This window comes from Bos indicus x Bos taurus, chromosome 29 (genome assembly GCF_003369695.1).
Source record: "Bos indicus x Bos taurus breed Angus x Brahman F1 hybrid chromosome 29, Bos_hybrid_MaternalHap_v2.0, whole genome shotgun sequence".
NCBI classification, from domain to species: Eukaryota; Metazoa; Chordata; class Mammalia; order Artiodactyla; family Bovidae; genus Bos; species Bos indicus x Bos taurus.
In genome coordinates this window covers 23,025,956-23,098,044 of record NC_040104.1, presented here as the reverse complement: position 1 = coordinate 23,098,044, position 72,089 = coordinate 23,025,956, and the positions used below count along the sequence as shown (strand labels likewise).

The window sequence follows — 72,089 nt, the reverse complement described above, 5'->3', positions numbered from 1 at the left end:
CTGCCATCATGTAAAATGGCCCTCATACTCACAAAATTGCTAATAAATAACTGAGCTCTGGGATACAGAATCACCTGGAAACTTGTTAAAGATGCAAATTTGAGGTTTCTGCTGCCAATACTCAATACATAAAGAAGCCCCCGTCCACAGTCACAGCTTGCCCCATCCACCTCACACCTCTTCTGTCCCACTCCACAAGCACTCCATCCATACCTTGACACACAGCCATTCCCTGGCCATCCTTTGCTCTGGGGGTGAACAGCCAGCTGTGTGGTCTGCCTCTAGGGGATGGGACTTGGGAAGAGACCTGCTGCTGCTAAGTCGCTTCAGTCGTGTCTGACTCTGTGCGACCCCAGAGATGGCAGCCCACCCGGCTCCCCCATCCCTGGGATTCTCCAGGCAAGAACACTGGAGTGGGTTGCCATGTCCTTCTCCAGTGCGTGAAAGTGAAAAGTGAAAGTGAAGTCGCTCAGTCGTGTCCAACTCTTAGCGACCCCATGGACTGGCAGCCCACCAGGCTCCTCCATCCATGGGATTTTCCAGGCAAGTGTACTGGAGTGGGGTGCCATTGCCTTCTCCAGGGAAGAGACCTAGTGAATTATAAAAGTTCTTATATGACCCGAATACAAGTCCTTTGATATTGAACATCTTCCCCTCTCTGTGTCTTGTCTTTTCACTTCTTCAATAGTCTATTTCCAAGAATAGAAGTTTTCATTCTTAAGCCCAGTTGTCATTTCTGGTCTTTTATGGTGGGTACTTTTGCGCTTATTCTAAAATCCCTTAGCCTATACCAACATCATGAAATTTTTCATTTTTCTTCAGAAGTTTTAAAATGTTTGCTTTTACCCTTAAATCAATTATCTATTTAATTATAACCTTTTAATATGAAAAAATTTTAATATATACAGAGTAAAGAGAAGAGTTGTCTAAACATCCATATACCCAACAGCCAGCTCAACAATTATCCACATTTTGTTCTTCTTTGATTATCTCTATGTCCACCCACCAAATATAGTATATTTTAACCATTGCATCTTCAAATATTTTTTGTTTATTCTCTTCCTTCCTGGACTCTAATGACACAAATTGTTTAGACCACTTGAAATTGTTCTACATGTTACTGAGGTTGTTTGCTGTTTTTCTGTGTGGTTTAGTTTAATAGTTGCTCTTTCAATAATCTTTTCTTCTTCAGTGTCTAACCTCCTGTTGCATGTGTGTGTGCTAAGTCACTTCAGTCATGTCTGACTCTGTGACCCCTATGGACTGTAACCTGTCAGGCTCCTCTGTCCATGGGAGTCTCCAAGCAAGAATATTGGAGTGGGCTTCCATTTCCTTATCCAGGGAGAATGGCCATCATCAAAAACAATCTACAAACAATAAATGCTGGAGATGGTGTGGAGACAAGGGTACCCTCTACGCTGTTGATGGGAATGTAAATTGGTGCAACCACTATGGAAAACAGTATGGAGATTCCTTAAAAAACTAAAAATAGAGTTACCATATTGCCCAACAATCCCATTTTTTAATATAAATTTATTCATTTTAATTGGAGATTAATTACTTTACAATATTGTATTGGTTTTGTATACCTGTGGCGGATTCATGTTAATGTATGGCAAAACCAACAATCCCATTTTTGAGTATATATCTGGAGAAAAACATAATTTGAAAAGATACATGCACTCCAGTGTTCATTGTAGCACTATTTACAACAGCCAGGACATGGAAGCAACCCAAATATCCATTGACAGAGGAATGGATAAAGAATGTGTGGTACATATATACAATGGAATATTACTCAGTCATGAAAAAGAATTAAATAGTACCATTTGCAGCAACATGGATAGACTAGAGATTATCATACTAAGTTAAGTAGGTGAGACAGAGAAAGACAAATAACATGTTATCACTCATATGTGGAATCTTAGAGAAGAGTACAAATGAACTTATCTATAAAACAGAAATAGAGTTACAGATATAGAAAACAAAATGGTTATCAGTGGGTGGTGGAAGAAGGTATAAATTGGGAGATTGGGATTGACATATACACACTCAGTTCAGTTCAGTCGCTCAGTCATGTCAGTTCTTTGCGACCCCAAGAACTGCAGCACGCCAGGCCTCCCTGTCCATCACCAACTCCCAGGGTTTACCCAAACTCATGTCCATTGAGTCGGTGATGCCATCCAACCATCTCATCATCTGTCCTCCCCTTCTCCCCTTGCCTTCAATCTTTCCCAAAATCAGGGTCTTTTCAAAGGAGTCAGCTCTTCGTATCAGGTGACCAAAGTATTGGAGTTTCAGCTTCAACATCAGGCCTTCCAATGAACACCCAGGACTGATCTCCTTTAGAATGGATTTGTTGGATCTCCTTGTAGTCCACGGGGCTCGGAAGAGTCTTCTCCAACACCACAGTTCAAAAGCATCAATTCTTCTGTACTCAGCTTTCTTCACAGTCCAACTCTCACATCCATACATGACCACTGGAAAAACCATAGCCTTGACTAGATGAACCTTTGATGGCAAAGTAATGTCTCTGCTTTTTTAATATGCTATCTAGGTTGGTCATAGCTTTCCTTCCAAGGAGTAAGCGTCTTTTAATTTCATGGCTGCAATCACCATCTACAGTGATTTTGGAGCCCAGAAAAATAAAGTCAGCCACTGTTTCCACTGTTTCCCCATCTATTTGCCATGAAGTGATGGGACCAGATGCCATGATCTTAGTTTTCTGAATGTTGAGCTTTAAGCCAACTTTTTCACTCTCCACTTGCACTTTCATCAAGAGATTCTTTCATTCTTCTTCACTTTCTGCCGTAAGGATGGCGTCATCTGCATATCTCAGGTGATTGATATTTCTCCCAGCAATCTTGATTCCAGCTTGTGCTTCTTCCAGACCAGAATTTCTCATGATGTGCTCTGCATATAAGTTAAATAAGCAGGGTGACAATATACAGCCTTGACGTACTCCTTTTCCTATTTGGAACCAGTCTGTTGTTCCATGTCCAGTTCTAACTGTTGCTTCCTGACCTGCATACAGGTTTCTCAAGAGACAGGTCAGGTGGTCTGGTATTCCCACCTCTTTCAGAATTTTCCACAGTTTATTGTAATCCACACAGTCAAAGGCTTTAGCATAGTCAATAAAGCAGAAATAGATGTTTTTTCTGAAACTCTCCTGCTTTTTCGATGATCCAGTGGATGTTGGCAATTTAAAGAAATGCAAATTAAAACTGCAATGAGATATCACCTCACACCAGTCAGAATGGCCATCATCAAAAAGTCTACGAACAATAAATGCCAGAGAGGGCAGGGAGAAAAGGCAATGCTCTTGAACTGTTGGAGGGAATGTAAATTGATACAGCCACTATGGAAGATGGTATGGAGATTCCTTAAAAAACTAGGAATAAAACCACTACATGACCCAGCAATCCCACTCCTAGGCATCTACTCTGAGGAAACCAAACTTGAAACAGATACATGTACCCCATTGTTCACTGCAGCACAATTTATAATAGCTAGAAAATGGAAGCAACCTAGATGTCCATTGACAGATGAATGGATAAAGAAGTTGTTGTACATATATACACAGTGGAATAATACTCAGCCATAAAAAGGAATGCATTTGAGTCCGTTTTGATGAGGTGGATGAACCTAGAACCTATTATACAGAGTGAAGTGAGTCAGGAAGAGAAAGATAAATACCATACTCTAACACATATATATGGAATCTATAAGAATGGTACTGAAGAACTAGGGCAGCAGGGAGAAAAAGACATGGAGAATAGACTCATGGACATGTGGAGAGGGGAGGAGAGGGGTGAGATGCATGGAGAGAGTAACATGGAAAGTTATATTACCATATGTAAATAGATAGCCAATGGGAATTTGCTGTATGGCTCAGGAAACTCAAACAGGGGCTCTGTAGAAACCTAAATGGGTGGAATGGGGAGGGAGATGGGAAGAAGGTTCAAAACGGAGAGGTTATATGTATAACTATGGATGATTCGTGTTGAGGTTTGACAGAAAACAACAAAATTCTGTAAAGTAATTATCCATCAATTAAAAAAAAAAAAAAAGAATACTAGAGTGGTTGTGATTTCCTCCTCCAGAGGATCTTCCTGATGCAGGTATCAAATAGACAAGTCTTATGTATCCTTAACTGTAAGTTTAGTTCAGTCGCTCAGTCATGTCCGACTCTCTGAGACCCCAAGGACTACAGCATTCCAGGCTTCCCTGTTCATCATCAACTCCTGGAACTTGCTCAAACTCAAGTCCGTTGAGTTGGTGATGCCATCCAACCATTTTATCCTCTGTCATCCCCTTCTTCTCCTGTCTTCAATCTTTCCCAGCATCAGGGTCTTTTCCAAAGAGTCACTTCTTTTACTGTGAGTGGAGTTACAGTTCACTAACTGTAGGTGGAGTATACTACAAAAAACATCGAAAAAGTATGTTCTATATCCAAAACTAATATAATATTGTATATCAATTACACCTCAATAAAACATTAAACTTTCAACAGTGAGTTTGAAATTCACCTTTTTATTAATTTCTATGTATAAAAACATCTATTTCTGCTTTATTGACTATGCCAAAGCCTTTGACTGTGTGGATCACAATAAACTGTGGAAAATTCTGAAAGAGATGGGAATACCAGACCACCTGATCTGCCTCTTGAGAAATTTGTATGCAGGTCAGGAAGCAACAGTTAGAAGTAGACGTGGAAAAACAGACTGGTTCCAAATCGGAAAAGGAGTACGTCAAGGCTGCATATTGTCACCCTGCTTATTTAACTTATATGCAGAGTACATCATGAGAAATGCTGGACTGGAAGAAACACAAACTGGAATCAAGATTTCCGGGAGAAATATCAATAACCTCAGATATGCAGATGACACCACCCTTATGGCAGAAAGTGGAGAGGAACTAAAAAGCCTCTTGATGAAAGTGAAAGTGGAGAGTGAAAAAGTTGGCTTAAAGCTCAACATTCAGAAAATGAAGATCATGGCATCCGGTCCCATCACTTCATGGGAAATAGACAGGGAAACAGTGGAAACAGTGTCAGACTATTTTTCTGGGCTCCAAAATCACTGCAGATGGTAACTGCAGCCATGAAATTAAAAGACACTTACTCCTTGGAAGGAAAGTTATGACCAACCTAGATACCATATTCAAAAGCAGAGACATTACTTTGCCAACTAAGGTTCATCTAGTCAAGGTTATGGTTTTTCCAGTGGTCATGTATGGATGTGAGAGTTGGACTGTGAAGAAGGCTGAGCGCCGAAGAATTGATGCTTTTGAACTGTGGTGTTGGAGAAGACTCTTGTGAGTCCCTTGGACTGCAAGGAGATCCAACCAGTCTACTCTGAAGATCAGCCCTGGGATTTCTTTGGAAGGAATGATGCTAAGGCTGAAACCCCAGTACTTTGGCCACCTCATGCGAAGAGTTGACTCCTTGGAAAAGACTCTGATGCTGGGAGAGATTGGGGGCAGGAGGAGAAGGGGACTACAGAGGATGAGATGGCTGGATGGCATCACTGACTCGATGGACGTGAGTCTGAGTGAACTCCGGGAGTTGGTGATGGACAGGGAGGCCTGGCGTGCTGCGGTTCATGGGGTCGCAAAGAGTCGGACATGACTGAGAGACTGATCTGATCTGATCTGATGTATAAAATATTACTTAATTTACAATCTACTTTTTGCACTTGGGGATACACAAGCCAGAGAGAGGTAGAATGAAAGTCTCCAGCAAGTGATGTCCAGAAACTTCCTCATCTAAACATCTCTCTCTTCTCTCCTTCACTCCTCTCTAATGATCTCTATGTAAGGACTCCTACTTGATCCCTTCATGTAACTGAGTAACAATAATAATGATATCAGCCACTAACATGTTTTTCAATGTTTACCTGAGCCCTCAAACTCTTCTAATATTTTATATGTATTACTTCAATTACACCTCACAACAGTTAAATACTACTGTTTTCCTCATTTCACTATGGAAATGCAATTTAGTAACTTGCTGAAGGTCACACATCTGGTGAACAAAGACACTGGGAATCTAGCCCAAGTCTAAGTGACTTTGGAGCCCACACTCTTCACTCTCAAATGTCCCCTTTGTTTAACCTGGCACCTTCTTTGAACAGTCAATCACACCTGCCAGAATTGTACTCTTCCAATTTCAAATGCCTCCTAAAGTCAGTTCCTCAGATCTCCACCGTTTATCATCTGCCCTAGGCTCCCCATGTTTATAGGCAACTTCTTCAGAATAAATAAGGGAACAGAGTGACCAGCTCACCAGGTTTCCTGGCACTTCACCATGTTTCACACTGGAAGCCCTACCTGGGGAAACCACTCAGACCTAGACAAACCAGGATGATTGGTCATCCAGATTATAAATTGCTGCCAAATCGCTTTCTGCTTAATTAACACAGAGATCTACTGCCAACGTTGCTCAGTAAATCCAGTGGCAATAGGACAAAATTTCCCCCCACTCCCCTTTCTTTGTAACAATATCAAGGATACGTGTTTCAGACTCAGCAGCCTGACACGGTGCATGGATGTGTAACATTTTCTCATGTGTAGCTATTTTTTGGTATTCTGTTTTATCAATCACTGACTTATAATGATAAACATATAACTCTACTTTTCTGCAGCAAAAAGGAATAAATACAGTGAATGACTTGGTTAGAGTTGATTTAATGACTAAAGAAAGTGTGAGGATGCCCGCAAAGAGACTTCAAAATTGATGTGACTCCCAGCTGCTATTGTGACCACTGCCACTACAAATAAAGACTCTCATAAAAGCCATTCAAAAATCAGTAAACAACTAAACCCTGGGATCAGACATCACCTGGAACATTGTTAATATGCAAATTTGGGATCCCTGTTTCACATCTACAAAGTTTCCTTTGTTGTGCAGAAGCTTTTAAGGTTAATTAGGTCCCATTTGTTTATTTTTGCTTTTATTTCCAATATTCTGGGAGGTGGGTCATAGAGGATCCTGCTGTGATGTATGTCGGAGAGTGTTTTGCCTATGTTCTCCTCTAGGAGTTTTATAGTTTCTGGTCTTACGTTGAGATCTTTAATCCATTTTGAGTTTATTTTTGTGTATGGTGTTAGAAAGTGTTCTAGTTTCATTCTTTTACAAGTGATTGACCAGTTTTCCCAGCACCACTTGTTAAAGAGATTGTCTTTAATCCATTGTATATTCTTGCCTCCTTTGTCAAAGTAACTTTGTGTTTCCTGTCTAGAGAATATCCTTTAGTATTTGTTGGAGAGCTGGTTTGGTGGTGCAGAATTCTCTCAGCTTTTGCTTGTCTGAAAAGCTTTTGATTTCTCCTTCATACTTGAATGAAATCCTTGCTGGGTACAATAATCTGGGCTGTAGGTTATTTTCTTTCATCATTTTAAGTGTGTCTTGCCATTCCCTCCTGGCTTGAAGAGTTTCTATTGAAAGATCAGTGTTATCCTTATGGGAATTCCCTTGTGTGTTATTTGTTGTTTTTCCCTTGCTGCTTTTAATATTTTTTCTTTGTGTTTGATCTTTGTTAACTTGATTAATATGTGTCTTGGGGTGTTTCGCCTTGGGTTTATCCTGTTTGGGACTCTCTGGGATTCTTGGACTTGGGTGATTATTTCCTTCCCCATTTTAGGGAAGTTTTCAACTATTATCTCCTCAAGTATTTTCTCATGGTCTTTCTTTTTGTCTTCTTCTTCTGGAACCCCTATGATTCGAATGTTGCAGCATTTAATATTGTCCTGGAGGTCTCTGAGATTGTCATCATTTCTTTTAATTCGTTTTTCTTTTATCCTCTCTGATTCATTTATTTCTACCATTCTATCTTCTAATTCACTAATCCTATCTTCTGCCTCTGTTATTCTACTATTTGTTGCCTCCAGAGTGTTTTTAATTTCATTTATTGCATTATTATTATATATTGACTCTTTTTTATTTCTTCTAGGTCCTTTTTAAATCTTTCTTGCATCTTCTCAATCCTTGTCTCCAGGCTTTTTATCTGTGATTCCATTTTAATTTCAAGATTTTGGATCAATTTCACTATCATTATTCAGAATTCTTTATCAGGTAGATTCCCTATCTCTTCCTCTTTTGTTTGGTGGGCATTTATCCTGTTCCTTTATCTGCTGGGTATTCCTCTGTCTCTTCATCTTGTTTAAATTGCTGGGTTTGGGGTGTCCTTTCTGTATTCTGGCAGTTTGTGGAATTCTCTTTATTGTGGCGTTTCCTCGCTGTGTGTGGGTTTGTACAGGTGGCTTGTCAAGGTTTCCTGGTTAGGGAAGCTTGTGTCGGTGTTCTGGTGGGTGGAGCTGTATTTCTTCTCTCTGGAGTGCAATGAAATGTCCAGTAATGAGTTATGAGATGTCTATAGTTTTGGGGTGACTTTGGGCAGCCTGTATCTTGAAGCTCAGGGCTGTGTTCCTTTGTTGCTGGAGAATTTGCTTGGTATGTCTTGCCCTGGAACTTGTTGGCCCTTGTGTGGCGCTTGGTTTCAGTGTCAGTATGGAGGCGTTTGATGAGCTCCTGTCAATTAATGTTCCTTGGAGTCAGGAGTTCCCTGGAGTCGGGGTTTGGACTTAAGCCTCCTGCTTCCAGTTATCGGTCTTATTTTTACAGTAGTTTCAAAACTTCTCCTTCTATACAGCACCATTAATAAAACATCTACGTTAAAGATGAAAAGTTTCTCTACTGTGAGGTTCACTCAGAGAGGTTCACAGCGTTACATGGAGAAAAGAAGAGGGAGGAGGGAGTTAGAGGTGACCCAAATGAGATGAGGTAGAATCAATAGTGGAGAAAGTGGGGTAGCCAGTAGTCACTTCCTTATGTGCGCTCCACAACTGGACCACTCAGAGATGTTCACGGAGTTATACAGAGAAGAGAAGAAGGAGGAAGGTGACAGAGGTGGCCAGAAGGATAAAAGGGGGGAATGAAAAGGAGGGAGACAGATCCAGCCAGTAATCAGTTCCCTAAGTGTTCTCCACCATCTGGAACACACAGAAATTCACAGAGTTGGGTAGAGTAGAGAGGGGTTAGGGAGGAGACACAGGCGACCTGGTGGAGAAAAAGGAGAGTCCAAAGGGAGAGAGAGCAGTCAAGCCAGTAATCTCGCTCCCTAGTGAAAAATGGGTCCTGAAGATTGGGTTCTTAAAGGTACAAAATTGGTAACAAATACATAAAAGCAAAAATTAAAAATCTAGAGTAGAGTTTGGAATTTCAAAAATACGATGTTAAAGAATAGAAGAAGGAAAAGAAAGAGAGAAAAAACGAACAAAGAAAAACAAACAAGGTCGCGAAAATTATAAAGAAAATACAGGTACAAAATTGATAACTAATACCAAAAAGCAAAAATTAAAAATCTAGAGTAGAGTTTGGAATTTCAGATATACAATGTTATATAAAAGAAGAAGAGAAAGAAACAGAGGGGGGAAAAAAAGTCACAGAAATTATAAAAAAAACTATAGGTACAAAATTGATAACATATACCAAAAAGCTAAAATTAAAAATCTAGAGTAGAGTTTGGAATTTCAAAAATACAATGTTAAAGAAAAGAAGAAGAAAAAAAAAAAAAAACAAGGTCAAAAATTATAAAATATATATATATGAAGTTTGCTGAAGAAGAAAAAAATAGGGTCTTTTTTTTTTTTGCAAAGTAATAGGTTATAAAAGTGAAAATTAAAGGAACAATAGAGGACTTAAAAAATTTTTTTTAATTAAAAAAAAGAAAGAATGATCGTAAAAATAGTAAAAATATATCTAGGACTTTCTCTGGTTTTGTTGTGAATATTGTGGGTTCAGTTCATTTTTGGCTAGTTCCTTGGTCCAACTTATATTTCTCAAGATTTATAGGCCCCTTCCTATGTAGCCCGTAGTAACCACAGGGTTTTAATCTATTGCCTGTAGCTTCCAAGGCGTTTCCCTCTGTTATAACTTCTTCTGTTGGCTGGTCTCTTCAGTGTCTGGTTTCCGCCCTGACACAAAGGGGACGGTGGAGACACTTTTTTTTTTTTTTTTTTTTAGGCTCACTTGTTCAGTCGCGCTGTGGGGAGGGAGGGAGGGATGCTGCAAACAAGTAACACTGGCATGTGCTCACAGTGCCTCAGCCACACTGGGTCTGCCCCCACACTGCTCGGGCTCTAGGTTGTTCCGCTGGGAACCATCCGAGGCCAGCCCTGGGCTGCATGTACCTCCCAGGTCCAAGCCGCTCAGGTTCAGGCACTCGGGTAGTCCTCAGAGGCGCGGACTCAGTTGGGCCTGCGTTTTGTGCTCTTCCCAGGTCCGAGCAGCTCAGGTGATGAGGTGTTTGGCGAGCGCCAATGCTGCGACTTATCGCCTCCCCACCACTCGGTTATCTGGGTGTAAAACCGGCGCACCTTCTCAGGCAGATATTGACCGTCCAGACCCCCAAGAAGTTTTAGTTAGCAAAGAAGCTTGCTTACAGTTTTATAGATAATGTCTCTCTGGGGCTGCGATTGCCCCCTTCCGGCTCTGGCTGCGTGTCACTGGAGGGGGAAGGTCTGCAGCCGGCTATCTCTGTTCAGTCCTTTGTTCCGTGTGCGGGCCTGGTGGTGTCTTAGGTTAGGGCTGGCTTTTCGCGTGGTAGATATCCCACAGTCTGGTTTGCTAGCCCAAATTATTTCGCTCAGATAGCGCTCAGGGTATTCAGGCCAGATTCTTACTCTCAGCGATGCAGCCCGCACGGCGCCTCCCTGCCCAGCCCCCGCTTGCTAATGGTGGATGCAGGCGTCTGCGCTGCTTCTCCTCTGGGGGAGTTACCGTAGGGCTCCCAATCTGCGAGTTTTAATTGTTTATTTATTTTTTCTCCCTGTTATGTTGCCCTCTGTGCTTCCAAAGCTCAGCACAGATTCGGCAGTGAGAAGGTTTCCTGGTGTTTGGAAACTTCTCTCTTTTTAAGACTCCCTTCCTGGGACGGAACTCCGTCCCTCCCTCTTTTGTCTCTTTTTTTTTGTCTTTTATATTTTTTCCTACCTCCTTTCGAAGAGTTGGGTTGCTTTTCTGGGTGCGTGATGTCCTCTGCCAGCATTCAGAAGTTGTTTTGTGGAATTTACTCGATGTTTAAATGCTCTTTTGATGAATTTGTGGGGGAGAAAGTGTTGTCCCCATCCTACTCCTCCGCCATCTTGGCTCCTCCCTCTCTTTCAAGTACATTTAGAAATGAGTATAAATAAAACAGAGGAAATCAGAGTTTGGTGGACCCTCTATGGTAACATGGAATATTCCACATGTGATATTGTACTATAATTGTGTAAAATGTTACCATTGGGTTAACTATTTAAAGGATACATAGCATCTATCAATATATTATTTCTTGTACCTCCATGTGAATATACTGTACAATTTTCTCGAGAAAAACTTTAATTTACAATCTGAATTAGCAACATTTTCATAAATGATAGCTAAATGAATGTATTCTTGAAAAGTACATATTCTTTTAAACATATTTCCCTTAAGAAGGACAAAATGTTCATGAAGAGTTCTTAAAAGCTGACCTTCTTATGCCCTTCAAACTCCTGTAATTCAAACACTACTCATCTAAAGGTTCAGGAGCAAAGTAAAAATTTCAGCATTCCTTATAAACTGGCATTGCTTCACTGAAACTATAAGTTTTTATTAACATTTCCATCTGTTTGAAGACACTTTAAAATAAAAACTTAAAGCCTAGCTGATATGCCTAATCAGTTCAATTCAGTCTCTCAGTCGTGTCTGACTCTTTGAAACCCCATGAACTGCAGTACCCCAGGCCTCCCTGTCCATCACCAACTCACGGAGTTTACCCAAACTCATGTCCATTGAGCCGGTGATGCCATCCAACCATCTCATCTTCTGTCATCCCCTTCTCCTCCAGCCCTCAATCTTTGCCAGCATCAGGGTCTTTTCAAATGAGTCAGCTCTTCACATCAGGTGGCCAAAGTATTGGAGTTTCAGCTTCAAAATCAGTCCCTCCAATGAACACCCAGGACTGATCTCCTTTAGGATGGACTGGTTGGATCTCCTTGCAGTCCAAGGGACTCTCAATAGTCTTCTCCAACACCACACCTCAAAAGTATCAATTCTTCAGCACTCAGCTTTCTTTACAGTCCAACTCTCACATCCATACAGTGAATAACTAATGATGAGTAAAAGCTGTAATAATGGTAGTGACTGATGATGGTGTCGGTGGTAATGACCAAGATGGTTGTGGGTGTTTGTGGTGATGCTGGTGGAAGTGGTGATGTTGATGTTAATGATGATGATGTTAATTATGTTAATGATGATGATGGATCTGTGGGTGTAAAATATTTGAAAGGATGCATTAGATTATAGTTTCTCAAGAAGCAAGTTGACTTCCCCAGTAAAAGGAAAATTAACACCCTTGGGACACTTGGGACACAAAAACACAAAAACCAGGGTCCTAATTGCTCTTTTTCTAAGGACTCCAGTCTCCGAAGTGACTCCATCCCAGGAGAACCTTTATCCATATACCCACATATTTAAACAGGTCTCCAAGTCTCCCCATCTCAGTGACCATATTCCACTTCATAAGCCTGTGTGGTCTTCTCATTTCCTATGATTTATTTCCTGACTGTTGAAACTGAGGCATATTCTAAAATTTCCAGGAGAGCATGTTCCACTTTTCATCAGCACAGGTATTGGATTACAATTTAAAGCAACTGTGTGAGAAAAACATTTCTTTCATGAACTCTTGTTTCTAATACAAGCTATTTGCAATCATGTTTACCTTCATCTCTAAGGTAAGGGTTTTTTCTTGTGTCCCACGTTCTTATGGGCAGCAATCCTAAGCCTCTGATGGTCTGCTAGAACTGGAGTAGTAATTGTAATGACTAATATCAACTATAGGCTCATGTTTTACTATTTCATGATATTAGATAACTATGGGAGAAAATAAGTTGTTCAACAACCATTTGCAGAAATACACTGGAACTCTCCAAAAAAAGATACCCCTCATCCAGAGACAAAGGAGAAGCTGCAAAGAAACAGTAGGAGGGGCACAATCATGATAAAATAAAATCCTAAACCTAACAGGGCTAATTTCCTGTGCCTTCATCCTGTCCAGTATCCTCCACAGCAGCACCACAGAGGAAAGTTCCAAAGCCTTCAGCACTTGCAGCTCCCAGTTTGCAGCCATGGGGATTTTCTATGGAATTATTGCCTTCATGTACTTAAAACCCTCCACAGCCAGTTCCCTGGCCCAGGAGAACATGGCCTCCGGGTTTTACACCACAGGGGTCCCCATACTGAACCTCCTGATCTACAGCTTGAGGTTTAAGGAGGTAAATGTGGCCACCCAGAAAACTCCAAGGGGAAAATTATTTTCAGGCGCATGTCATCGTTCTTGCTCAAATTTAAGAATAAGTTCTTATGAATCCCAGAGGGAAACCCTCTGAATCCTTGCCCACCAGGGAAAGGAAACAGTCCCTTCTCTGCATGGCTGGGTGACTTCTCCTGCCTTCTTACCTCCTCCTTCTTGCCCTCTCTCTTCTCTCATCTCTATTTAAAACCAGCTGATATTTTCTTTATTTTCCTTATTTCAGAAGCCTTTTCTCTATCCTGAGTCCTTTGGTAAACTCTACTAGCTAAATTGTAATTCAATATAATTTTTTTTCAAGTTTCACAGACTCACAGATAGAGAAAAAAGAGTGATTACTTGGGGTGGTGGGGTAGAAGAGAGCCAGGGGATTAAGCATATAACTACTATGCATAAAATAAATAAGCATGGCCACTAATATATAGTTACTTTAAACAGAGTCACCTATAAAAATGTGGTCCGTCTGAAACAAATATAATATTGTAAATCAACTACCTTTCAATAAATTAAACTTTAGCTGAGTTCGAGAGTCATTCACTGTTTAATTTTCTTCTATGTAGAAAATATTTCTCAGCCCACTTCCTAGTTTTTTCCACTTGGAAGTACACAAGGCAGAGAGAGGTGGATCTCAGAGTGACCAGGAAGTGAGGCCCAGAGTCTTTCTCACCTGGACTTCCTCCTCTCCTCTTTTCCACTCCTCCCTACTTATTCCTGCCCAAGAACTTCTACCTCACCCCTTTCTATGAATTTCTTAATCACAGTAATAATAATGCTAGCCACTACCATGTTTGGGGCACCTATTTGAGCCACACAACTCTTCTAAATGCGCTATATGCCTTCTTTCAATTACAATTTGCAACAGTTAGACACCATGTCTTACGTCTCCTGCGTTGGCAGGCAGGTCCTTTCCCACTAGAGCCACCTGGGAAGCCCTCACTGGTGTATGCTTGTCTCAGACTAATAATACTGTACTCATTATGTCAGTTATACTACAGAAAAATGGGTCCTTTAAAAAAAAAAAACAGTGCATCTTAACACCAAAAATCAATCAATAATCACAGAATGTGAGATCATATATATACATATACATACATACATACCTTTTACAAATAAAAGAAATGGAGCTAAGTCACAACTCCAAAGTATGGAATCTCCCCTCTATCCCTAAATTCACACAGCCACTGACTTACTTTCTATAACAATTTATTAGTTTTCCCTGATCAGAATACACAATACGGACCCTACGGTGTCTGATAGGTTTTGCCCAACACAATGCTTTTGAAGTCTTTCATATTGTTGCGTGTATCAATAATATATTTCTTTTTTATTAGTAGTAATCCATCGCTTCTATATATCCACAAATTCTTTCTTACCTGTTGATGGACAGTTGGTAGTTTCCAGTTTGAGTTACTGTGAATAAAGGATATATAAGAATTCATGTACAGAACTCTTTCTGAACCTATGTTTTCATTTACCTTAGATAAATATCTAAGAATTGTTTGGCCATAGGCAAGTTTAAAAGAAACTACCAAACAATCCTACAAAGAAGTTGTTTGATTTTATTTTCCATTAGCACTGTATAAGAAGTGGAGTAGCACTGTGTAAGAAGTACTATATAAGAAGCAAGGAGAAGCACTTGCTCTGCATTCTCAACAAAACGATATTGTCACATTTTCAAGTGTTAGCATCTCTAGCGGGTACATAGTGAAAGTGTTAGTCACCCAGTTGGGTCTGACTCTTTGCAACCCATGCAGTGTAGACAGGCTTCTCTACCCATGGGATTCTCCAGGCAAGAATATGTTAAGCTATATAAGGACAATGATTGCAATGAACTGAAACACACATAAAATATGGTTAAAATAGGATACTAAATATGGTTAAGATACTAAAGAAAAATAACTAGCTTTCTTTGGTAGATAATCAGAAACTAAATTATTATTTTGAAAATTAGAAAATGAAGGTGAGGTAAACGTTTCTATATGAACTGTGGTGATGGATACACAATCTGTGCATGTGATAAAATTGCTTTGAGGTTAATTTACATACACACAAATGAGTATAAATAAGAATGGGGAAATCTGAAGAAGATCAATCGATATGTGGGGCTTCCCCAGTGGCTCAGAGGGAAAAGAATCTTCCTGCAATGTGGAAGATGAGGGCTCGATCCCTGGGTCAGGAAGATCCCCTGGAGAAGGGAATGGCTACCCACATCAGTATTCTTTCTTGGCAAATTCCAAGGACATCCTGGGTGTGATATTGTATTATAATTCTGCAAATTGTCCCCATTGGGGGAAACTGCTTAGGGGTACACAGGATCTCTCTCTATTATTTCTTGTACCCCTATGTGAATCTACAATTAACTCAAAAGAAAAAGTTTAATTTAAAAATCTTCACTAGCACCATTTTCACAGATAATATATTACTGAATGTAGTCTTGAAAAGGGCACATTCTTATCAGCATATTTTCCTTATGAATGAGAATATACAAGTGAAGAATTCTTACAAATCTACCTTCTTATGCCCTCAACCTCCTCCCATTCTACACAGTCAATCTACAGGTCCAACATCAAGGTGACAAGTTTAGCACTCCTTATGAATTAACGTTCCTTTAGTGAAATTACACAGTTTTATTAAAACAGTCAACTCTATTTTTTAAATACTTTCAAATAAGCCTTTTAATCATAATTGGTTATGCGTGATCGTGAATAACTAATGATGAGTAACAGCCATAATGACAGTGACTGACAATGGTGTTGATAATAATAACCGCGGGGGTTGTGGGGCTGGTGGCGCTGCTTGTAATGATGATACTGTGGATGGTGATGGACTCATTGACGCTAAATTACTTGAAAGGAGGCATTAGACTGTAGTTTCTCAAACAGCAAGTTGACTTCCCCAATAAAAGGAAAATTAACTCACTTGGGACCCAAGAACATAATTCGCAGCCCAAGTGTAAATCAAAACTCTAATTGTCCTTTGCGAAGGCCCACAGTCTCTGAAGTGACTGCCTCCCAGGAGAAGTTCTGCTCATATACATATAAACACACCCACACATCTCCCAACCTCATGGACCCTTTTTTCATGATGGGGCTGGCCCCTTTGAGTAACTTTAGGATTAGATGTAAATCTATATGGTTCTCTCATTTACCAATATTGATTTCCTAACTGTCAAAATCGAGGCATTTCCAAATACTTCCAGGAGACTGTGTACAGCTGCACATCAGCAGAGGTATTTAATTAGAATTTAAACAATTCTATGATGGCAAAAACCACTACAATATTGTAAAGTAATTAGCTTCCAATTAAAATAAAGGAATTAATTTTATAAAAAACAATTCTATGAGAAAAATATTTCTTTCATCACCTCTTGTGTCTGATGCAAGCTATCTCCAACCCTGTGTTTACCTTCATCTCCGGGTGGTTTTTCTTTGTGTGCTGTGTTCTTGTGGGCAGCAGTCCTGAGCCTCTGATGGTCTGGTAGAACTGGAGGTAGGAACTGTAGTGACTGATATCAAATATGGGGTCATGTTTTCCTATTTTATATTGTTAGATGATTGTGGGAATCAATAATTAAGTCAATGCTGTCTAGGATTTTCCCATCTGCACCTCACGAAGTAAATACTTTTCAGTCCGTATGGCCCTGTGATTTCTGGCAATGGTGTATTCTAGGTGGATTGTCTATGTTTCTTAAGTTTTAAGAGGCAGAATTTGAGTTGAAGGGAATTTGTAAGATATTTTAATCTATTGTTGCTCCCTGCAAGAATTTTTTCATTTTTACAATTAACAGAAATAATACTCAAAAAATCTTAGTTACCTCTGATAGCAATTATTATAAAATTAGCAATTTAACCGTCAGTAATTTAACATGTATAGTTTATAGTGAAACTCAGATTTTCTTGTCTTCATGCTGGATTTTTACACTAGAAAAAAATATATAGTTAGTGCTGAAGTTACTATTATTATAGGAATGAGACAAGGCATTATAAAGTGATACATTTAAAAAGCAGGTTACAAAAATTATTTAAAATACGTGTATGCTTATACATATATAGATACATATGTGAAAGTGAAATGACATGCTCAGCAATGTTGGACTCTTTTGGACCCTGCAGACTGTAGCCTACCAGGCTCCTCTGTCCATGGGATTCTCCAGGCAAGAATGTTGGAGTCAGTTGCCATGCCCACCTCCAGGGGATCTTCCCAACCCAGGGATGGAACCTTGGGTCTTCTGCATTGCAAGCAGATACTCTACCATCTGAGCCACCAGAGACACCTAGATAACATATTTTTGTTGATATTCAGTCACCAAGTCGTGTCCGACTCTTGGCAAACCCGTGGATGCCATGCATGCCAGGCCCCCCTGTCCCTCATCATCTCCCAGAGTTTGCTCAAGTTCATGTCCATTGAATCAGGGATGCATATATGCACTGAAACATTGAAAAACACCTAAAACAATAGTAATGACTAGTGCTTGTCTCCAAGGAGCCGGAAGGTTATTTTATTTTTGCTTATTTGTATTCCTGATTTTCTGCAATGCACATATACTGGCTTGGTAATTTTTCTTTTTTATTTCTTAAATTAATTAATTAGTTTATTTATTTTTGCCTGCACTGGGTCTTTGGAGTTGCACAAGGCTTCCTCTAGTTGCGTCAAGTAAAGGCTGCTCTCTAGTTCTGTGTGTGGGCTTCTCATGACAGCTGCTGATCTTGTTGCACAGCACGGGATCTAGGGCACAGGCTTCAGTAGCTGCAGAACTCAAGCTTAGTAGTTGTGGCACACGGGCTTAGTTGCTCTGTGGCATGAGGGATCTTCCCAGACCAGGGATCAAACTCATGTCGCCTGCACTGGCAGACAGATTCTTAACCACTGAACCACCAGGGAAGTCCTGATAATTTTTCTTTAATGCATCTTAAATTGGCCATAAAATCTATCATCTTTGTCCAAAAATTTAATAAGTTAACTTCACTAAATAATAATAAACTGCTACAAAGAAGCAGAGAAGGCAATGACACCCCACTCCAGTACTCTTGCCTGGAAAATCCCATGGACGGAGGAGCCTGGTGGGCTGCAGTCATGGGGTTGCTAAGAGTCGGGCTCGACTGAGCGACTTCACTTTCACTTTTCACTTTCATGCATTGGAGAAGGCAATGGCAACCCACTCCAGTGTTCTTGCCTGGAGAATCCAAGGGACGGGGGAGCCTGGTGGGCTGCCATCTATGGGGTCGAACAGAGTCGGACATGACTGAAGCGACTTAGCAGCAGCAGCAGTAGCTACAAGGAAGATAATCTAGAACAAGGTAACAGAGTTTATTTGTGTGTGTGTGTGTGTGTAATAAAGTTTTATTAAAGTATAAAGGAGATAGAGAAAGCTTCTGACATAGGCATCAGAAGGGGGCAGAAAGAGTACCCAGGTAACAGAGTTTAGTGGACAAATAACAAACTGGTAGACAGAAGTCCTAAGGTTTAGTTAGACCCAGTTCTGTATCTTCCTACTTTTACGCTTTTTGATAACTTATTTAAATTTTAGAGCTTCTGCTTCCTAGAGAATAGGAAAATAATATAGCATTCCCCTTTTCATGTGCTATGCACAACGTCAGACATCAAACATAAAACACATTCAACCACAACATTGCTTAGACCTCTAGGTGCGTGAATTTGTAAGGCTACACACTTCGGCCAAGGGAAGCGTTCATGATCAAAAGAAAGCAGTTTCAGTTTCAAGTTCTTCATAATTAGAAAGTCTCTGGAAAGTCACTAGTGTCTGGCACTTCAGTTTTCTCCATATAAACATTCGAATGAAAATTCTACTCTTAACACATTTCTCCTTATATGCAGTATTCTTTAGAGGAGTTAATGAGAATGACTCTTAAAGAGCAGTATACAAAAGTTAGTAACTGTATAAGTAACCAATTAAAATAGTGCAAATTTAAGTCTTTAACTTAAAGAATACCTGTCAGAGAAGGGATATCTATAGGTATCATATCCAGCAATGATGATCCATGCTTCTTAGGACATGTCTGTAACTTAAGTACTTTGTCGTTAGGGAGATGAGGGTTTGACGTCATGATCAAAAAATGAAAACAAGAACAATAATAAAAGTAGCTGGTGAGCATTTACCCTGGAATAACCTATATGTCAGGGCCCAGGCTTCACCAGAGAGGAATTAATTAGAATCTCTCTGGGTGGAGCATAGATATCAACCCTTTTTAAATGTTGCAGGTGATTATAATATACAGCCAATGTTGAGTACCATTGCCTTAGGGCCTGAGGCAAGTGAAACACTAGGAAAACATTCCAGACATCTACTGACAGCTCACATTTGTGTAAGAAATGGCATCTTGAAAAAAAGATTCTAACTGCATTATCCCATATTATTTCTACAACCACCTTAGAGATTGTTATCACTCATCTCTTCATCTTTCAGACACAGAAATTGACTTGAAACTCAATAATACTGTTGTAGCTAATATATCCCCCTGACACTTCATCAATCTGAGATCGGTTACTGGATGTTCACATTCAGTCAATATTTAGGACTTGCATAAATGATAGAAGAATTTCAATTCTGAAACAAAATATATCTCTGATATTAACTCTAGTGCTTATTACCTACAGGATTGAGATTCGCAAACTTGAACCTTCTTCAGTCTCATCTGGAGTCAGTGTGGTACACAGATCACTGGGCCCCATCCCAGAGTTCCTGACTTGGTAGGTCTGGGGAGAGGCCTGAGAATCTGCATCTCTAACGTCTTCATGTAATACCAATGATGCTGGCCCAGGAACTGCACTTTAAGACCCACTGTGCTAGGCTGTTTCAGACCACGAAAGTGACAGCAGCTCCAGATCTTGCCCCCTTTGGGGCTCATCTTTGAAATACTCAGGGTCTTGTCTTCCTCCCAAAACAAACAGCAGGATGAGGGAATATTCATCAGGAAAGACATCAGGATCGCACAGCTGGCCCAGAGTCTCAAAACTAGCTTCACCAAGCAATGCAAGAAGCAGCCATTCATGCAGTTCTTCTCTCATCACACAGGTCCCCCAAGGAGAATGGCTGCAGAAAATCACTCTACAGTGACAGAGTTCATTCTCGGAGGTTTAACAAGTCAACCAGAGCTCCAGCTCCCCCTCTTCTTCCTCTTCCTTGGGATCTACTCAGTCACTATGGTAGGGAACCTGGGCATGATAACACTGATTTGTCTGAACGCTCAGCTTCACACCCCCATGTACTATTTCCTCAGCAACCTGTCCTTTGTGGATCTCTGCTACTCCTCTGTCACTACCCCTAAGATGCTGGTGAACTTTGTGTCAGGGAAGAACACCATCTCCTATGCAGGGTGCATGGCCCAGCTCTACTTCTTCCTTCTATTTGTCGTTACTGAGAGTTACACACTGACAGTGATGGCCTATGACCGCTACGTTGCCATCTGCAGACCTCTGTTTTACAACATCATCATGTCTCAACGAGCCTGCTTCCTGCTATTGGCTGGAGTCTATGTCATGTCAGTCATTGGCTCAAACATAGAGACTATCATCTTGTCAAAACTGTCCTACTGTGAGACACTCATCAGTCATTATTACTGTGACATACTTGCCCTTATGAAACTCTCCTGCTTTAGCACCTATCATATTGACATGATAGTATTCTCTTTGGCTGGATTTGATATCATAGTCACCAGCTTAACAATCCTTGTTTCCTATGCCTTCATCCTGTCCAGTATCTTCCGCATCAGAACCACAGAGGGAAGGTCCAAAGCTTTCAGCACCTGCAGCTCCCACTTTGCAGCAATGGGGATGTTCTATGGAACAACCGCTTTCATATACTTGAAACCCTCCACGGCCAGTTCCCTGGCCCAGGAGAATGTGGCCTCCGTGTTCTACACTTCAGTGATCCCCATGCTGAACCCCCTGATCTACAGCTTGAGAAATAAGGACGTAAAGGCTGCCATGCAGAAAACCCTGAGAGGCAAATGTTTTAAGGCAAATGTTATTACTCTTTCTTAGTTTTAAAAGTTGTTATGAATCCCAGAGAGAAGCCCTAAGAATGCTTGCACACCCGGGTTGGGAAGCTGTCCCTTCTCTGGATGGCTGGGACACTGCGCCTGCCTCCTTGCCTCTTCCTTCCCATCCACCCTCTCCTCTGATTTCTTCATCTTTTCCCTCATTTGGGAAGCATATGCTATATCCTGATTCCCTTAATAAATCCCACTGTCTTAATTGGATTTTAACAAAGCTTTAAACATTCACAGACTCACACATAGAGAAAGTAGTGTTTACCATTGAGTAGAGGAAAGCAGGGATGGGCAAGGTAAGAGGAGGGGATTGAGAGACACAGACCACTCTATATAAAATGAATAGGCAACAGGGATGTAATGTACAACACATGGAAATATAGCCATTATTTCTTAGTTCTCTGCATACTAAATCGCTTCAGTCATGACCAACTCCTTGTACCATATGGACTGTGGCCCTCCAGGTTCCTCTCTCCATGGGGTTTCCCAGGCAAGAATATTAGAGTGGATTGCCATTTCCTTCCCTAGATGATCTTTCTGATGCAGGCATCAAACACACATCTTTTATGTCTCCTTAACTGTAAATTCAGTTCAGTCACTCAGTTGTGTCCGAGTCTTTGTGACCCCATGGACTGCAGCATGCCAGGCTTCCCTGTCCATCACCAACTCCTGGAGCTTGCTCAAACTCATGTCCATCGTGTCTGTGATTACATCCAACCATGTTATCCTCTGTCATCCCCTTCTCCTTCTGTCTTCAATCTTTCCCAGCATCAAAGTCTTTTCCAATGAGTCACTTCTTTTACCGTGAATGAAGTTTAGTTCTCTAACTGTAAATGGAGTATACTATAAATAATATTGAATAAGTATGTTCTATATCCAAAACTAGTATAATATTGTATATCAATTACACCTCAATAAAACATTAAACTTTCAACAGTGAGTTTGAAATCCACCTTTTTATTAATTTCTATGTAGAAAATATTACTTAATTTACAATATACTTTCTGCACTTGGGTGTACACAAGGCAGAGAGTGGAATGAAAGTCTCCAGCAAGTGATGTCCAGAACCTTCCTCATCTAAACATCTTCCTCTTCTCTCCTTCACTCCTCTCTAATCTCTATATAAGGACTCCTACTTGATCCCTTCATGTAAGTGAGTAACAATAATAATGATGTCAGCCACTAACATGTTTTTCAACGTATACCTGAGCCCTGAAATTCTTCTAACACTTTATATGCATTATTTCAATTACACCTCACACAGTTAGGTACTACTGTTTTCCCCTTTTCACTACAGAAATGCAGTTTAGTCACTTGCTGAAGTCACACATCTGGTGAACAAAGACACTGGGAATCAAGCCCACGTCTAAGTGACTTTGGAGCCCACACTCTTGTCTCTCAAATGTCCCCTTTGTTTTAACCTGGCACCTCCTTTGAACAGTCAATCACACCTGCCCGAATTGTGCTCTTCCAATTTCAAATGCCTCCTAAAATCAGTTCCTCAGATCTCCACCGTTTATCATCTGCCCTAGTCTCCTCACATTTATAGGCAACTTTTTCAGAATAAATAAAGAAACAGAGTGACCAGCTCACCAGGTTTCCTGGCACTTCACCATGTTTCACACTAGAAGCCCCACCTGGGGAAACCACTCAGACCTAGACAAACCAGGATGATTGGTCATCCAGATTATAAATTGCCGCCAAATCGCTTTCTGCTTAATTAACACAGAGATCTACTGCCAACGTTGCTCAGTAAATCCAGTGGCAATAGGACAAACTTTCCCCCCACTCCCCTTTCTTTGTAACAATATCAAGGATACGTGTTTCAGACTCAGCAGCCTGACACGGTGCATGGATGTATAACATTTTCTCATGTCTAGCGATTTTTTGGTATTCTGTTTTATCAATCAGTGATTTATAATGATAAACATATAACTCTACTTTTCTGCAGCAAAAAGGAATAAATACAGTGAATGATTTTGTTAGAGCTGATTTAGACTAAAGAAAAGTTGAGGATGCCCCCAAAGTGACTTCAGAGTTGATGTGACTCCCTGCTGCTACTGTGACCACTGCCACCACAAATAAAGCCTCTCATAAAAGCCACTCAAAAAATCAGTAAACAGCTGAACCTTGGGTTCGAACATCACCTGGAAGCTTGTTAGAGATTCAAATTTGGGATCCCTGCTCCACACCTACAAAGTTACCGGGTGGGGTTCAGTAATCTGTGTTGCAATAGATCTCCTGGTGATTCCAATGTACACTAAAGAGTGAGAACCACCTCACTCCCACCTTCAAATCTCACCAAAAATGCATTTAAAAATTAGTGGGAACTAATTCATATCCATGGCTCTAGCTAGAGGGGACATTGGGATATGTAGTTTTCAGCTTTTCACCTGATTAGAACAAGGGTGGAATGCATATGGAAAGATCCATTCCCAACTATGTACTCTAACAACTTATCCTAGGGAGGAGGGCATTCCACACTGGGGAGCACTGTTCTCACTCCTGGGAGGAGTCACAGGCCCCTGAATCATCTTCCTAGTGAAGTGAAAATGTACCCTCCCTCTTTCCTCTACAAAATACTCAATTATCTAAACTTGTTTTTTTTTTTTTTCTTCCAGTTTCTTTTGGTTGGTGTATTAAGAAGGAGGAGCTCCACAGACAGCTCAGTGGTAAAGAATCCACATGCCAATACAGAAGACCTGGGTTTGATCCCTGGGTTGGAAAGATCCCCTGGATGAGGAAATGGCCACTGACTCCAGTAATCTTGCCTGAAAAATCCCAGGGACAGGGGAGCCTGGTGGACAACAGTCCGTGGTGTCACAAGGAAACAGACATGATTACAAAGCATGTCTCAAGTCAAGAGCAACCCAGAGACCTCCCAACCCAGTTTGGGAGCTCTTTGGAGAGCCTGCTCTCCCACAGGCTGAGTACCTTCTAGAAGACAAAGAGTGGACGTGCCCTGGAAGTGTTCACCAGCACGTCCTACTTCTATGAGATCCTGAAATTCAGAGCAAGAATGAGACTTGTTGCTCTACCAGTCTTTGTGGGGAAGAGGAGCAGAGAGACATGTGCCTGCCAATATTAATCCAAGCTCCCCTGTGTCCTGACCTTCCCTGTCCTGTGCCCCTGGGACAGGCAGGTACACCTGACCTGGGCCTCCGAGGGTTTAGTGCACAGGATCTCTGGAGAAGAGCCAGTTTTTTATATCCATAGTTTTGTTTGCATCAAAACTACACTTTTTGTTGGTTGCTAGTCATCCATTGCCTGAATATATCCACAAATTTGTCTCCTCACCTCTTGCTGGAAAGTTGGCTATTTCCAGTTTGGGCTGATGAATAAACCAGAGACAAGCATCCATGTAAAGAACTCTAATGATCTTATTTTTTCATTTAGCTTGGATGCATATCTAGCAGTGGAATTGTTTGACCATACACAAGTTCATAAGAAACTGCCAAAAGACTTTACAAAGAGATAGTTTAGTAATTTTCCAACAGCAGTGAACATCTAATCTATTGTGAGTAGGAGCCACAAAGGAGAAAACCAAAGCATGGGAGAGAACAGTGAAAACAGTAATGCAAGGAAATTTGCTTACTGTGAATTAGATATTTGAGATGAAGTATTGAAAAAAATCATACCTAAAAAAAATGAAGAATGAATATCAAAACATATCCTCATAAAATTAAGAACCATGGCATATAGATTTTTTTAGTTCTTTCTTAAAGAACTAGAAACAAGGACTAACGCAGAAGCAATGAGCCCCTGTAATCCACTTTTGACCTTGAGACACCATTTCAGAGTTCAGTGGACCCTCTATGGCAACATGCAATATTCCACATATGATATTGTACTATAATTGTGTAAAATGCTACCATTGGGTTAACTATTTAAAGGATACATAGCAGCTATCAATATATTAATTCCTGTACCTCCATTTGAATATATTGTACAATTATCTCGAGAAAAAGTTTAATTTACAATCTGAATTAGCAACATTTTCATGAATGAATGTATTCTTGAAAAGTACATATTCTTTTAAACATATTTCCCTTATGAATGACAAAATGCTCATGAAGAGTCCTTAAAAGTCTACCTTCCTATGCCCCTCAACCTTCTGTAATCCTAACACTACTCATCTAAAGGTGCAGGAGCAAAGTGAAAACTTCAGCATTCCTTATAAACTGGCATTTCTTTACTGAAATTATAAATTTTTTATTAAAATATTTGCATCTGTTTGAAGACACTTTAAAATAAAAACTTAAAGCCTAGCTGATATGCCTAATCAGTTCAATTCAGTCTCTCAGTCACATCCAACTCTTTGAAATCCCATGAAATGCAGCATGCCAGGCCTCCCTGTCCATCACAAACTCCAGGAGTCCACCCAAACCCACGTAGATCGAGTTGGTGATGCCATCCAGCCATCTCATCCGCTGTCATCCCCTTCTCCTCCTGCCTTCACTCTTTCCCAGCATCAGGGTCTTTTCAAACGAGTCAGCTCTTTGCATCAGGTGGCCAAAGTATTGGAGATTCAGCTTCAACATCAGTCCTTTCAATGAACACCCAGGACTGATCTCCTTTAGGATGGACTGGTTGGATCTCCTTGCAGTCCAAGAGACGCTCAAGAGTCTTCTCCAACACCACAGTTCAAAAGCATCAATTCTTCGGGGCTCAGCTTTCTTTATAGTCCAACTCTCACATCCATACAGTGAATAACTAATGATGAGTAAAAACCGTAATACTGGTAGTGACTGATGATGGTGTCAGTGGTAATGACCAAGATGGTTGTGGGTGTTTGTGGTGATGCTGGTGGAAGTGGTGATGTTGATGTTAATGATGATGATGTTAATTATGTTAATGATGATGATGATGGATTTGTGGGTGTAAAATATTTGAAAGGATACACTAGATTACAGTTTCTCAAGCGGCAAGTTGACTTCCTCAGTAAAAAGAAAATTAACACACTTGGGACACAAAAACACAAAAACCAGGGTCCTGATTGATCCTTTTCTAAGGACTCCAGTCTCTGAAGTGACTCCATCCCAGGAGAACCTTTATCCATATACCCACATATTTAAACAGGTCTCCAAGTCTCCCCATCTCAGTGACCATATTCCACTTCATAAGCCTGTGTGGTCTTCTCATTTCCTATGATTTATTTCCTGACTGTTGAAACCGAGGCATATCCTAAAATTTCCAGGAGAGCGTGTTCCATTTTTTGTCAGCACAGGTATTTTATTACAATTTAAAGCAACTGTGTGAGAAAAACATTTCTTTCATGAACTCTTGTTTCTAATACAAGCTATTTGCAATCATGTTTACCTTCATCTCTAAGGTAAGGGTTTTTTCTTGTGTCCTACATTCTTATGGGCAGCAATCCTAAGCCTCTGATGGTCTGCTAGAACTGGAGTAATAATTGCAGTTACTACCATCAAGTACAGGCTCATGTTTTACTATTTTATGATATTAGATAACTATGGGAGAAAATAAGCAAATCTGTGCTGTCTAGGTTTTCCTATCTGCACTGCACTAAGTCAGTGGTGATCCCACTGTACTGACCTGTAAAGCACTTTGATTTCTGGTAATGATATACCCTAGGTGGATTTTCCATGTTTCTTATTGTTTCAAGAGGTGGAAATTGAGTAAAAGGGCTATGTAAGATGTTTTTAATATACTATTTCTAACTACAGGAAATATTTCTTTTTCATTTAATGTAAATAATAATCAAAAATCTTAGTTACCTCTGAGAGTATTTATTATTAAGTTAATAATTTAAGGATCAATAATTTAACATGTAATAATCACAGTGCAATGCAGATTTTCTTGTCTTCACACCCCATCCTAAGGATTTAAAGGCTCTCACACAAAGAAAAAGAAATAAAGTGAGTGCCAGAGCTACTATTTTATGAGAATCAAATGACAATATATTTTAAAGTACTACAGTTTAAAAAGCAAGTTGTAAAATGTTTTTTAAAAGACAAATCCATGCTTATCTTTGCATGTATCAATGCATGTATCAGGAAAGATACATGCATTGTAAAAACTCTAAAAGGAAAGTTTTTAGTCTCCAAGGAAAAAGAAAGGGAGATTATATTTTTGTTATTTATATGTCTGATTTTCTATAATGCATGTTTACTGGTTTAGTCATTTTTCTTTAATGCTTCTGAAATTGGCAATAAAATTGATCCTGTGTGTCTAAAAATTCAGTAAATTAAGTTTGCTTAATAATAATAACATAATAATAAAATAATAAAAAATAACAAGTACTAGGCACAAGATGACATTTACTACACACACAGCAACATAATTTTATGAAAACAAAACAGACTGGTGGTCAGAAGTCATGAGTTTAAACCCAGATCTGTGTCTTGCTGGTTTTATGCTTTTGGATGACTTATTTAACTTCTAGCTTCCCAGGCGGAGCTCGTGGGAAAGAACCCGCCTGCCAGTGCGGGAGACCCCAGAGACACAGGTTTGATCCCTGGGTTAGGAAGATTCCCTGGAGTAGGAAATGGCAACCCTCTCCAGGATTCTTGGGAGTGGTGGAATTGGTGAGCCACAGCTCATAGATCACAAAGAGCCAGACACAACTAAAGCAATTTAGCACATTTAACTATTAGAACTTCCCGCACCAGTTAGGTAGCACCAGAAGAGGGAGAGGCACACAGAGCCAGCGTTACACTGCGAGGTCCAACTCACCTTCTCCTGCCAGAGCACCAAAATCAACTCATTGTTCAACAACCATCGGCAGAAAGACACTGGAATTCTCCTAAAAAAGATACCCCTCATCCAGAGACAAAGGAGAAGCTGCAAAGAAACGGTAGGAGGGGCACAATCATGATAAAATAAAATCCTAAACCTAACAGTCCTAATTTCCTATGCCTTCATCCTGTCCAGTATCCTCCACAGCAGCACTACAGAGGGAAGGTCCAAAGCCTTCAGCACCTGCAGCTCCCACTTTGCAGTCAAGGGGATTTTCTATGGAATTATTGCCTTCATGTACTTAAAACCCTCCACAGCCAGTTCCCTGGCCCAGGAGAACATGGCCTCCGGGTTTTACACCACAGGGGTCCCCATACTGAACCCCCTGATCTACAGCTTTGGGAATAAGGAGGTAAATGTGGCCATCCAGAAAACTCTGAGGGGGTAATTATTTTCAGGCACATGTCACCGTTCTTGCTCAAATTTAAGAATAAGTTCTTATGAACCCCCGAGGGAAACCCTCTGAATCCTTGCCCACCGGGGAAAGGAAACAGTCCCTTCTCTGCATGGCTGGGTGACTTCTCCTGCCTTCTTACCTCCTCTTTCTTGCCCTCTCTCTTCTCTCATCTCTATTTAAAACCAGCTGATATTATGTTTATTTTCCTTATTTCAGAAGCCTTTTCTCTATCCTGAGTCCTTAGCTAAACTCTACTAGCTAAATTGTAATTTAATATAATTTTTTTTCAAGTGTCACAGACTCACAGATAGAGAAAGAAGAGTGATTACTTGGGGTGGTGGGGGAGAAGAGAGCCAGGGGATTAAGCATACAACTACTATGCATAAAATAAATAAGCATGGCCACTAATATATAGTTACTTTAAACAGAGTCACCTATAAAAATGTGGTCCATCTGAAACAAATATAATATTGTAAATCAACTACCTTTCAATAAATTAAACTTTAGCTGAGTTCGAGAGTCATTCACTGTTTAATTTTCTTCTACACAGAAAATATTTCTCAGCCCACTTCCTAGTTTTTTCCACTTGGAAGTACACAAGGCAGAGAGAGGTGGATCTCAGAGTGACCAGGAAGTGAGGCCCAGAGTCTTTCTCACCTGGACTTCCTCCTCTCCTCTTTTCCACTCCTCCCTACTTATTCCTGCCCAAGAACTTCTACCTCATCCCTTTCTATGAATTTCTTAGTCACAGTAATAATAATGCTAGCCACTACCATGTTTGGGGCACCTACTCTGAGCCACACAACTCTTCTAAATGCATTATATGCCTTCTTTCAATTACAGTTTGCAACAGTTAGACACCATGTCTTACGTCTCCTGTGTTGGGAGGCAGGTCCTTTACCACTAGAGCCACCTGGGAAGCCCTCACTGGTGTATGCTTGTCTCACACTAATAATACTGTACACATTATGTCAGTTATACTACAGTAAAATGGGTCTCTTTAAAAAAAAAAGTGCATCTTAACACCCAAAATCAATCCATAATCACAGAATGTGAGATCATATATATATATATATATATATATATATATATATATACACACACACATACATACATATATATATTATACACATACATACCTTTTACAAATAAAAGAAATGGGGCTAAGTCACAAGTCCAAAGTATGGAATCTCCCCTCTAGTCTTAAATTCACACAACCACTGACTTGCTTTCTATAACAATTGATTAGTTTTCCCTGATCAGAGTACACAATACGGACCCTTCGGTGTCTGATAGGTTTTGCCCAGCACAATGCTTTTGAGGTCTTTCATATTGTTGCATGTATCAATAATATATTTCTTTTTTATTAGTAGTAATTCATTGCTTCTATATATCCACAAATTGTTTCTTACCTGTTGATGGACAGTTGGTAGTTTCCAGTTTGAGTTACTGTGAATAAAGGATATATAAGAATTCATGTACAGAACTCTTTCTGAACCTATGTTTTCATTTACCTTAGATAAATATCTAAGAATTGTTTGGCCATAGGCAAGTTTAAAAGAAACTACCAAACAATCCTACAAAAAAGTTGTTTGATTTTATTTTCCATTAGCACTGTATAAGAAGTAGAGTAGCACTGTGTAAGAAGTACTATATAAGAAGCAAGGAGAAGCACTTGCTCTGCATTCTCAACAAAACGATATTGTCCCATTTTCAAGTGTTAGCATCTCTAGCGGGTACATAGTGAAAGTGTTAGTCACCCAGTTGGGTCTGACTCTTTGCAACCCATGCAGTGTAGCCAGGCTTCTCTACCCATGGGATTCTCCAGGCAAGAAAACGTTAAAGCTATATAAGGACAGTGATTGCAATGAACTGAAACACACATAAAATATGGTTAAATTAGGAAGAATATAAAGATACTAAAGAAAAATAACTAGCTTTCTTTGGTAGATAATCAGAAACTAAATTATTATTTTGAAAATTAGAAAATGAAGGTGAGGTAAACGTTTCTATATGAACTGTGGTGATGGATACACAATCTGTGCATGTGATAAAATTGCTTTGAGGTTAGTTTACATACACACAAATGAGTATAAATAAAAATGGGGAAATCTGAAGAAGATCAATCAACATGTGGGGCTTCCCCGGTGACTCAGAGGGAAAAGAATCTTCCTGCAATGTGGAAGATGAGGGCTCGATCCCTGGGTCAGGAAGATCCCCTGGAGAAGGGAATGGCTACCCACATTAGTATTCTTGCTTGGCAAATTCCAAGGACATCCTGGGTGTGATATTGTATTATAATTCTGCAAATTGGTCCCATTGGGGGAAACTGCTCAGGGGTACACAGGATCTCTATTATTTCTTGCACCCCTATGTGAATCTACAATTAACTCAAAAGAAAAAGTTTAATTTAAAAATCTTCACTAGCAGCATTTTCACAGATAATATATTACTGAATGTAGTCTTGAAAAGGGCACATTCTTATCAGCATATTTTCCTTATGAATGAGAATATACAAGTGAAGAATTCTTACAAATCTACCTTCTTATGCCCTCAACCTCCTCCCATTCTACACAGTCAATCTACAGGTCCAACATCAAGGTGACAAGTTTAGCACTGCTTATGAATTAACATTCCTTTAGTGAAATTACACAGTTTTATTAAAACAGTCAACTCCATTTTTTAAATCCTTTCAAATAAGCCTTTTAATCATAATTGATTATGCTTGATTGTGAATAACTAATGATGAGTAACAACCATAATGACAGTGACTGACAATGTTGTTGATAATAATAACCGAGGGGGTTGTGGGGCTGGTGGCGCTGCTTGTAACGATGATACTGTGGATGGTGATGGACTCATTGATGCTAAATTACTTGAAAGGAGGCATTAGACTGTAGTTTCTCAAACAGCAAGTTGACTTCCCCAATAAAAGGAAAATTAACACACTTGGGACCCAAAAACATAATTCACAGCCAAGTGTAAATCAAAACTCTAATTGTCCTTTGCAAAGGGCCCAGTCTCTGAAGTGACTGCCTCCCAGGAGAAGTTCTGCTCGTATACTTGTAAACACACCCACGCATCTCCCAACCTCATGGACCCTTTTTTCATGATGGGGCTGGCCCCTTTGAGTAACTTTAGGATTAGATGTAAATCTATACGGTCCTCTCATCTACCAATATTGATTTCCAACTGTCAAAATCGAGGCATTTCCAAATACTTCCAGGAGACTGTGTACAGCTGTACATCGGCAGAGGTATTTAACTACAATTTAAACAATTCTATGAGAAAAATATTTCTTTCATCACCTCTTGTGTCTAATGCAAGCTATTTTCATCCCTGTGTTTACCTTCATCTCCAGGTGGTTTTTCTTTGTGTGCTGTGTTCTTGTGGGCAGCAATCCTGAGCCTCTGATGGTCTGGTAGAACTGGAGGTAGGAACTGTATGACTGATATCAAATATGGGGTCATGTTTTCCTACTTTATATTGTTAGATGATTGTGGGAATCAATAATTAAGTCAATGCTGTCTAGGATTTTCCCATCTGCACCTCACGAAGTAAATACTTTTCAGTCCGTATGGCCCTGTGATTTCTGGCAATGGTGTATTCTAGGTGGATTGTCTATGTTTATTAAGTTTTAAGAGGTGGAATTTGAGTAGAAGGAAATTTGTAAGATATTTTTAATCTATTGTTGCTCCCTGCAGGAATTTTTTCTTTTTTACAATTAACAGAAATAATACTCAAAAAATCTTAGTTACCTCTGATAGCAATTATTATAAAGTTAGCAATTTAGCCATCAGTAATTTAACATGTAGAGTTTATAGTGCAATTCAGATTTTCTTGTCTTCATACTATTAATATAATCAAGGATTTTTACACTAGAAAAAAATATATAGTTAGTGCTGACATTACTATTATTATAGGAATGAGACAATGCATTATAAAGTGATACATTAAAAAAGCAGGTTACAAAGATTATTTAAAATACATGTATGCTTATACACATATAGATACATAAGTCAAAGTGAAATGACATGCTCAGTCATGTTGGACTCTTTGGGACCCTGCGGACTGTAGCCCACCAGGCTCCTCTGTCCATGGGATTCTCCAGGCAAGAATGTTGGAGTCAGTTGCAATGCCCATCTCCAGGGGATCTTCCCAACCCTGGGATGGAATCCTCGGTCTCCTGCATTGCAAGCAGATACTTTACCATCTGAGCCACCAGAGACAACTAGATAACATATTTTTGTTGATATTCAGTCACCAAGTCGTGTCCAACTCTTTGAAAACCCATGGACTTCAGCTGCCAGGCCTCCCTGTCCCTCATCATCTCCCAGAGTTTGTCCAAGTTCATGTCCATTGAACCAGTGATGCATATATGCACTGAAGCATTGAAAAACACCTAAAACAATAGTAATGACTATTGTTTGTCTCCAAGGAGCCGGAAGGTTATTTTATTTTTGCTTATTTGTATTCCTGATTTTCTGCAATGCACATGTACTGGCTTGGTAATATTTCTTTTTTATTTCTTAAATTAATTAATTAGTTTATTTATTTTTGCCTGCACTGGGTCTTTGGAATTGCACAAAGCTTCCTCTAGTTGCGTCAAGTAAAGGCTGCTCTCTACTTCTGTGTGCGGGCTTCTCATGACAGTGGCTGATCTTGTTGCATAGCACGGGATCTAGGGCACAGGCTTCAGTAGCTGCAGAACTCAAGCTTAGTAGTTGTGGCGCACGAGCTTAGTTGCTCTGTGGCATGTGGGATCCTCCCAGACCAGGGATCAAACTCATGTCGCCTGCACTGGCAGACAGATTCTTAACCACTGGACCACCAGGGAAGTCCTGATAATTTTTATTTAATGCCTCTGAAATTGGCCATAAAATCTATCATCTTTGTCCAAAAATTCAATAAGTTAACTTCACTAAATAATAATAAACTACTACAAGCAAGATAATCTACAACAAGGTAACATAGTTTAGTGGACAAATAACAAACTGGTAGACAGAAGTCCTAAGGTTTAGTTAGACCCAGTTCTGTGTCTTCCTACTTTTATGCCTTTTAATAACTTACTTAAATTTTAGAGCTTCTGTTTCCTAAAGAAGAGGAAAATAATATAGCTTTCCACTTTTTATATGCTATGCACAATATAAGACATCAAGGATAAAACACATTGAATCACAACATTGCTTAGACCTCTAGGTGTGTCGATTTGTAAGGCTACACACTTGGGCAAAGGGAAGAGTTCATGATCAGAAGAAAGCAGTTTCAGTTTCAAGTTCTTCATAATTAGAAAGTCTCTGGAAAGTCACTAGTGTCTGGCACTTAAGTTTTCTCCATATAAACATGCGAATGAAAATTCTACTCTTAACACATTTCTCCTCATATGCAGTATTCTTCAGAGGAGTTAATGAGAATGACTCTTGAAGAGCAGTATACAAAAGTTAGTAACTGTATAAGTAACCAATTAAAATAGTGCAAATTTAAGACTTTAACTTAAAGAATACCTGTCAGAGAAGGGATATCTATAGGTATCATATCCAGCAATGATGATCCATGCTTCTCAGGACATGTCTGTAACTTAAGTACTTTGTCATCAGGGAGGTGAGGGTTTGATATCATGATCAAAAAATGAAAACAAGAACAATAATAAAAGTAGCTGGTATGCCCAGCAGTGGGATTGCTGGATCATAAGGTTGGAGAGGGAGAGGGTGGGAAGATTTGGGAGAATGGCATTGAAACATGTATAATATCATGTATGAAACGAGTCGCCAGTCCAGGTTCGATGCACGATACTGGATGCTTGGGGCTGGTGCACTGGGACGACCCAGAGGGATGGTATGGGGAGGGAGGAGGGAGGAGGGTTCAGGATGGGGAACACATGTATACCTGTGGCGGATCCATTTCAATATTTGGCAAAACTAATACAATATTGTAAAGTTTAAAAATAAAATAAAATTTAAAAAATAAATAAATAAATAAAAGACAACAAGTACTTAAAAAAAAAAAAAAAAGATGGTGAGCATTTACCCTGGAATAACCTATATGTCAGGGCCCAGGCTTCACCAGAGATTAATTAACTAGAATCTCTCTGGGTGGAACATAGATATCAACCCTTTTTAAATGTTGCAGGTGATTATAATATACAGCCAATGTTGAGTACCATTGCCTTAGGGCCTGAGGCCAGTGAAACACTAGGAAAACATTCCAGACATCTACTGACAACTCACATTTGTGTAAGAAATGGCATCTTGAAAAAAAGATTCTAACTGCATTATCCCATATTATTTCTACAACCACCTTAGAAATTGTTATCACTCATCTCTTCATCTTTCAGACACAGAAATTGACTTGAAACTCAATAATACTGTTGTAACTAACATATCCCCCTGACACTTCATCAATCTGAGATCGGTTACTGGATGTTCACATTCAGTCAATATTTAGGACTTGCATAAATGATAGAAGAATTTCAATTCTGAAACAAAATATATCTCTGATATTAACTCTAGTGCTTATTACCTACAGGATTGAGAGTCACAAACTTGAACCTTCTTCAGCCTCATCTGGAGACAGTGTGGTACACAGATCACTGGGCCCCATCCCAGAGTTCCTGACTTGGTAGGTCTGGGGAGAGGCCTGAGAATCTGCATCTCTAACGTCTTCATGTAATGCCAATGATGCTGGCCCAGGAACTGCACTTTAAGACCCACTGTGCTAGGCTGTTTCAGAACCACGAAAGTGACAGCAGCTCCAGATCTTGCCCCCTTTGGGGCTCATCTTTGAAATACTCAGGGTCTTGTCTTCCTCCCAAAACAAACAGCAGGATGAGGGAATATTCATCAGGAAAGACATCAGGATCACACAACTGGCCCAGATTCTCAAAACTAGCTTCACCAAGCAGTGCAAGAAGCAGCCTTTCATGCAGTTGTTCTCTCATCACACAGGTCCCCCAAGGAGAATGGCTGCAGAAAATCACTCTACAGTGACAGAGTTCATTCTCGGAGGTTTAACAAATCGACCAGAGCTCCAGCTCCCTCTCTTCTTCCTCTTCCTTGGGATCTACTCTGTCACCATGGTAGGGAACCTGGGCATGATAACACTGATTTGTCTGAACGCTCAGCTTCACACCCCCATGTACTACTTCCTCAGCAACCTGTCCTTTGTGGATCTCTGCTACTCCTCTGTCACTACCCCTAAGATGCTGGTGAACTTTGTCTCAGGAAAGAACACCATCTCCTATGCAGGATGCATGGCCCAGCTCTACTTCTTCCTGGTGTTTGTCATTGCTGAATGTTACATGCTTACCGTGATGGCCTATGACCGCTATGTTGCCATCTGCAGACCTTTGCTTTACAACATCATCATGTCTCATCGAGTCTGCTCCCTGCTGGTGGCTGGGGTCTATATCATGGGGCTCATTGGCTCAACCATAGAGACTGGCCTCATGTTGAAACTGCCCTATTGTGAACACCTCATCAGTCATTACTTCTGTGACATCCTCCCCCTCATGAAACTTTCCTGCTCTAGCACCTATGACGTTGAGATGACAGTCTTCTTTTTGGCTGGATTCAACATTGTAGTTACTAGCTTAACAGTCCTAATTTCCTATGCCTTCATCCTGTCCAGTATCCTCCGCATCAGCACCACAGAGGGAAGGTCCAAAGCCTTCAGCACCTGCAGCTCCCACTTTGCAGCTGTGGGGATTTTCTATGGAACAACCGCCTTCATGTACTTGAAACCCTCCACGGCCAGTTCCCTGGCCCAGGAGAACGTGGCCTCCGTGTTCTACACCACAGTGATCCCCATGCTGAACCCCCTGATCTACAGCTTGAGGAATAAGGAGGTGAAGGCTGCCATGCAGAAAACTCTGAGGGAAAAATTGTTTTGATACAAATGTTATTATTCTTTCTCAATTTTAAAAATAGCTTGACTTATCTGGCATGTGTCCCCAAGGGCAGAGGGGTTTTTGGCCATGAGGCATGTGGAATCTTAGCTCCCAACCAGGGGCTGAATGCACACCCACTGCCTTGGAAGGTGACTTCTTAACCACTGTACTACCAGTCACTTCTTTATTTCAAGACTTCAGGCTCTTTGGTCTGTGGATTGAGACTGTTTGACCAGTATCATGTGTGACAAGGAGGACCTTACACAAGTGGCCAAGGGCTTAGAATAGAGCCCAACAGGAGAGGCAGAGTCTGATCTTAAGGAAATGGCTTCCTGTGGAGCCGGGCTCAGCCTGCAGCCCTGTTCTAGGAGTGACCGTGAGCATTCCCTCGTGTTCCCTGGCCTCATCCTTCTGAGTCCATGTCTGTCACTGGTGTCAACATGACCTGTCCCAACCCCAGGGTCTGCTCTTCTGTTCCCTGCTCACTCCCACATCCACCTTTTCTGCCCTTCCTTTCTATGAACCCTCAATTTCCTCCTTGATTGGTTCTCTAAGTCATTCTGGTGGGGCTGGTGAGGGGTGGCCTCACGTCAGCCTTGGGACCCCTGCTCTTTTCTGTGTCCATGCCCAGCCTGTCCATCTGGCCTGCCGTGCTGGTTGTTGTCATGGAGATGATCTATCATGTGATAGCATAGGAGCCCCACCTCCAGGGACTGACCCTTAGGTCAGAGGGCTGACCAGATGCGCTGCATTCTGTATAATTTGGGGCAAGAGAGATGGGGTAATTGGATGGGCTTCTCTTCTTTGTTCATGAACTTGACAGTTTGGCCAAGGGCCAAACTCAGTCTACCCTGAGTGCACAGCACCTCTAGGGGTCACTGTGAAACAATGCCACACTGCCAGGACCCTGCCCCAACAGGAGCCTCAGTCAGCAGGCTGGATGGGACAGGAGGGGTCCTCTTGCCCAGTGTGCCTTGTGTTTGGCTCACATCAGAGTAGCCTAGGATGCTTAACTTCTCCTCCCAATCTTATTTTGAATAATTTCAAGCCTTCAGAAAAGTTGAAAGTGCTTCGAAAGCCCTCTCCCTCAATAACGTGTCTCGTTTGTGTTCTTCTTTTCTTGAACTACTTAGAATTAACTCATTGTCTTAAAAAAAGTAAGTTGTAGACACAGCACTTCACTTTTCTTGTTGTTTTTTATTTTTAAACTCAAGTATAGTTGATTTTCAATGTTGTGTTAATTTCTGCTGTATGGCAAAGGGATTCAGTTATACATATATGTGCATCCTTTTTAAATATTCTCTTCCATTATGGTTTATCATAGGATATTGCATATAGGTCTCTGTTCTATAGAGTAGGACCTTGTTGTTTATCCACTCTCTATATAGAAGCTTACATCTGCTAAGTCTAACCTCCCACTCGATCCCTCCCCCAAAATCCTCTACCTGGGCAACCGCAAGTCTGTACTCAGTCCATGAGTCTGTTTCTGTTTCATAGATTCATTTGTCTCATGCAATCTACAGACTCAGTGTGATCCCTATCAAATTACCATTGGCATTTTTCACAGAACTAGAACAAAAAAATTCACAATTCATATGGAAACACAAAAGGCCCTGAATAGGCAAAGCAGTCTTGAGAAAGAAGAATGGAGCTAGAGGAATCAACCTTCCTGACTTCAGATTATACTACAAAGCTACAATCATCAAGACAGTATGGTACTGGCACAAAAACAGAAATATAGACCAATGGAACAAGATAGAAAGCCCATAAATAAACCCATGCATGCACCTATGGGTATCTTATTTTTGACAAAGGAAATAAGAATATACCATGGGGCAGAGACAGCCTCTTTAGTAAATGGTGCTGGGAAAACTGGACAGCTACATGTAAAAGAATGAAATTAGAACACTTCCTAACACCATACACAAAGATAAACTCAAAATGGATTAAAGACCTAAGTATAAGACCAGAAAGTAAAAACTCTTAGAGGAAAACATAGGCAGAACACTCGATGACATAAAGAAGGATCCTCTATGACCCAACTCCTAGAGTAACAAAAATAAAACAAAAGTAAACAAGTGGGACCTGAGTAAACTTAAAAGCTTTTGCACAGCAAAGGAAACTATAAGCAAGCTGAAAAGACAACCCTCAGAATGACAGAGAGTAATAGCAAATGAAACAACTGACAAAGGATTAATTTCCAAAATATACAAGTAGTTCATACAACTCAATAAGAGAAAGCAAATAACCCAATCAAAATGTGGGGGAAAACCTAAACAGACATTTTTCCAAAGAAGACGTACAGATAGCAAACAAACACATGATTGCCCATTATTCAGTTCAGTTCAGTTCAGTCGCTCAGTAATGTCCGACTCTTTGCAACCCCATGAATCACAGCACACCAGGCCTCCCTGTCCATCACCAATTCCCAGAGTTTACCCAAACTCGTGTCCATTGAGTCGGTGATGCCATCCAACCATTTCATCCTCTGTCATCCCCTTCTCCTGCCCCCAATCCCTCCCAGCATCAGGGTCTTTTCCAATGAGTCAACTCTTCGCATGAGGTGGCCAAAGTACTGGAGTTTCAGCTTCAACATCAGGCCTTCCAATGAACACCCAGGACTGACCTCTTTTAGGATTGACTGGTTGGATCTCCTTTCAGTCCAAGGGACTCACAAGAGTCTTCTCCAACACCACAGTTCAAAAGCATCAATTCTTCAGCACTTAGCTTTCTTCACAGTCCAACTCTCACACCCATACATGACCACTGGAAAAACCACAGACTTGACTAGATGGACCTTTGTTGGCAAAGTAATGTCTCTGCTTTTTTTTTTTTTCCTGGACCCCTGGCCCGGGCCTTACCCGGGGTCCGCCGCCCGACTCAACAGCTCAGCTCAACGCCTGTGGAGTAACACCTCCCGCTCCGGCTCCGAGGCCGGGCCTGTCTCTGCTTTTTAATATGCTGTCTAGGTTGGTCATAACTTTCCTTCCAAGGAGTAAGCATCTTTTAGTTTCATGGCTGCAGTCACCATCTGCAGTGGTGTTGGAGCCCAAAAAAATAAAGTCTGACACTGTTTCCACTGTTTCCCCATCTATTTCCCATGAAGTGCTGGGACCAGATGCCATGATCTTCGTTTTCTGAATGTTGAGCTTTAAGCCAACTTTTCACTCTCCTCTTTCACTTTCATTAAGAGGCTTTTTAGTTCCTCTTCACTTTCTGCCATAAGAGTGGTGTCATCTGTATATCTGAGGTGATTAATATTTCTCCCAAAAATCTTGATTCCAGCTTGTGCTTCTTCCAGCCCAGCGTTTCTCATGATGTACTCTGCATAGAAGTTAAATAAGCAGGGTGACAATATACAGCCTTGATGTACTCATTTTCCTATCTGGAACCAGTCTGTTGGTCCATGTTCAGTTCTAACTGTTGCTTCCTGACCTGTATATAGGCTTCTCAAGAGGCAGGTCAGGTGATCTGGTATTCCTATCTCTTTCAGAATTTTCCAGTTTATTGTGATCCACACAGTCAAAGGCTTTGGCATAGTCAATAAAGCAGAAATAGATGTTTTTCTGGAACTCTCTTGCTTTTTTGATGATCCAGCAGATGTTGGCAATTTGATCTCTGGTTCCTCTGCCTTTTCTAAAACCAGCTTCAACATCTGGAAGTTCACAGTTCACATACTACTAAAGCCTGGCTTGGAGAATTTTGAGCATTACTGTACTAGTATGTGAGATGAGTGCAATTGTGCAGTCGTCTGAGCATTCTTTGGCATTGCCTTTCTTTGGGATTGGAATGAAAACTGACCTTTTCCAGTCCTGTGACCACTGCTGAGTTTTCCAAATTTGCTGGCATATTGAGTGCAGCACTTTCACAGCATTATCTTTCAGGATTTGAAATAGCTCAACTGAAATTCCATCACCTTGTTCGTAGTGATGCTTTCTTTTTTTTTTTTTTTAATTTTATTTTATTTTTAAACTTTACAATATTGTATTAGTTTTGCCAAATATCGAAATGAATCCACCACAGGTATACCCGCGTTCCCCATCCTGAACCCACCTCCCTCCTCCCTTCCCTTACCCTCCCTCTGGGTCGTCCCAGTGCACCAGCCCCAAGCATCCAGTACCGTGCATCAAACCTGGACTGGCGACTCGTTTCATACATGATATTATACATGTTTCAATGCTATTCTCCCAAATCTCCCCACCCTCTCCCTCTCCCACAGAGTCCATAAGACCGATCTATACATCGGTGTCTCTTTTGCTGTCTCGTACACAGGGTTATTGTTACCATCTTTCTAAATTCCATATATATGTGTTAGTATACTGTATTGGTGTTTTTCTTTCTGACTTACTTCACTCTGTATAATAGGTTCCAGTTTCATCCACCTCATTAGAATTGATTCAAATGTATTCTTTTTAATAGCTGAGTAATACTCCATTGTGTATATGTACCACAGCTTTCTTATCCATTCATCTGCTGATGGACATCTAGGTTGCTTCCATGTCCTGGCTATTATAAACAGTGCTGCGATGAACATTGGGGTACACGTGTCTCTTTCCCTTCTGGTTTCCTCAGTGTGTATGCTCAGCAGTGGGATTGCTGGATCATAAGGCAGTTCTATTTCCAGTTTTTTAAGGAATCTCCACACTGTTCTCCATAGTGGCTGTACTAGTTTGCATTCCCACCAACAGTGTAAGAGAGTTCCCTTTTCTCCACACCCTCTCCAGCATTTATTGCTTGTAGACTTTTGGATCGCAGCCATTCTGACTGGCGTGAAATGGTACCTCATAGTGGTTTTGATTTGCATTTCTCTGATAATGAGTGATGTTGAGCATCTTTTCATGTGTTTGTTAGCCATCTGTATGTCTTCTTTGGAGAAATGTCTATTTAGTTCTTTGGCCCATTTTTTGATTGGGTCATTTATTTTTCTGGAGTTGAGCTGTAGGAGTTGCTTGTATATTTTTGAGATTAGTTGTTTGTCCGTTGCTTCATTTGCTATTATTTTCTCCCATTCTGAAGGCTGTCTTTTCACCTTGCTAATAGTTTCCTTTGTTGTGCAGAAGCTTTTAAGGTTAATTAGGTCCCATTTGTTTATTTTTGCTTTTATTTCCAATATTCTGGGAGGTGGGTCATAGAGGATCCTGCTGTGATGTATGTTGGAGAGTGTTTTGCCTATGTTCTCCTCTAGGAGTTTTATAGTTTCTGGTCTTACGTTGAGATCTTTAATCCATTTTGAGTTTATTTTTGTGTATGGTGTTAGAAAGTGTTCTAGTTTCATTCTTTTACAAGTGATTGACCAGTTTTCCCAGCACCACTTGTTAAAGAGATTATCTTTAATCCATTGTATATTCTTGCCTCCTTTGTCAAAGATAAGGTGTCCATAGGTGCGTGGATTTATCTCTGGGCTTTCTATTTTGTTCCATGGATCTATATTTCTGTCCTTGTGCCAGTACCATACTGTCTTGATAACTGTGGCTTTGTAATAGAGTCTGAAGTCAGGTAGGTTGATTCCTCCAGTTCCATTCTTCTTTCTCAAGATCACTTTGGCTATTCGAGGTTTTTTGTATTTCCATACAAATTGTGAAATTATTTGTTCTAGCTCTGTGAAGAATACCGTTGGTAGCTTGATAGGGATTGCATTGAATCTATAAATTGCTTTGGGTAGTATACTCATTTTCACTATATTGATTCTTCCAATCCATGAACATGGTATATTTCTCCATCTATTAGTGTCCTCTTTGATTTCTTTCACCAGGGTTTTATAGTTTTCTATATATAGGTATTTAGTTTCTTTAGGTAGATATATTCCTAAGTATTTTATTCTTTCCGTTGCAATGGTGAATGGAATTGTTTCCTTAATTTCTCTTTCAGTTTTCTCATTATTGGTGTATAGGAATGCAAGGGATTTCTGTGTGTTGATTTTATATCCTGCAACTTTACTATAATCATTGATTAGTTCTAGTAATTTTCTGGTGGAGTCTTTAGGGTTTTCTATGTAAAGGATCATGTCATCTGCAAACAGTGAGAGTTTTACTTCTTCTTTTCCAATTTGGATTCCTTTTATTTCTTTTTCTGCTCTGATTGCTGTGGCCAAAACTTCCAAAACTATGTTGAATAGTAATGGTGAAAGTGGGCACCTTTGTCTTGTTCCTGACTTTAGAGGAAATGCTTTCAATTTTTCACCATTGAGGATAATGTTTGCTGAGGGTTTGTCATATATAGCTTTTATTATGTTGAGGTATGTTCCTTCTATTCCTGCTTTCTGGAGAGTTCTTATCATAAATGGATGTTGAATTTTGTCAAAGGCTTTCTCTGCATCTATTGAGATAATCATATGGTTTTTGTTTTTCAATTTGTTAATGTGGTGTATAACATTGATTGATTTGCGGATATTGAAGAATCCTTGCATCCCTGGGATAAAGCCCACTTGGTCATGGTTGTATGATCTTTTTAATGTGTTGTTGGATTCTGATTGCTAGAATTTTGTGAAGGATTTTTGCATCTATGTTCATCAGTGATATTGGCCTGTAGTTTTCTTTTTTTGTGGGATCTTTGTCAGGTTTTGGTATTAGGGTGATGGTGGCCTCACAGAATGAGTTTGGAAGTTTACCTTCCTCTGCAATTTTCTGGAAGAGTTTGAGCAGGATAGGTGTTAGCTCTTCTCTAAATTTTTGGTAGAATTCAGCTGTGAAGCTGTCTGGACCTGGGCTTTTGTTTGCTGGAAGATTTTTGATTACAGTTTCAATTTCCATGCTTGTGATGGGTCTGTTAAGATTTTCTATTTCTTCCTGTTTCAGTTTTGGAAAGTTGTACTTTTCTAAGAATTTGTCCATTTCTTCCACGTTGTCCATTTTATTGGCATATAATTGTTGATAGTAGTCTCTTATGATGCTTTGTATTTCTGTGTTATCTGTTGTGATCTCTCCATTTTCATTTCTAATTTTATTGATTTGATTTTTCTCCCTTTGTTTCTTGATGAGTCTGGCTAATGGTTTGCAATTTTATTTATCCTTTCAAAGAACCAGCTTTTGGCTTTGTTGATTTTTGCTATGGTCTCTTTTGTTTCTTTTGCATTTATTTTTGCCCTAATTTTTAAGATTTCTTTCCTTCTACTAACCCTGGGGTTCTTCATTTCTTCCTTTTCTAGTTGCTTTAGGTGTAGGGTTAGGTTATTTATTTGACTTTTTTCTTGTTTCTTTAGGAATGCCTGTATTGCTATGAACTTTCCCCTTAGGACTGCTTGTAAAGTGTCCTACAGGTTTTGAGTTGTTGTGTTTTCATTTTCATTAGTTTCTATGCAAATTTTGATTTCTTTTTTGATTTCTTCTGTGATTTGTTGGTTATTCAGCAGCGTGTTGTTCAGCCTCCACATGTTGGAATTTTTAATAGTTTTTCTCCTGTAATTGAGATCTAATCTTACTGCATTGTGGTCAGAAAAGATGCTTGGAATGATTTCTATTTTTTTGAATTTACCAAGGCTAGATTTATGGCCCAGGATGTGATCTATCCTGGAGAAGGTTCCATGTGCGCTTGAGAAAAAGGTGAAATTCATTGTTTTGGGATGAAATGTCCTATAGATATCAGTTAGGTCTAACTGGTCTATTGTATCGTTTAACGTTTGTGTTTCCTTGTTAATTTTCTGTTTAGTTGATCTATCCATAGGTGTGAGTGGGGTATTAAAGTCTCCCACTATTATTGTGTTATTGTTAATTTCTCCTTTCATACTTGTTAGCATTTGTCTTACATATTGCGGTGCTCCCGTGTTGGGTGCATATATATTTATAATTGTTATATCTTCTTCTTGGATTGATCCTTTGATCATTAGGTAGTGACCATCTTTGTCTCTTTTTACAGCCTTTGTTTTAAGGTCTATTTTATCTGATATAAGTATTGCTATATATAAGTATTACTCCTCTTTTCCACTCCTCCCTACTTATTCTTACCCAAGCACTTCTACCTGATCCTTTTATGTGAATTTCTTAGTCACAGTAACAATAATGCCAGCCACTACCATGTTTTGGGGCACTCACTCTGAGCCACACAACACATAAATTCTTCATATGCCTTCTTTTAATTACTATTCGCAACAGTTAGGCACCATGTCTTATGTTTCCTTCACTGGCAGGCAGGTCCTTTACCGGTAGCGCCACCTGGGAAGGCCTCACTGCTGTATACTTATCTTCAGACTAATAATATTGTACACATTATGTACATCATTTGTATGTTGATTATACTACAATAAAATGGGTCTCTTTAAAAAAAAAAAAAAAAGACTGCATCTTAACACTCAAAATCAATCAATAATCACAGAATGTGAGATCATATATACATTTTGCAAATAAATGTGGCTAAGTCACAAGTCCAAAGTGTGCAATCTCCACTTTATCCCTAAACTCACGCAACCACTGATTCACTTTCTATAGCACTTGATTAGTTTTCCCTGATCACAGTACACAACGGTGTCTGATATGTTTTGCCCAACACAATGCTTTCGAGGTCTTTCATATTGTTGTGTGTATCAATAATATATTTCTTTTTCATTAGTAGTAATCCATTGCTTGTATAGATGCAATAATTTTTTCCCACCTGTTGAAGGACAGTTGGTTGTTTCCAGTTTGAGTTACTGTGAATAAAGGATATATAAGCATTCATGTACAGAACTCTTTGTGAACATATGTTTTCAATCTCAGTTCAGTTCAGTTCAGTTCAGTCGCTCAGTCGTGTCCGAATCTTTGAGACCCCATGAATCACAGCACGCCAGGCCTCCCTGTCCATCACCAACTCCCAGAGTTCACTCAGACTCACGTCCATCGAGTCAGTGATGCCATCCAGCCATCTCATCCTCTGTCGTCCCCTTCTCCTCTTGCCCCCAATCCCTCCCAGCATCAGGGTCTTTTCCAATGAGTCAACTCTTCGTATGAGGTGGCCAAAGTACTGGAGTTTCAGCTTTAGCATCATTCCTTCCAAAGAAATCCCAGGGCTGATCTCCTTCAGAATGGACTGGTTGGATCTCCTTGCAGTCCAAGGGACTCTCAAGAGCCTTCTCCAACACCACAGTTCAAAAGCATCAATTCTTTGGCACTCAGCTTTCTTCACAGTCCAACTCTCACATCCATATATGACCACTGGAAAAACCATAGCCTTGACTAGAACCTTTGTTGGCAAAGTAATGTCTCTGCTTTTGACTATGCTGTCTAGGTTGGTCATAACTTTTCTTCCAAGGAGTAAGCGTCTTTTAATTTCATGGCTGCAGTCACCATCTACAGTGATTTTGAAGTCCAAAAAAATAAAGCCTGACACTGTTTCCACTGTTTCCCAATCTACTTGCCATGAAGTGGTGGGACCAGATGTCATGATCTTCGTTTTCTGAACGTTGAGTTTTAAGCCAACTTTTTCACTCTCCTCTTTCACCTTTGTATCTAAGAATTCTTTGGCCATAGGCAAGTTTAAAAGAAACTACCAAACAATCCTATAAAGAGGTTGTTTAATTTTATTTTCTATTATCACTGTATAAGAAGTTCGCTTGCTCTCCATTCTCAACAAAATGATGTTGTCACATTTTCAAGCGTTAGCACCCCTAGTGGGTACATAGTGAAAGTGTTAGTCACCCAGTTGGGTCTGACTCTTTGTAACCCATGCAGTGTAGCCAGGCTTCTCTACCCATGGGATTCTCCAGGCAAGAAAATGTTAAGCTATATAAGGAAAACAATTGCAATGGACTGAAACACACATAAAACATGGTTAAATTAGGAAGAATATAAAGATACTAAAGAAAACAACTAGCTTTCTTTGTTAGATAATAAGAAACTAAACTATTATTTTGAAAATTAGAAAATGAAGGTGAGGTAAACACTTCTATATGAACTGTGGTGATGGATATACAATCTGTGCATGTGATAAAATTGCTTTGAGGTTAGTTTACATACACACAAATGAGTATAAATAAAAATGGGGAAATCTGAAGAAGATCAATCGACATGTGGGGCTTCCCTGGTGACTCAGGGGGAAAAGAATCTTCCTGCAATGTGGAAGATGAGGGCTCGGTCCCTGGGTCAGGAAGATCCCCGGAGAAGGGAATGGCTACCCGCATCAGTATTCTTGCTTGGCAAATTCCAAGGACATCCTGGGTGTGATATTGTATTATAATTCTGCAGATTGTTCCCATTGGGGAAACTGCTCAAGGGTACACAGGATCTCTCTCTATTATTTCTTGTATCCCTATGTGAATCTACAATTAACTCAAAAGAAAAGGTTTAAAAATCTTCACTAGCAGCATTTTCACAGATAATATATTGCTGAATGTAGTCTTGAAAAGGGCACATTCTTATCAGCATATTTTCCTTGTGAATGAGAATATACAAGCGAAGAATTCTTACAAATCTACCTTCTTATGCCCTCAACCTCCTCCCATTCTACACAGTCAATCTACAGGTCCAACATCAAGGTGACAAGTTTAGCACTGCTTATGAATTAACGTTCCTTTAGTGAAATTACACAGTTTTATTAAAACAGTCAACTCTATTCTTTAAATCCTTTCAAATAAGCCTTTTAATCATAGTTGACTATGCGTGATCGTGAACAACTAGTGATGAGGAACAACCATAATGACAGTGACTGACGTTGTTGATAATAATAACCGCAGGGGTTGTGGGGCTGGTGGCGCTGCTTGTAATGATGATACTGTGGATGGTGATGGACTCATTGATGGTAAATTACTTGAAAGGAGGCATTAGACTGTAGTTTCTCAAACAGCAAGTTGACTTCCCCAATAAAAGGAAAATTAACACACTTGGGACCCAAGAACATAATTCACAGCACAAGTGTAAATCAAAACTCTAATTGTCCTTTGCAAAGGGCCCAGTCTCTGAAGTGACTGCCTCCCAGGAGAAGTTCTGCTCATATACATATAAACACACCCATGCATCTCCCAACCTCATGGACCCTTTTTTCATGATGGGGCTAGCCCCTTTGAGTAACTTTAGGATTAGATGTACATCTATACGTTCCTCTCATCTACCAATATTGATTTCCTAACTGTCAAAATCGAGGCATTTCCAAATACTTCCAGGAGACTGTGTACAGCTGTACATTGGCAGAAGTATTTAATTACAATTTAAACAATTCTATGATGGCAAGAACCGCTACAATATTGTAAAGTAATTAGCTTCCAATTAAAATAAAGGAATTAATTTTATAAAAAACAATTCTATGAGAAAAATACTTCTTTCATCACCTCTTGTGTCTGATGCAAGCTATCTCCAACCCTGTGTTTACCTTCATCTCCAGGTGGTTTTTCTTTGTGTGCTGTGTTCTTGTGGGCAGCAATCCTGAGCCTCTGATGGTCTGGTAGAACTGGAGGTAGGAACTGTAGTGACTGATATCAAATATGGGGTCATGTTTTCCTATTTTATATTGTTAGATGACTGTGGGAATCAATAATTAAGTTAATGCTGTCTAGGATTTTCCCATCTGCACCTCACTAAGCAAATACTGTTCACTCTGTACGGCCCTGTGATTTCTGGCAATGGTGTATTCTAGGTGGATTGTCTATGTTTCTTAAGTTTTAAGAGGTGGAATTTGAGTAGAAGGGAATTTGTAAGATTTTTTTAATCTATTGTTGCTCCCTGCAAGAATTTTTTTCTTTTTTACAATTAACAGAAATAATACTCAAAAAATCTTAGTTACCTCTGATAGTAATTATTATAAAGTTAGCAATTTAACCATCACTAATGTAATATGTAGTGTTTATACTGCAATTCAGATTTTCTCATCTTCATACTATTAATATAATCAAGAATTTTTACACCTAGAAAAAGAAATATAGTGCTAAAGTTACTATTATTATAGGAATGAGACAATGCATTATAAAATTATAAAGTGATACATTAAAAAAGGTTACAAAAATTATTTAAAATACATATATGCTTATACACATATAGATACGTACACGAAAGTGAAATGACATGCTTAGTCATGTTGGACTCTTTGGGACCCTGCGGACTGTAGCCCACCAGGCTCCTCTGTCCATGGGACTCTCCAGGCAAGAATGTTGGAGTCAGTTGCCATGCCCATCTCCAGGGGATCTTCCCAACCCAGGGATGGAACACAGGGTCTCCTGCATTGCAAGCAGATACTTTACCATCTGAGCCACCAGGGAAGCCTAGATACATACTCTTTTGATGTTCAGAAGGCAATGGCACCCCACTCCAGTACTAAGTACGCTAAGAGTTGGACACGACTGGGTGACTTCACTTTCACTTTTCACTTTCATACATTGGAGAAGGCAATGGAAACCCACTCCAGTGTTCTTGCCTGGAGAATCCCAGGGACAGGGGAGCATGGTGGGCTGCCATCTATGGGGTTGCACAGAGTCAGACATGACTGAAGCAACTTAGCAGCAGCAGCAGCTCCAAGTTGTGCTGACTCTTTGTGATCCCATGGACTTCAGCATTCCAGGCCTCACTGTCCCTCATCATCTCCCAAAGTTTGCTCAAGTCCATGTCCATTGAATCGGTGATGTATATATGCACTGAAGCATTGAAAAAAACCTAAAAAATCATGATGACTATTGCTTGTCTCCAAGGAGCCAGAAGGGCATTTTATGTTTGCTTATTTGTATCCCTGATTTTCTGCAACACACATATACTGGTTTGGTAAGTTTTCTTTTTTATTTCTTAAATTAATTAGGTTTTTGGTTTTTTTTTTTCTGCACTGGGTCTTTGGAGTTGCACAAAGGCTTCCTCTAACTGCAGCAAGTGAGGGCTACTCTCTAGTTGCTGTGCACGGGCTTCTCTTGACAGTGGCTGATCTTGTTGCAAAGCACGGGATCTAGGGCACAGGCTTCAGTAGCTGCAGAACTCATGCTTAAGTAGTTGTGGCGCACGGGCTTAGTTGCTCTGTGACATGTGGGATCTTCCCAGACCAGGGATCAAACTCATGTCACCTGCACTGGAAGACACATTCTTAACCACTGGACCACCAGGGAAGTCCTGCTAATTTTTCTTTAATGCATCTGAAATTGGCCATAAAATCTATCATCTTTGTCTAAAAATTCAATAAGTTAACTTCATTAAATAATAACAAAGTGCTACAAAAAAGATAACCTAGAATAAGGTAACATAGTTTAGAGGACAAATAACAAACTGGTAGACAGAAGTCCTAAGGTTTAGTTAGACCAAGTTCCGTGTCTTCCTAGTTTTATGCCTTTTGGTAACTTATTTAAATTTTAGATTCATGTTGATGTATGGCAAAACCAATACAATGTTGTAACGTAATTAACTTCCAATAAAAATAAATAAATAAATTTTAGAACTTCTGTTTCCTAGAGAAGAGGAAAATAATATAGCTTTCCCCTTTTTATATGCTATGTACAATGTAAGACATCAAGGATAAAACACATTCAACCACAACATTGCTTAGACCTCTAGGTGCGTTGATTTGTAAGGCTACACACTTCGGCCAAGGGAAGAGTTCATGATTAGAAGAAAGCAGTTTCAGTTCCAAGTTCTTCATAATTAGAAAGTCTCTGGAAAGTCACTTAGTGTTTGGCACTTCAGTTTTCTCCATATAAACATGTGAATGAAAATTCTACTCTAAACACATTTCTCCTCATATGCGAAACATTTCAGAGGAGTTAATGAGAATGACTTTTGAAGAGCAGTATACAAAAGTTAGTAACTGTGTAAGTAACCAATTAAAATAGTGCAAATTTAAGACTTTAACTTAAAGAATACCTGTCAGAGAAGGGATATCTATAGGTATCATATCCAGCAATGATGATCCGTGCTTCTTAGGACATCTTAGGACTTAAGCACTTTGTCATTAGGGAGATGATGGTTTGATATCATAATCAAAATGAAAATAAGAACAATAATAAAAGTAGCTGGTGAGCATTTACTCTGGAATGTCCTATATGTCAGGGTCCAGGCTTCACCAGAGATGAATTAATTAGAACCTCTCTGGCTGAAACATAGATATCGACACTTTTTAAATGTTGCAGGTGATTATAATGTACAGCCAATGTTGAGAACCATTGCCTTAGGACCTGAGGCCAGTGAAAAACTAAGAAAACATTCCAGACATCTACTGACAGCTCACATTTGTATAGGAAATGACATCTTGAAAAAAAAATTCTAACTGCATAATCCCATATTATTTTTACAACCAGCTTAGAAATTGTTATCACTCATCTCTTCATCTTCCAGACACAGAAATTGACTTGAAACTCAATAATACTATTGTAACTACCATATCCCCCTGACACTTCATCAATCTGAGATAGGTTAGTGGATGTTCACATTCAGTCAATATCTAGGACTTGCATAAATGATAGAAGAATTTCATTTCTGAAACAAAGTATATCTCCAATATTAACTCTACTGCTTATTACCTACAGGATTGAGATTCGCAAACTTGAACCTTCTTCAGCCTCATCTGGAGACAGTGTGATACACAGATCACTGGGCCCCATCCCAGAGTTCCTGACTTGGTAGGTCTGGGGTGAGGCCTGAGAATCTGCATCTCTAATATCTTCAAGTGATGCCAGTGATGTTGGTCCAGGAATGCACTGTTTGATTTGTTTTGAATTCCAGACATGGAATTCAGAGAATGGAGAGAATAGTGTGGTCTGGAGTGCTTAGAAAGAATCCATGGAGGACCTACAGACTTTTGAAAAAGAAATGGATTTGGTTGGTCTTTTAGGAATCATAGAGTAATTTTTCTTAAGCTGGCAGGATTATTAAGATCTGGTTCAATCATTCTGTTTATAGATAGGGAAACCGAGCCCCGAGAGGCAAAGGACATGTCCAAAGGTACACAGCTAGTGTATGCCAAAAACGTCTGGAATTCAGATACTTTTATTGTTAGGTCAATTCTTTTTCCTCTATACAGTGATTTTGGCTTGTATGGAATAGAAATTAGGATAATTAGGCCTAATTGAATCCACAGGTTTGTATGAGAGATCCATGGGAAATATGAACTGAATAAGGTGAAGACCAGATCCTGGCGGATCTTGAGCATTATCTTGAAGACTTTAAATTCAGAACAACAGGGAGTCATACGAAATGCTTCAAGTCTTGTTCCGTCTTTTCTCACCAATGAAGGTGATGTAGGTATGGAGGTATGGAGAATAGATTGGAGTTGAGGAAGGAAGTGGAACTTGAGTCTGGAAGACCTTGTAGCAGTCCAGATGTTAGTGCAGTTAGGGGCCTAGTTGCATTTGAGTTTGCGTTTAGAAATTTGTAGAGGGTTTTGAAGATGACACGCAATTCTTTGGTAAGATGTGTGTACCCAGAATTCTTAGTGAGAGCTTGGGAGTAAAAAGCCTGGAGAACTAGTCTTTTACCTTAACTCTGTATATGGTTGTAAATGACATTTTAGTATCTAAGTGATGATTCCTCTTAAGGAAGCCAAGCCTGGAAAGTAGAATATAACATTATACTAGTGTGAAAATAGTGATGGAGGGAGAGGAAAGGGCAGAAGGAGCAGATGGACAATGAATGGGATCAGCTTCCAAGGGAGGGCCTGGACATCTCTGTCAGAGGAGCTATGTTGAAGCTAGGGAGTCAAGCCACCAGGGACTGCAGCCTCACACTGTCATTTTAGGACTCAAGAGGCCAATGGAAGTAAGATCTGCCTGCTGGACCCACAAATGCTTTGGGTGGATGGATTGTGCTAAAGCCCAGGTCCATACATGTATCCACATAGATTTTCAGCCAGGGCTGATGAGAATAGATTGATACAGTCCTTACCAGGCCAGTGAATTGGCACCGGGTATGATACTTTAAAATTTTTTCCATCCTCGGGAATCTTTTTCCATCTCTAAGGAAAAACTTTAAAAGTCAGCAAGAAAGTGAGAACACAGACCTTCAAATAATATCTCATACTGGATCTGAGAGTTTGGGTTGCAGAAAAAAATCTGGTCCTAGAGTATTCAACAAATACTTACTGAGCAGGACCTGTTAAACACCAGATGCTAGGCTAAGTGTTGGACTTTAATCTTTGCATCATATTGCATCAAATGTTGTTGATACAGAATATTAATATTTGGTTCTATTTTGCATTAAGTTCTTTAAGCTCCATGGGGATTCTCCAGGCAAGAATACTGGAGCGGATTGCCAGACCCACTGTGCTAGGCTATTTGAGAACCATGAAAATGACAGCAGCTCCAGATCTTGCCCCCTTTTGGGCTCATCTTTGAAATACTCAGGGTCTTGTCTTCCTCCCAAAACAAACAACAGGATGAGGGAATATTCATCAGGAAAGATCAGGATCGCACAGCTGGCCCAGAGTCTCAAAACTAGCTTCACCAAGCAGTGCAAGAAGCAGCCTTTCATGCAATTCTTCTCTCATCACACAGGTCCCCCAAGGAGAATGGCTGCAGAAAATCACTCTACAGTGACAGAGTTCATTCTCGGAGGTTTAACAAGTCAACCAGAGCTCCAGCTCCCCCTCTTCTTCCTCTTCCTTGGGATCTATTCCATCACCATGGTAGGGAACCTGGGCATGATAACCCTGATTTGTCTGAACGCTCAGCTTCACACCCCCATGTACTATTTCCTCAGCAACCTGTCCTTTGTGGATCTCTGCTACTCCTCTGTCACTACCCCTAAGATGCTGGTGAACTTTGTCTCAGGGAAGAACACCATCTCCTATGCAGGGTGCATGGCCCAGCTCTACTTCTTCATTGTGTTTGTTGTTGCTGAGTGTTACATGCTGACAGTGATGGCCTATGACCGCTACGTTGCCATCTGCAGACCTTTGCTTTACAACATCATCATGTCTCATCGAGTCTGCTCCCTGCTGGTGGCTGGGGTCTATATCATGGGGCTCATTGGCTCAACCATAGAGACTGGCCTCATGTTGAAACTGCCCTATTGTGAACACCTCATCAGTCATTACTTCTGTGACATCCTCCCCCTCATGAAACTTTCCTGCTTTAGCACCTATGACATTGAGATGACAGTCTTCTTTTTGGCTGGATTCAACATTGTAGTTACTAGCTTAACAGTCTTAATTTCCTATGCCTTCATTCTGTCCAGTATCCTCCGTATCAGCACCACAGAGGGAAGGTCCAAAGCCTTCAATACATGCAGCTCCCACTTTGCAGCCGTGGGGATTTTCTATGGAACGACCGCCTTCATGTACTTGAAACCCTCCACAGCCAGTTCCCTGGCCCAGGAGAACGTGGCCTCCGTGTTCTACACCACAGTGATCCCCATGCTGAACCCCCTGATCTACAGCTTGAGGAATAAGGAGGTAAAGGCTGCCATGCACAAAACTCTGAGGGGAAAATTGCTTTGATGCAAATGTCATAATTCTTGCTCCAATTTAAAAATAAGTTGTTATAGACTTTTGGACTCTGTGGGAGAAGGCGAGCGTGGGATGATTTGAGAGAATAGCATTGAAACATGTATATTACCATATGTGAAATAGATTGCCAGTCCAGGTTCAATGCATGAGACAGGGTGCTCAGGGCTGGTGCACTGGGATAACCCTGAGGGATGGGATGGGGAGGGAGGTGGGAGGGGGCTTCAGGATGGGAAACACATGTACACCCATGGCTGATTCATGTCAATGTATGGCAAAAACCACCACAATATTGTAATTAGCCTCCAATTAAAACAAATAAATTAATTTAAAATTTAAAAAAAGAAAAAAAAAGAAGTTGTTATGAATCCCAGAGGGAACCCTTCTGAATGATCGCCACCTGAGATGGGATACAGTCCGTTCTCTGAATGTCTGGGTGACTTCTCCTGTCTCCTTCCCTCTTCCTTCCTTCCCTCTCTCAACTCTCAGATCTATTTAAAACCAGATGATTTTAATGTCATTTATCTCATTTAGGAAACATTTCCTCTCTCCTGAGTCCTATGGTAGAACTCTACTCTCTTAATTGTAATTTAACATCAATTTTAAACTTTCACAGATTCACAGATAAAGAGACTAAACAGTGGCTACTGGGGGGAGGGACACTAGGGGAATGAGATTACGAAACACTACTATGTATAAAATAAATAAGCATCAAGGATGTATTTTACAGCACAGGGAAATAAAGACATCAGTTTATAGTAACTTTAAATGCCAGTTCATTTGCTAAGTCAGGTATGATTCTTTGTGACCCCGTGGACTCTAGCCTGCCAGGCTCCTCTGTCCATGTGATTTCCCAGGCAAGAATGCTGAAGTGGGTTGCCATTGGAGTCACCTATAAAAATGCCATACATCTGGAAAAAATATAATATTGTAAATCAATAAAAAATACACATCAATAAAAATTAAACTTCCAGCAGTGAGTTTGAGAGTCAGTCACTGTTTAATTTTCTTCTTTATAGAAGGTATTTCTCAACTTAGTTGCTACTTTTTTGCACTTGGGAGAAGACAAGGTAGAGGGAGGTGGATCTGAGAGTGACCAAGAAGTGATGCCCAGAGCTTTCTCACCCAGACTTCCTCCTCTCCTCTCTTTCACTCCTCCCTACTTATTCCTCCCCAAGAACTTCTACCTGATCCCTTTATGCGACTTTCTTAGTCACAAGAATAATAATGCCAGCCACTAACATGTTTTTGGATTCTTATTCTTAGCCACGCAACTCTCCTAAATGCTTTATATGCCATATTTCAATTACACTTCCCAACAGTTCGGTACCATTGTTTCCCCATGTACTGTGGAATTTAGTGTGATAACTAGCCCAAGGTCACACAGCTGGTAAACAAAGACACTGGGATTCAAAGCCAAGTCTAAGTGACTCTGGCGCCCACACTCCTGGCTCTCAGTCATCCCCTTTGCTTTAGGCTAGTGCTCCCTCTGAACAGTGTACTAATCCTGCCCTAATCGTGCTCTTCTAATTTCAAATGCCTCCTGAAACCCATTCCTCAGATCCTTACCTTTCCTCATCTGCCCTAATCTCCACATGTATAGGCAACATATTCAGTATGACTAAAGCAAGGCGACACTAGAGTGACCAGCTCACCAGCTTTGCCTGGCACTTCACCTCTTTTACCACTGGAAACCCCCACCCTGGGGCCTCAGTGTTGGTGGAAAATGTCTTACAATAATTTTGCATTCCCAAAATTATTTCCAAAGCTACATGAAGCTAATGACATCATTATTGTTTAAATATTTAACATGTGACATGGTTAGCATTTATTTTTTTAAACACTCACTGTTATAGCAGAGGCAGGCACAGACACTCACACACACACACACACCCTCTTTGCTGTCTGCTAAGGTGCCATATGTCATCAACACAAGGAACAGCCCATCACCCATTTTATAAAATTTATGATTTTGTTTTCAAATTATTAAATGCTTAAGGTGTATCTTTACTTTCATGACAGATAATTGGCCATACCTTTACTTTAATCTCAGTCTTCACTGAGACATGTCCTGTCTGGTTTATGCTGCTGCTGCTGCTGCCACTAAGTCATTTCAGTCGTGTCCAACTCTGTGCGACCCCATAGACGGCAGCCCACCAGGCTTCCCCGTCCTTGGGATTCTCCAGGCAAGAATACTGGAGTGGGTTTCCATTTCCTCCTCCAATGCATAAAAGCAAAAAGTGAAAGTGAAGTCGCGCAGTCGAGTTCAACTCATAGCGACCCCATGGACTGCAGCCCACTAAGCTCCTCCATCCATGGGATTTTCCAGGCAAGAGTACTGGAGTTGGGTGCCATTGCCTTCTCCAGTCAGGTTTATGAAGTGCTGATAACTCATTGCTCTGAGTCCTGAATAATATGTAGGTGATCGCAGAGGATGGGGGAGGGACTCAAGCAGACAAAACAGCATGAAAAAAGACATGGAGGTGCAGAAAGACCCAAATATATTTAGGGAAAGGTAGGTGAGATTGTAGGGCTTCCTGGTAGCTCAGCAGTAAAGAATCCACCTGCCAATTCAGGAGACCTGGGTTTGATCCCTGGATTGGGAAGATCCCCTGAAGAAGGAAAAGGCATCCCACTCATGTTCTTGCCTGGAAAATCCCATGGACAGAGGAGCCTGGTGGGCTACAGTCCATGGGGTCACAAAGAGTCAGACACCACAGAGTGACTAAACAACACAACAGGTGAGATTATGGCTAAATCACTGAGTCTGCTGAAGAGTGTGATAGGAGAGCTTTGGGGGAGAGTGGTGCGATGGTTCATCTTATGTGTCAACTTGGTCATATCATGTTAGATGGAAGTTGGAGTTGTTATTATCCTTATCTTTATACAGACATCAGTATGACTAAGGGAGATGTGTATGGGTACCTAGTTGACAAAGGGCAGACCATGATGGCTAGTTTTATGTGTCAGCTTGGCTAGGCTAAGGGTCCAGCTGTTTGATCAAACACTAGTCTTGATCCTGCTGTGAAAGTATTTTGTAGGTGTGATTAACATCATGACCAGCTGACTTCAAGTAAAGTAGATTATCCTCCCTAATGTGAGTAGGTGTCGTTCAAACAGTTGAAGGCAAAGAAGTTTCTCGGAGAGGAAAGAATTTTGCCCCAAGACTGTAACATAGAATCCTGCCTGAGTTTTCAGCTTGCCTGCCTGATGGAATTGAAATTCAAAACTAATATCAACTGTCAGGGCTTTCCTGGAGGCTCAGTGGTAAAGAATCTGCCAGCCAAAGCAACAGACACAGGTTCGATCCCTGATCCAGGAAGATCCCACATGCCCTGGAGCAGCTAAGCCCGTGTGCCCCAACTATTGGCCCTGTGCTCTAGAGCCCGGGAACTGCCACTACCGAGCCCTCGTGCTGCAACTATTGAAGCCAGCACTCCCTAAAGTCCGAACTCCACAACAAGAGCAGCCACGTCAATGAGAAACCAGCACACCGCAACTGGAGAGTAGCCCGCGCTTGCCACAACTAGAGGACAGCCCACTCAGCAAAGAAGACCCAGCACGGCCAAAAACAAATAAAATAAAATTTTTAAAAATATCAACTCTCACCTGAAATTTCCAAAGTGCCAGTATGCCTGACAAATTTTGGACTGGCCAGGCCCCACAATTATGTAAGCCAATTGCTTAAAACAAATCTCTCTACAGGTACATATACGGGGGAGGTGGGGGAAGCTGTGTCCCTGCCAGTCTTAATCCTAGCTCTTCTGGGTCCTCCCTTCCCTGCCCTGTGCTGCTGGGACTGGAAGGTACACCTGACCTGGACAGATGCGGGTTTACTGCGCAGGCTCCATGGAGAAGAGCAAGCCCGTGTGTTGGTGAGGCAGGGAGGGTGAGGAGTCAGGTGAATGAGGCACAGGAGCTGGGAAAGTAAAGACAGGGGGAACATGTTCTCCTGCCTCCTCGGGCGCCTTCCCTACACGACAGGGCCGCAGTCAGATTTAGTTCCCAGGGAGGAGGCTAGTAAGAGGCAAGGTTGGAGTCCAGGTCGAGGAAATGGAGGGCTTGTCCAGAAAACTAAGACAATCTCCTTCAAAGTCCCATAAAAACAGCAGCACTCAAATTGCATGGTTTAACCTATAGTTCCAAGAGACCTCTGAATGCTGAGGAAGGGGAAGGTGGAAAGAGTGAAGAAGAGAAAGAGAATGTGATCAGGACTGAGTTGAGTCTGCAGGTACTGGAACTTTGGACAAGTCCTCATCAAAGATGATGCCTTGGTGGGACTTCTCTGGTGAGCTGGTGGCAGAGACGCCATACTCCCAATGTAGGGTTCATTTCCTGGTCAGGGAACTAGATCCCACATGCTTCAGTTAAGAGTTCACAGCCAAATAAATAAAATTTTTTTTTAAATTGAGATTTCCTTGAGATACTTCATGGGAAATAGATGGGAAAACAGTGGAAACAGTGTCAGACTTTATTTTTCTGGGCTCCAAAATCACTGCACATGGTGACTGCAGCCATGAAATTAAAAGACGCTTACCCCTTGGAAGGAAAGTTATGACCAACCTAGATAACATATTCAAAAGCAAAGACATTACTTTGCCAACAAAGGTCCATCTAGTCAAGGCTATGGTTTTTCCTGTGGTCACGTATGGATGTGAGAGTTGGGCTGTGAAGAAGGCTGAGAGCCGAAGAATTAATGCTTTTGCACTGTGGTGTTGGAGAAGACTCTCGAGAGTCCCTTGGACTGCAAGGAGATCCAACCAGTCCATTCTGAAGGAGATCAGCCCTGGGTGTTCTTTGGAAGGAATGATGCTAAAGCTGAAACTCCAGTACTTTGGCCACCTCATGTGAAGAGTTGACTCACTGGAAAAGACTCTGATGCTGGGAGGGATTGGGGGCAGGAGGAGAAGGGGACGACAGAGGATGAGATGGCTGGATGGCATCACTGACTCGATGGACGTGAGTCTGAGTGAACTCTGGGAGTTGGTGATGGACAGGGAGGCCTGGCATGCTGCGATTCATGGGGTTGCAAAGAGTCGGACACGACTGAGCGACTGAACTGAACTGAGATTTCCCTGGCCATCCAGTGGTTAAGATTCTGCCCTTCCAACACAAGGGGCTCAGGTTCGATCCCTGGTCAGGGAACTAAGATCCCACATGCAGCACGGTGTGGCCTAGTAAATAAATAAAAAATAAATATCAGTGCTTAATAAACAATTAAGAAGAAAAAAGATGATGCCTAAGGTGATAAAGTGAGTGAAAACAGGAGATAACGGCACCAAGATTGGAAACTGTGAAGCTCACGCCAGTGACATGAAACCCTGCTGCTGTGTTCAAGTGCTAATCTAGGAGAGCCGGAGGAAGCGAGCTGCACCGCACACTCGTGAGCGCCCTTGCTCTTGTGATCACAAAACTTGTTCAGCCCATGTCTCCCAGTCAAGTCATGGCTCTAGAACACACAGCAACCTAGGAAGCAAGCACGAGCAGGAAGGAATCCTTAGAGAACAGAATCTCAATAGTGACCACATCGATCCAAACCCAGGGATCACCACCAACCACAAAATGAATAGAAGACCTAAGCCCTGTTATAATTTGGGTGACGTAAAAGATGAAGAGAGCTATAAAGGAGAAAGTAAAAATAAGAGAAAAGAAGAACGTGGGAAGTTGAGAGCCTCAGCAGTTAGAGTGGTGAAGCCCTGGCTTCCCTAAGATCAGGAGGAAGCGAACGCTGCAGTTCTGTTCTGAGTGTGAAGTCAGCCCAGACTAGCAATCACGGCGGAACCACGTCTCATGGGTAGTGAGCTCCAGGTTTAGAAAAGAACTGCATTAGAGGTAGACAGGCTTCCCTAGTGACTCAGTAAAGAATCCACCTGCAATGCAGGGGACCCAGGTTTGATCCCTGGAGGTCAGGAAGATCCCCAGGAGAAGGAAATGGCAACCCACTCCAGTATTCTTGCCTGGAAAATCCCTAGGGACAGAGGAGCCTGGCAGGCTACAGTCCATGGGGCCGCAAAGAGTCAAACACAACTGAGTGACTAACACACAACACAATACACAGCAATAGAGGTAGAACCAGCTCCTTACCTCCAGGCTGAGAATTTCTTTCTCTGTATCAAGAGAATGGCTATTCTTTGTGCAGATGTCAACTAAAAAATTAGTCACAGCCTAAAAGTAGAGTTATTTTATTTGGTGGGAATATTTAGGACGCTGAGCACGGGAGACAGCATCTCAGTAGCCTTGAGAAAACTGTTTCACGGAGGCAGGAGAGGGAGTCAGGCTATATACAAGTTTGCAACAGAGGGGAACAGGTAAGTCTGAACATCAGAGATTATTGTTATGCAAGAAAACTTAGATATCAAGTAAGGAATTTTGCACTCTTCTTTGTATGGGAAGATGCAAGCCTCTGCGCTAGCTGAATTCATTCCTTTCACATGCACTTCAGCTATCTGGGGCCAAATCCTGATTTTTTTTTTATTTCTCATATCCCACTGCTCCCCTCCCCGCCACCAGTTCTTCAGCAATCACCACTGGGGCATGGCAGCATCTCCTGGATCGCAGACCTTGTGTTCCCTTTGGGGAGCCCTCGTTCACATTCGGAAGCTTGAAGTCACTAATGACTGTGGCATCCTTGTTCATTGATATGGCCGGAGATATTCCATTCCACATAGAGGAAGAGGAGTAAGGTAGCAGTGGCTATCTCTTCTTGCCCCTTCCACACTTGAGTGTACCCTTCCCCTGTAAATTCACCCACATAGGTGTGCAGCGTCTATAGGTCCTCAAGCCCCAGTCCCCACCCCCGCCCCCGCCCCTATCCAAGGCTTATCATTAGTCCAGGATGGGCTGCTCCAGGCTGTGCACCAGAATCCGATCCACACAGCAAGCAGCTCAGAGAAAGTCCAAAGACTGACCCCCTGAAAGAGACCTAGAGATATTCTGGTCTCTCCTCCTCTAATGCAGATCAAACAAGGGGAGGGGACAAAGCCAGACCAAAATACTAATCTTTATAAAACGTTCCAGCGCACAGCTCTCTGTTAGAAAGGACTTGAAGAGACATGAGATACAGCCGCACCCCCCTGGTGTCATCAGAGAGGGTCCTATAGTCCCTTCTCTCCTGCTCCTGTAAAGAAAAACACTCAGATTAGGGAGAGAGGAACAGTCCTGAACCCAGATCCTTCCATTCTCTGTTACGATAGGAAAAGAAAAGCCTGGTCCCTTTCTTTCTATGGGCTTCCCTGGTGGCTCTGACAGTAAAGAATCTGTCTGCAACGCGGGAGACCCGGCTTCAATTCCTGGGTCAGGAGGATCCCCTGGAGAAGGAATGGCAATCCACTCCAGTACTCTTGCCTGGAAAATCCCAAGGATGGAGGAACCTGGTAGGCTACAGTCCGTGGCATCTCAAAGACTCGGACATGACTGAGCGACTTCACTTTCACTTTGCTTCTACATTATCCGGCAGGAATTCTGAGCTAGGGTTCAGGATGGGGAACACATGTATAATTTTTTTTAATTAAAATTGAATAAAAAAAAATAATAATAGAAAAAAAAAAAAGGAATTCTGAGCTAAAGACCATGATTAAGGCTATGCCTGAGGCTCCTCACCAAATGACAGAGAGAAACATCATGTGCTCATGTCACTGTGGCCATAAGATGCTATTTTTTAAAGATTTTTACTTTACATGTAATTATATCAGAGGTCTAAGTAATAATCAAGAGGTGGTTCCCTCAAACACTCTCCCAGAGTTACTATAGAAAACCTGAAATCATGGCCTTCAAATTCTCACATGAACTTTCATATTTCAGCCACTACCATTCACAATTTCACTTCCACCCTGGCACTCCTTACCCCAGAACAGTGGAGGGAGGAGCCTACTCTGTCCCCCTCCCCCATTTGGCCCTGGGGCCCAGGGTTGATGCAGGTGGGAATCTCTGCATTAGATCCCTACAGAGATGACCAAAATTCAGGCACACATTTTGTGAACCTGGAAATCAGGCAGAGCTTTAACAGCCTTTACATGACAAACTCTAGTGCTTGCTTTTATTTTACTTTTGAAAATAAATATACATATATATTACATATAAATATTTGATACTATGTACATGTATTTAGTCGCTCAGTTGTGTGCCACTCTTTGCAATGCCATGGACTGCAGCCTGCCCGGCTCCTCTGTCCATGGGATTCTCAAGGCAAGAATACTGGTGTGGGTACCTCCCTTCGCCAGGGGATCTTCCTGACCAGGGGATCGAAACTGAATCACAGGCAGATTCTTTACCATCTGAGCCACCAGGAAAGTCCTGAATGTATATATTTATATACTCTCCAAATTAAATAAATCATATGTGTACATATAATATATATATATACTTACATATATACATTATATACAATGTATTTCCATTTTTAAAAGTAGAAAGCAGCGTCTAAAAATCAGCAAGGGGGACTTTCCTGACAATCCAGTGATGAAGACTCCATGCTTCCACTGCAGGGGCACAGGTTCAATCCTTGCTCAGGGAACTAATGTCCCACATGTTGCTCAGCATAGAAAAAAAAATTATCACCTACTTTGAAAAAAAAAAGGGAAAAATTTTTGCTTTTTAAATCAGCAGAGGCCTAAACATCTTCAGTGTCTGTTCAGAAGATGACTCCTACTGCCACCTAGTGGCGATATGCCTAAAATTCAAGGACAGGAATCAAAGATCCTCAGAATTCATCTTCTAGCCCAGGAAACACCTGGTCTTTACACAGCAAGTTCCAAAACAGAAAGAAAACCCAGATTTTGATTTACAAGAACATTTGTACAGGAGTTGAAGTGGGTATGAGGAGAGATGGTATAACATTTAGAAATGAACACCAGCCTTTAAAGGTACATAGGAAGTCTTAAGTATGCCTCAGTATTCTTACATTTTTTACAATTAGAAGGAAAGAGAGAGAAAGGGCATGGGAGGGCACACTTTTAGGGTATGAAGGTACCCTTATGTTTGTACACTGAAGAAAAAAATTAGTAGAGAAAACTGTATTGAAGGTACAAGGAAGAAAATGGAACTTTGAGGATTTGAAATACCTGAAGGGATGAGAAGGACTGGGATCAAAAGCTTTTGACCACATTCAGTATCACTCATTATTGTAATGGAGAAGGCAATGGCAACCCACTCCAGTACTCTTGCCTGGCAAATTCCATGGACAGAGGAGGCTGGTGGGCTGCAGTCCATGGGGTCGCTAAGAGTCGGGCACGACTCGACTTCACTTTCATGCATTGGAGAAGGCAATGGCACCCCACTCCAGTGTTCTTGCCTGGAGAATCCCAGGGACGGGGGAGCCTGGTGGGCTGCCGTCTATGGGGTCGCACAGAGTCGGACACGACTGAAGCGACAGCAGCAGCGGCAGCAGCATTACTGTAAATACTAAATGAAGGAGGAATTGATAGACAATTCTTTTATTTTTAATTTTTATTGGAGCATAGTTGCTTTACAATGTTGTGCTGGTTTCTACTGGACAGCAAAGTGAACCAGTTATGTGTAAACATTATCACCTCTTTTCTGGACTTCCTTCTCACTTAGGTCAGGACAGAGCACTGAGCAGAGTTCCCCGTGCTATACAGGAGGTTCTCATTAGCTAACTATTTTATATATAGTATCACAAGTGTGTGTCTATGTCAATCCCTAACTCCCAATTCATCCCACCCCACGCATTTCCCCCCTTGGTGTTCATATATTTGTTCTCTTGATAGACAATTCTATTGATGAATTGGAGCCATTCTTAATTTTAAAATATCCATTGTTGTAATGAGCTGAATTGTGTCCCCTCAAAATTTATATGTTGAAGCCCTAACCCTCAGTATCTCAGAATGTGAGTGTTTGGAGATAAGACCCTTAAAGAGGTAATTAAGTAGTATCTCAGAATGAGATAGTGTTTGGAGATAAGGCCCTTTATTAGAGAGGTATTTAAGTTACAGTGAGGCCACTAGTGAAAGAAAGTGAACTGTTAATAGCTCAGTCGTGTCTGACTCTCGGCCACCCCATGGACTGCAGCCTGCTAGGTTCCTTTCTCCATGAAATTTTCCAGGCAAGAGTACTGAAGTGAGTTGCCATTCCCTTCTCCAGGGAATCTTCCAGACCCGGGAATTGAACCTGTGTCTCCTGCTTTGCAGGCAGATTTTTTCCTGTCTGAGCCACCTAGGAGGCCTCTAGGGTGGGCCCTAATCCAACCAGACTGTCCTTAGAAAAGGAAGGCGTTCGGACACAGTGAGAGACACCAGGGTGTGCACAGGAGAGAAAGCCGTGTGATGACAAGGGAAGAGGCGGCTGTCTGCACACCACGCAGGATGTGTGTCCTCGGGAGAAACCAAACGTGCTGGTACCTGGATCTCGAACTTTGGCCTCCAACACTGCAATAAAATTAATCTCTGTTGTTCAAGCCACCCATTCGATAGTATTTTGTTATGGCAGCCCTAGCAAAGTAATACAGATGCATTTCTATTTCGAGTTTTTTTTAATACATATTATTTGTTCATTTATGTGGGTGTGCTAGGTGTCTTAGTTCTGGCCTACAGGATCCTTAATTGCAGCATGTGGGATCCAGTTCCCTGACCAGGGATCAAACCCAGGGTCACTGCATTGGGACCACAGTCTTAGCCACTGGACCACTGGGGAAGTCCTAATGCATTCCTGTTAAAACCTGAGCCAAGAACAGGATGCCCACCACCTCTTCTGCTGCTGCTGCTGCTAAGTCGCTTCAGTCGTGTCCGACTCTGTGCAACCCCATAGATGGCAGCCCACCAGGCTCCCCTGTCCCTGGGATTCTCCAGGCAAGAACACCGGAGTGGGTTGCCATTTCCTTCTCCAACACATGAAAGTGAAAAGTGAAAGTAAAAGTCGCTCCATTGCCTTCTCCAACCACCTCTTCTATTACTTAATATTGTGTAGAAGGGACAAGAGAATGCTGTTAACGAAAAGAAAGGATTTAGAGGCAGAAGAATCAGAATGGAAGTGGTAAAACTACCATTCCAATAATGTACCAATAATATACGTCCAGAAATATCAAAAGAATCAATGAAAATATCCCACAAATAATACCAGTAAAACTGCAGGAATAAAATTAGACATCAGTATACTTCATATACAAACAATAACATGTTAAAACATATAAAATAAATCTCATTTCAATAGAAAAGTAAAATAAGTTCCTAAGCAAAAATCTAACAAGAATTTTAACAAAACCTATATGACTAAAAGTATAAACACACCTAACAAACACAGACATTTCAAGCCCTTGGATTGGAACACTCAATCGAATATATCAGTTATAACTTTGTTTATAATAGGATTGCAATAAAAATAGCATCAGGCTTTTTTCAAGAGAAATCCACACTGATTATAAAGTTTATGTGAGAGAATAAACAAGCAAGAAGAGCGTGAAAGCTGAACATGCACATTGTTTGGAAGCTAACCTTAATAGGTATGGAAATGTTACAAAGTTTCTATAATTAAAACAGGTTGGTGTTAACACATGAATAGAATGGGAGAATGTTGAAATAGAATATAAAACTCACATATAGATGGGAGAACAATAGAAATGGAATATATGATGAAAGTAGCATCTCAAATCAGCAGAGAAAAAAAACGGGTTCCCATTTTCTTAAATAGTAATGTTACAACTGGATACAACCACATGAAAAGTAATAAAATTAGATTCCTTTTTCACACCATAAGCAGTATAAATTTCAGATGTATCCAAATACATATTTATATCACAGATAAAAAGCTAATGTCTTAAAACTAAAGAGCTTCTATAAATTGAGAATCCAGAGACCTACAACCCAAGAGAAATTGGGCAAAAGATATGAAGAGATTTCCAAGAAAATAGAAATATTAATGGTTTTTAAATGTATGAAAAGATGCTCAACTTTTCTCATATAAGAATTGCAGATTAAAATTACAGAAAAGATACTTCAAGAAAAACTGGGGTTGAGACTTTCTTTTCCAACCTTGATGGAGCAAGTGTTCAGATTTTCCTTATGCTTTAAACAACTAAAAAAATAGCATATATGAAACAGTTGTTTTCAGACATTAACAAAAGGCAGCAGAAGAATCTAATTCCGGCAAAAAAAAGAAAACCAAATGTGATCATTCCGACTTTCTTCCTAGAGGCAATTTCCAAACAAGGGTGCCAGAAAAGAGAAGCAAACCGAGCTTGGCGGTCTCTCTAACTGAGGAGACAGATGCTGGAGTTCAGGCAGCCCAAAGCAGCTAGAATCTGTGCAGCCAAATATGGGAGCAGAGGGAACTGTGCAAACAAAAATTTCACAAACCTGCATAGAGGTCTAATTGAGACTTGGACTTGATACCATATCTGAGTACAGTAAGTCCCCTACATACGAATGAGTTCCATTCTGAGAGTATGTTCCTAAGACCACTTCGTCCATAAGTCTGCCAAAGTTAGCCTAAATAATCCAATTGACACAATCAGCCACATGGTACTGTACTATAATAGGTTTATAATACTTTTCACACAAATAATACATTAAAAAAAAAAACAAAAAGAAAACATATTTAATCTTACAGTACAATTCCTTGACAAGTTTAATAGTATATACCAGCTACATCATTCCTTTGCTTTGGACATCCTTTATTTCAAAATAAAGACACTGCACGATTTAACTCCACACAGCACTGTACAGAGTGAGTCCACAAAAGCATAACCACTCATAGCAGATGCAAGCACGTGACGATGTAAGTCAGACACGTGAACTTAGGCGATTGGACATGCGAGCACACGTCCACATCTTTGGAAGTTCACAGCTTAAAGGTTCACATGTAGGGGATTTGATGTACAGTTAAATTCCACGACGCCAGGTTTAAAAAAAGAAGAACAAAAAGAGCATCTCGGACAAAACCAATTACCAAAGAGCAATAAGCAGAACAACTCCCAGAGCTCACACAGCCTGGCATCATCCAAATTCTTACTAATAAGAGAGAAGAGATGTCAGTAAATCCAGGGGACATACCCTGGGCTGTTCTAGATGTACCCTAGGAAAGCTCAAAAATAAATTTCAAAGGGTCAAATGGACTCTAAAGATAAGTAAAACCTGCCAGAAAAAAGCCCAGCACACTTTAAAGGAATAGAGTAAAATCCAACATTCAACAACATAAAATCTATAATGACCACATCCAATCAAAAAGTACTTGATATGGAAGAAGTAGAGAAATGTGGCCTGTGATCAGCAGGAAACAGCCAAGAAATAACAGAGGTGATGGAATCAGCAGACAGAAACTTTAAATTAGCTACTATAAATATACTCAATATGCTCAATAATTTAAATATACCTTTTTTAGTGTGCTTTTTTAAGCACACTAAGTATTAGATGTTTAATACTAATACTTAATACTTAAAATATATAATATCTGAAAAGAAAAGAATCACTTCATTGTATTAACATCAGATTCAACACTGCAGAAGAAAATGTCAATGCCCTTGGAGGCATAGCAATAGAATCTAAACTGAAACACAGGGAAAAGACTGATATGAAAATAAATAGAGCCTCAGTAACCTATGGAACAATATCAAGCAGTTTAACATAGGTGAAATTTGAATCCTAGCAAGAGAAAGGGGGAAAAAGAAAAATATTTCAATATATAATGGCCAATAAAAGTAAAGAGGGAAAGCAAAAAATAATAATAATAAATTAAAAATATGTTAAGCCAATATATATAAAATGGCCAGAATTTTTCCAAGTTAGATGAAAACTATGTACCCACACTTCCAAGGAGCCCAGTGAATCTAAAAGCAGAATAAACAAAAATAAAACTGCACAAAGCTGTATCATAGTTAAATTGATGAATATCAGACATAAAGAGAACGTTTTAAAAGCAACCAGAGGAAAAACAGCACATTACATACAGGGGAACAAAATAAGAATGACTAGACTACTCATCAGAAATGCAAAAGACATAAGGAAAAAGATAATGGAATGACATCTTTAAAGTACAGAAAGAAATGTCAATCTTGAATTCTATATTCAGTGGTAACATCTTCCAGAATTGAAGGTGAAATAAATAAGTTACAGAAACAAAAGCTTGGAGAATCTGCTGCCAGTTGATTGTACAAAGAAGAAACATGAAGGGAAGTTCTCCAGGCAGAAGGAAAAAAGATGGAAGACTGGGGAGCCCCTAACATTGTAAAAATTAACCTTGGAGATGTAATGTAAATATAAACTTGGACAGCACCTAAAACTGTAAAAATGTGTGGATAAATATGAAAGATACTTTTCTCAATTCTTAATATGATCATAAATAAAGGAAGGAAAGATGACGGAAAATGAGAACCATGGGCTGCAAATGTAGGTGGAGTGGTGAGTTAGGCCTCATTGTGGAGGTAATACTCATGCAAAGACTTGGAAACACATGGCCAAAGTTGTCCTCGGTTATATCAGCTAGTCTAATGTCCGTTCGGGTAAACGTGCCTCAGTAAAGCATCCCCCCTCGGCAATACCATGCACTTCAGTAACCATAACTAAACCCAAAGCAAAGAAAAATTTAGATACACTGAGAGTTTAAAGGAAGAGATTTCATATGATTTAAGAAATCATAAGTCATTTCATGAAGGTACGTATTATACCTAATTCTGTATGCCAAACACCCAGCCCTGGCACCTCCAAATTCCATACACTCTACAACTGACTTCAGCCTCCAAATTCCATACACTCTACAACTGACTTCAGGAAGGGATATGATAAAGCCATTACTTCAAGGACTAATACAGCTGGTATGTGATCACCTGTACTCCACATTCCTCATTTCAGGTCACTGTTGTCTGAATGAGGACAGGCTTTTCAGCCAGAGCAGTAAATCCAATAAGGGAAAAATTCAAACCTCAGAGAGCAGGTAGGTTAGATATATTCTTAGTCAGAGTTAAGTGCTAGAGTTCCCTTGCAGAAGTTATTAAATCATACTACAGAGGCCAAAACCCATCGTCCTCAAGGTCTGTTTATGTTTATGAGGGTATGAACACACTTATCGATGATTGCTCACATTTCTCTGTGGCCAATATTCAACCACGACTCAGAAGTAATGGTGACTTTTTTATAGATTTTTCACTTAGAATCTTGCTGCATCCTTCAGGATTATTAATAAATCCCAATCCTTGTCCTCAATCCCACTGCAGGAAGTTTACATTAGAGAAAAATGGCGCTTGCTTCAGCAACACATATGCTACAAATAGAGGAAAAACAATTCATTATCACAAACTTCAAATAAGCCCAGAAGGCAGACTCTCCCTGGGACTCAAGAGCAAATAAGACCTCAGGGGTTCATTAAAAGTTGACTTTTCTTAAAATCCTCTGAGGGCTCTTGTCTGAATGATGCAACATCAGGAAAAGCTCCTCTGAGTTGAAGTTACTTCGGAAATTGTTGCCATGGAAGCATCGTTTCAAATGCATTTCAAAGCTATTAGAGCAGCCCCTTTTTGTGTGTTTGTGCTTTTGCTTTTTCTGCTTTATTTTTACTTTATTTGAGGTAGAATTTGAGGTAAAATCTCAGCTCTTTGCAACCCCATGGATTGTAAACCGCCAGGCTCCACTGTCCATGGGATTCTCCAGGCAAGAATACTGGAGTGGGTTGCCATTCTCTTCTCCAGTGGATCTTCCCTACCCAGGGATTGAACCCGTGTCTCCTGAAATATGCGTGGATTCTTTACCATCTGAACCACCAAGGAAGCCCCTTATTTTTACTGTTTTTGAGGTAAAATTCACAAAACATAAAATGTACCATTTTAAGGTGTATAGAAGGCAATGGCACCCCACTGCAGTACTCTTGCCTGGAAAATCCCATGGGCGGAGGAGCCTGGTAGGCTGCAGTCCATGGGGTCGCTACGAGTCGGACACGACTGAGCGACTTCTTTCACTTTTCACTTTCATGCATTGGAGAAGGAAATGGCAACCCACTCCAGTGTTCTTGCCTGGAGAATCCCAGGGATGGGGGAGCCTGGTGGGCTGCCGTCTATGGGGTCACACAGAGTTGGACACGATTGAAGTGACTTAGCAGCAGCATGGTGGTTTTTGGTACATTCACATTAATGTGCAACCATCAGCACTAATTTCAGAATATTCCATTGGCTCAAAAAGAAACCCCATCACTTCCTATTCCCTCTGCCTCCTGGTCCCTGGCAACCAGTAATCTGCTTTCCATCTCTACTGATTTACCTCTTCCGGTCACTTCATATACATAGAAGCATACAACGTGCAGCCTTTCCTGTTGGCCTCTTTCACTCAGCTTAATGTTGTCGAGGTCTGTCCATGTTGTGACATATATAACCACAGCACGTTGGGAGGCTGAGTAACATTCCACTGCATAGATATATCACATTTTAACTATTTATCCATGCAACAGTTGGTGGACATTTGGGTTGCTTCCATTTGGGGGGTTATTGTAAATAATGCTGTCTGAAGGTCGGCCAGAGGTGAGAGCTACGGATCTTCTCAGGTCATTTCTGAGCATGTGCCCAGCCTTAATGATGTGTGTGGCCTTCTAGATTCCCAGGAACATGTGGGCTCTTTTCAAAGCCCTTATTTTCAAAAACACATCACTCTCTCGCCATTCTGCCCACATTCTTGGTTAATGCTGTCTTTGCCCCTGCTGTTATTCCTTGCCCCAGGTGACAGTTCCTAACACGTGCGTGCATGTGTGCTGAGTCACTCAGTTGTGCCTGACTCTTTGTGACCCCGTGGACTGTAGCCCACCAGGCTCCTCTGTCCAAGGAATTTTTCAGGCAAGAATACTGAGTGGGTTGCCATTTCTGCCTCCAGGAGATCTTCCTGACCCAGGGATTGAACACAAGGCTCTTGTGTCTCCTGAACTGGTAGATGGATCCTTTACCACTGTGCCACCTGGATACATTTCCCTTTAAACATTCTCCACACGCGGCCTCTTCTCCCTGTAGTCCCATCAGCCAGTGGGGAGAGGGAGGTGACCAGGTCAGGCAAAATACAGGCAAGCCCTTTTATTATCTTTCAGAGAGGCACCAGGCAGGTCAAAGCAAATAACCTCAGTTCTTGGAGAATAAGGTCTGTCATGCTCCTTCTAGTACTGGTACTTACATACCAAGAATACAGCCTGCTGTCTCCAAGGCCCACACTGGGCTGAGAGCAGGAGATGCAGTCAGGATAAGTTACAGTGCCACAGAGCTCTCTTACTGAGAGTCAGTTTTGGGGTTTTTTTTTTGGGTTTTTTTTTTTTTGAGCCTGTGTTCCCCTGGTTGCTACAAGCTTTTGGTTAGTACCCAGAGTTCCAAGAACGTCTATTTTGAACATTTTTATCACTTTTGTTTGTTGCTTTTTGTCAATGAAAGGACTTTGGAAGTTCCCTATTCTGCCATTTTGGCTGTTACGGTGCTCTAGACTCAACCCCTCTCAAAGCTGATGCATCCTACTTGAATTACAAATCATACGGCCCTGCTAAGTATTCACAAAATAAACTTTGGAATTACTCGATCTCAGTACATACCCGGGCTCTGCCACTTCCTAGCTGGATGACAGCAGGAAATTTGTTTAACCTCTCACTGAACTTCAAATCCCCTATCGTGAAATGTGGATAATAAACACAACTCAGAACTGTAGTTATGCATAAGTAGAGCCATTCTGGTACTACAATTGAAGGTATAAAGCTTCTCATACAATGTGGATTTCCCTGTCTTTACCATTGTAATCTGAAGCCTGAAGGAGCATGATTGGGGCAGGTATTGTTAGCGGAGTGTGTGTGTGTGTGTGTGTTCAGTGGGAAGGGAATCATATAAAACCACGTATCTTAAAAGGCAACCCAATAAAGCAAGCTGTAAACAGTATATGTAATATGATCTCATTTCAAAAAAAGAAAGGCATATGTATCCATACAAAAATATCAGGAAGGACAGACATTAAGTAATTAAGAATGCAGAGGAAATATGGTGTTTTTAATTTCTCATTTTTTCTCATCCACTTATATTTTCTCATTTGCTTCGTGCACATATCTTGCTTTTGAAACCTTAAAAAATGCTTATGATATACAGCAATAATATTCCATTTGTCCCCAGAAATTCAATGAACCTATTTAACTTGAAAAAATAAATTCCTATATAAAAGTAAGTTATAGCAAAACAGCATGTTACAGAGAAGACAGGATAGGCTGGGGTCAGAAGTTGTGGGTTCTAGGTCATGCCCAGGTCTGCCCTTTATTAGCTGTGTGACCTTGAGTAACTTGAGTAACCTTTTTTTAAAATTTTATTTGTGCATTTATTTATGTTTTCCGCTGCACTGAGTCTTTGTTGCTGCTCACAGGTTTTTGCTAGTTGCAGCAAATGGGGGATACTCTCTAGTTGCAGTGGCTTCTCTTGTTGCAGAGCACAGGTTCCAGAGTGCAGCCTCAGTAGTTGTGGAGCC

General features: G+C 40.7%; 3 protein-coding genes across 3 annotated transcripts; all 3 read left to right on the top strand.

Annotated features, from left to right (window-relative positions):
• The first annotated feature begins 20,378 nt into the window (after window positions 1–20,378).
• On the top strand, window positions 20,379–21,332 carry LOC113886012 (olfactory receptor 151-like). The gene has a single exon (XM_027531957.1). The coding sequence runs from the start codon at window positions 20,379–20,381 to the stop codon at window positions 21,330–21,332; it is 954 nt and encodes a 317-aa protein (XP_027387758.1).
• Window positions 21,333–35,454: 14,122 nt separating this feature from the next.
• On the top strand, window positions 35,455–36,384 carry LOC113886512 (olfactory receptor 8A1). The gene has a single exon (XM_027532768.1). The coding sequence runs from the start codon at window positions 35,455–35,457 to the stop codon at window positions 36,382–36,384; it is 930 nt and encodes a 309-aa protein (XP_027388569.1).
• A 16,365-nt stretch (window positions 36,385–52,749) lies between these two features.
• Window positions 52,750–53,679, top strand: LOC113886011 (olfactory receptor 8A1-like). The gene has a single exon (XM_027531956.1). The coding sequence runs from the start codon at window positions 52,750–52,752 to the stop codon at window positions 53,677–53,679; it is 930 nt and encodes a 309-aa protein (XP_027387757.1).
• Window positions 53,680–72,089: the final 18,410 nt, after the last annotated feature.

Coding starts and splice junctions, on each gene's coding strand:
- LOC113886012 (XM_027531957.1), top strand. CDS start 20,379: ATGGCTGCAGAAAATCACTCTACAGTGACAGAGTTCATTCTCGGAGGT.
- LOC113886512 (XM_027532768.1), top strand. CDS start 35,455: ATGGCTGCAGAAAATCACTCTACAGTGACAGAGTTCATTCTCGGAGGT.
- LOC113886011 (XM_027531956.1), top strand. CDS start 52,750: ATGGCTGCAGAAAATCACTCTACAGTGACAGAGTTCATTCTCGGAGGT.